Source organism: Euprymna scolopes, chromosome 1 (assembly GCF_053919585.1).
Source record: "Euprymna scolopes isolate OS-2025 chromosome 1, ASM5391958v1, whole genome shotgun sequence".
In the NCBI taxonomy this organism is placed as follows: domain Eukaryota; kingdom Metazoa; phylum Mollusca; class Cephalopoda; order Sepiida; family Sepiolidae; genus Euprymna; species Euprymna scolopes.
In genome coordinates, this window is record NC_136482.1 from 173,640,494 (window position 1) to 173,709,390 (window position 68,897).

At 33.9% G+C, this 68,897-nt stretch overlaps 1 protein-coding gene and 1 long non-coding RNA gene across 2 annotated transcripts; one reads left to right on the forward strand and one right to left on the reverse strand.

Annotated features, from left to right (window-relative positions):
* The first annotated feature begins 7,955 nt into the window (after positions 1-7,955).
* Positions 7,956-54,839, forward strand: LOC145283631 (uncharacterized). Its single transcript, XR_013868677.1, has 2 exons — positions 7,956-9,522; positions 54,320-54,839. It is a non-coding gene; the product is annotated as an uncharacterized LOC145283631 (long non-coding RNA).
* On the reverse strand, positions 15,953-40,552 carry LOC145277580 (heme-binding protein 2-like). Its single transcript, XM_080129087.1, has 5 exons — positions 40,365-40,552; positions 36,314-36,422; positions 34,860-34,971; positions 26,088-26,253; positions 15,953-16,392 (listed from the first exon to the last, which is right to left on the reverse strand). Exons 1-5 carry the CDS (start codon positions 40,379-40,381, stop codon positions 16,212-16,214), a joined length of 585 nt encoding a protein of 194 aa, XP_079985213.1. The 5' UTR covers positions 40,382-40,552; the 3' UTR covers positions 15,953-16,211.
* Positions 54,840-68,897: the final 14,058 nt, after the last annotated feature.

The window sequence follows — 68,897 nt, forward strand, 5'->3', positions numbered from 1 at the left end:
TTATATATATATATATATATATATATATATATATATATATATATATATACTAGCATTTCAGCCCGGCGTTTCCCGGGTGTTTGGAGGTGTATGCTGAGCAAAAAAAAAAAAAAAGAGTAAATTGTTTTTTTAATTTGACCCCTATTATGACGCCTTAAAATTTATAGTTTCGGGCTCAAATCACTTTATTAAGTTAGATCCAGGTTCAAGGAACCTATATCTAAAATTTCAAGTGTCTAGACCCAAAATTGTCGGAGGAGTTTGGTAGAGTTCTTAAAGGTCAAATCGTTGAAATTTGACCCCTTAACAGCCAAATTTCTGGCTGACACCCGTCACATCGATTTTCCCAAATCTCAGTACCCAGTATTTCAAATTTCGAGTCTATAGACTAAAAATTGACAGAGTTATTGCGTAGGGAAATGTACACAGACAGACAGACACACAGACACACAGACAGACAGACAGACACGTTCACTTTTATATATATATATATATATATATATATATATATATATATATATATATATATATAAACCTAAACTCCATATAAATATTAGTATCAATATTTATAAGACAATCCCAACCGAATAAAAACAACCCTTCCAAAAAGATTATCTCATTTGCTTACTCCCATTCATCTGCAATCATCACTACCAGAATCGATATAATTTTCTATTGAACAAGTGAAGCATGCATGGTCCCCTGTGAATGAACAGCGAACGAGGCATAAAAAAATAACTAAGTTCTATATTTGCCCTCCCCCCTCATTTAATCCCAAAAGTCCTCAGGGGACCTCAAATCCTGGTGAAAATGAACAACAGATGCAGTTTTAGACCTTAACATATGTAAATTTGAGTTCTGCACCATACAAAAAAAGAAATGACTAATCCATCATTTGCCCCCCTCCCATTTAGTCCTAAAAGTCCCTAAGGCCTTAACATATTTAAATTTGAGTTCATTACCATGCAAAACTGCTAAATACACATACACAGAAAATTTTGGACAAATATGGTAAAATAGTCCCAAAGATGGAGTGTTTTTATTAGCCCTAAAAGAGCCCCTGGGGCACACCCAAGAGTTATCGCGAAGTATTGACAAACAAAATTATATAGAGATTAGTTAGTTACAACTTTTCAGAAAGTTTTATAAAAGTCCAAGGCATCAGTTTTTTTAATAAGCACAAAAGTGTCAATTTTAGCCATTTTAACCGAAAGGAACCCCTAGGAGTGGGGGAGGGGCAACCGGAGTTTTTCCTGGAAAATCTGTTCTGTTACTTTTTTATTCATATCATGTTTAATGTTTGTGCAAAATTTCCAAAAATTCCAAGGCGTAGTTATTGAGAAAAATGCGGACAGACGAACGGACAAGGGTGAATTTACAGGTCCACTCTCCTTTTGTCAGGGGGACCAATAAATATTAAACAAACGCTGGTTATTCCAGAATACTTAAGGAATGATTCACAATAGCATGTCTGAAAAAAAAAATCGTTCAGTAAAATTCCTGATTTCTGTTTTCCTTACACTAAATTCTTTCTTTTTCATTTGAATTGATTCTCTAATATTTACTTATTTTTAAAAATACTATTGTATCTTTTCATCTTTTCAACGCCCAATACTGAAACATGTTATACCTTACCGCAGAATAAAGGAATGTTTCTACGATTATATAAAAAACTTTACCAGTCTGTCTGTCTGTGAGTTTGTTTCCTAGGCACTCCGAAATGGTAGTGCCAATTTAAAAAAAAAATTCATGCAAATGTACATTATGTGTCTGGGAATGTTCTTAGATATGTTTTGAATTGGAATGTCCCGATAAGTATCAAAAATCGATAATCGAAAAAATATAATTAAAGAAGGATCAAAATTTTATCACCGCACAAGCAGAAAGGCCCAGCATATAAAATTGACAGTAGGTCCTTTGATAAAATAGGGGCGCGTTCGAAATGATTTTTTTCTGTTTAGAGCACAATGATACTTAACTTTTGATACTTAACTTTAGATTTTAAAGTTTAATTTAAGCCATTATATAAAAATAATTGATAGCATCAACTGTAGGTAACCTACATTGCAATGTAGATTACAATGTATTGTGAACAAAATCACTGAGAGGCACGTGAAGTTTTCTCTCATTGCACTGTGGTGGGTCCCCGACTAGAGCAGGCAATCAATCAATTTAATTTTTAAAAAATTAGCAAGTTCACCGATTTTGATGTAGTGGAAGTGTGGAACATTCATTGATCCTAATTCAATCCCAGGCAGTGTCGGGTGTACCTACTAGTCAGATTGAATGCCATGTATGTCGATCCGATGAAGTAAATTTCCTGGTGAATGACGGAAAGTATTAGATTCTTATTATTGAGTGAAATATACGTTTACCTCCTTGAAATATGACTTGTTTGAGAGAGTCAGTTTCGTTGGAATTAATGTAATAAATTCTAAAATTCAACAGAAACGACCGTTATTTTTCATAAGCAACCATCAGATAAAAGCAGGAAGTGTGATCATATTTGAGTTATGCTTTTTTTTCTCCCCCCGCCATATTCATGACTTTTTTCTTTTTTTTTTTAATCGTATTTTCCTCAATTTAGCTCTGTTGAGCGAGGAACGAAACCTGGTTAGCTAACCTTTATTTTCATTTTTTTATTTTTTTAAATCATTATGTTGATTGGTCTGTATTTAGCCATTATTAAATTCTGTACCCCCTGAAAAATGTTCAAATATATATAAAATCCGTCTTGATATATATATATATATATATATATATATATATATATATATATATATATATATATATATATATATATATATCAAGACGGATTTTGACAGTTAAGGCTGCAGGTCTCAGTAGTGCTCTGGAAGTCATTGGAAGATTTTATCTCTCTCGGAGGCGGTGCTGGAGGTTGGTGTCCCTAAACTATCATGTTACACATCTTTTAGGTTGCTCAAATGCACGTTTTATTGCCTTGCATATGATTTAGTTTTACTTTGTTATACTTTCAGATTCTTCAATGGCTTCAAGCACGTTAAGACGTCGAGGATGCCTCAACAAGGCCAATTCTTTCTGCCATGTGTATGGGGACTTCACAACAGTTGCACATCGTCGAACCATCATTTCTCTTCTCAGAACCGCCTACTTTCACTATTTTGACTGTAAAATTGGTTCTCAGGTCTTAGTGCTGCTAAGCTGAAAGTTATACTGTAGCTGGAAATCTTGTGAAGTAGGCCTTTATGCCACACCTTATCAAAGGCCTTGTCGGACCTCAGATCCGAGAAGTGCTAATTTTGAGGAGCTTCTCAACTTAAAGGAAAGGAACTGAGAGCATGGGAAGCATTCAAGTTGGTCTGTAGTGAATTCCTTGGTAACACACGTGTACCAGATTATCAAGCCTGTGTTGAGAAGTTGCTAAAGTCTTATGAGGATATGAAGTGCCGAATGTCACTCAAGATTCATTTTTTCCATTCCTACTTCAACTTCTTTCCGCCAAACCTTGGAGCAGTGAGTGATGAGCATGGAGAAAGATGCCACCAAGACATTACGAAGATGGAGAGCAACTATCAAGGCAAATGGAACCCCGGCATGGTGGGAGACTTCTGTTTGATATTCTTTCGTGAGATTCCAGAGGCAAAATACACCAGATCTTCTAAGAAAACACACTTTTGACTGTCTGTGGTTCTTTGAATTGTGTAATTGTGTCATCCAAGTATATTGATTCAATCAGTGTTCTTTATCTGTCCTGATTTATCTGTTATAAGCTGCTACAACTCTTGAAATATTCACATATATTCTCTGTTTAGACTAAAATCAGACCATTTCAAAGCCAGAAACTAGAGCTGATAGAGCAAAACTATTTATAAATTTGAATTCAGCCCAAATTAATAAAAAACAACTATCCCCATTCTTGCCTCAGACCAAAAATTTATTTTTGTAAACCAGTGTTATCCCTACCTATTTCTAACAAGATTACATGCTCCCCTGCCAAGGTGTCGCGACCCTCTGGTTGGGAAGTCCTGGATTAGAACATTGCTGTTTTCAAGTCTAATGTAAACAAATTCTTGCTGAGCTGTCCTCTTAAATAGCCAATTTCTGATCAGTTACAGTTATCGTTACTAATCCACATAGCATTTCACTGCCTCTCTGTCAAAGTCAATAATCCTTATCCTCGAGTAACCTATGGGTCTTGATAAACAGTGACTCCTCTGTGAATAAAAAAAATCACATCAAGGCAAAACACACACACGAGGACACTGTTTAATTTTATTAAAAATGATAAATCTGATGTTTTTATTTCTACAAGCTTGTTTGATGGCATCGTTATTATATAAACTTTAAGGTTCGTTTTACATATCTTTTAGAAACAGACTTCCAAAATAACCTATCTCTGGACAGGTCTTTATTCATCCCTCTTTTTCTCTAATCCATCCTTATCACTTCCTCTCATGTTTTCCTTGACCTTCTCCTTTTAACACACCCTGCTACTACAACTGTTTTATATTTAGTAATCAAAGGACACTCGTCCATTCTTTCAATGTGACCATACCAACAAAGTCTCCTGTTTCACATGCATCTCCCTATACTTTCCAGATTTAATCTTCCTCTGGGGTCATCAGAACTAAGCATGTCTTTAAGAGTCACGTTACACAGCCATTGTATCATTCTCATTATTTTTGTCCATGCAATGTATGTCCTCAACCCTCGCTGGCCAGGTTTCTCTTCCATATATTCTTACTCGGCATAAATGTGCCTGATAAACTCTTCCCTTGGTCAACAGTGATTATGTTCTATTAGTTAGTAATTGCAGAAAGTCTCTGAATTTATTTAGGATAAAAGGGCAATAAATTAGTGCTTTATGGAAAAATAAACTATATAAAAAAAAAAGCACACATGCAGAAAACAAAAAGATAGAGGAAGCACTCTTAAGCATTGGTTAGCAATTTCGATAAAAACAGATTCCCATCATTTCAATTTTGACTCAATTAAAGACATAACCCCCGAAGAAAATTGCTAAAACTTGAGGCTTGATGTAATTAAGAATATTTTTAAATGTTATTTTGTAGAGTTTACATTTTTAAAGAATTTGAAATCTCAACAGAGATTAGACCATTCCTGTAATGACCTGGTCACTGTTGATTTTATGGTGGGTGTTAAGTTCTGTGCAATTATAGGAAGTCTACCCTCCCAGGCTTTGGCTTCTCTTTTTGAGAAGGGATTAGTCTTTTTTTTCTTTTTTTTTTTTTACATGGTAGTCACCACTTATCAAGGCCCGGAAAGCCACTCAGGGATAAGGGTTATTGCGTGTACAGTAATCAATGGGATAATATTGTAGCAATCGTTAGTAATGGAGATTTGATAAAGTGTCTTCCTTAAGGGGGCGGTTTATCAGGAATTTGTTTATGTTGGTTGGTTGGTTGTTTTTTGTTTTATGGCATATCAACCCTTTTCAGGTTATTTAATGCCGAATCCATAGATTTTGAAGAAAAATTTTTTTATAGAATATATTTATTGTTTGCAAGTCGGTTTCTATTTAACCCATAGTTGGGACCCTAACAGGTACTACCACTCCGGGTCAGAGTGGACCTGGAGCAATGGCAATTAAAGGGTGACTCCACACTCCCCCAAACCCGTAAGCTGGGGCCTCACCACTGGATATAGTTTAAGGTCATATCCAGGACTATGTTTATGTTGGATTTCAAGACATCCAAGTTGTAGTCAGGTGGGAAACAGGCAAATGGAACAGAGTTCCACAGGCGTGCACTTCTAAGAAAGAAGCTTTGTTCATGGAATCTACGTTTTGATTTAGGCACAGATAAAGAGTGGGGGAAATTATTGACAGTGGTTTCAGCTAGACGGGTGTTTTTCGTGAAATATTGGTGAGGGGAGACCAGATGTTGGAGCTCAGACGAGCACTTGCCATGGAAATAACAATAAAACAAAGACAGGCTCGCAATGTCTCTTCTGTGAGAGAGAGGTTGCAGGGAAGAGAAAAGGGTATCTAAGCCACAAAGTCTATTTTATTTTTGCCCAGATGTGGCAGCAGTACTCCATCCTTGGATGTACTTGGCTTTTATATAGATAGAGAATTGCATCAGCAGTGAGATATATTCTGGAGCGATAGAAGTATCCCACCATTTTTCCAGTAACCTTGGCAATGGATTTGATGTATGTGTTCCATTTCAGATCAGGAGTAAAGGTCATCCCAGAAGCTTGTCAAAACATGGAGCCTCCCCAAGATGAGAGCCATCCATTTTAATTGATGCCAGATGAGGATCAGAGCATTGATGATGTAAAGATAGGAGTTTTGTTATAGATACATTAAAAGTAACCAGCCACCTCTTCCCCCACTGTACCATGCGCTCAAGATCAGAGGAGACAGAATTAGAGAGAACTTTGTCATTTACAGCCTTTGATGTGTTGCCATAGATGGTCGTGTCATCAGCATAGATGTTGACGAATGATTTAAGTATGTGTTTTGGGAGATCATTGATGAAGATCAGGAAGAGAGTTGGGCCCAGGATGGACCCCTGAGGGACTCCAGCATTAATACTGTGGGCCTCTGATTTGTGCCCATCAACCACTACTCTTATGAGCCTATCAGAGAGAAACGATTTAATAATTGAGAAAACATTTCCAGTTATACCGTAGCTGGAGATTTTGTGAAGTAGGCCTTTATGCCACACCTTATCGAAGGCCTTTGATATGTCAAGAGCAAATTGCTCTAGAAAGGAAGCCTTTGTTGAGAGATTCACTAATCCTATGAGATATAACCATTAGCACATCAGCTGGAGATCTAGCAGAACGGAAACCATATTGCATGTCACTAAGAAGGTTATTTTTGCTGAGGTGGTTGACTACTTCTTTATTTAATATGGATTCCAGCAACTTACTCATGACACACAGGAGACTTATTGGTCTGTACTGAGAGGGAGATGACTTATCACCTGAATTCTTAAATACAGGTCATACTGATGAGGTTTTCTAGGGTGTTGGGAAGCACTTCTCCTTAAGGCAATGCTTGAACAGTTATTGTTAATCGCACTTTTTGCAGGTCAGAGTGCCCTTCCTCTGGGGCGTTGACTTCTCAACCCCACTTTCCGACCCTGGTGTCACAGTTCTTGCAGTGGGAGAGAACTAAATACGACTTATTACACAGTATTTGGCCAGTTTTTTAAACTGTTAGGAGCGACATATTAGTTGAACCATCTGTTTGGCAGTCTTTCTCTTGATCTTTTTTGATTAAATCTTTTTCATACGAATTCTTTACCGTAGCTGGAGTCTAGTAGCAGGGAAAACTGTTCAAACAACATTGATCTCCTTTTTTCGAAAAAAAAAAAAAAGAACGTTGTTGATGAATCTGTTAATATTAAGTCTCTTTCTAATACCTGCATTTCATAATCTATCTCGCAAGGTTACTCGCAGCATAGTTCTTGGAAATTTCATTTAAAATACATTGAGCTTCCAGTCATGTTTCACTTGCATATAAAGCAATAGGAATTATTGATGCCTTTCAAATTTGTATTGATATGTCTTTCCTGCTTTATTTAAATGTTCAAACGTAGGAGTTGCCGTTCCTATTCTTCTACTAATGTTAGATACGAATAAATGCCATTGTTAAAGTTAGACTATACTTGATCTATTCTTTTTGTTTAAAAAGGTTTTAATTTGTTGATTTAATTATAAGATTTTTGAAAATATTGTTCATCAAAACGTAACATTGTCCGGGAACCAACACGTTGTAGTTTTCAGTCGCAAAGGAGACAAAGAATAGAAAAAAAAAAATTTTTAACTCGCCTTTTCTTTGTAAAAACAACATTTGTTTCCTCATAGTTACGACTATGACGTCACCCACGTGATCGTCTTCTCTTACGTAACTGTTCTTTTCTCCTCCTTTTTTTTCTTTTTTTTTTCTTTACCGGTGACGTCATTTTGCATGCATTTGCATATAGCCGTCCACACTATGTTACAAAAATGTGTTTAATGTTGTTGAGTTCTTTAAGAATAATTGCCTGCGATAATGGAATTAATTTAACTTTCAAGAGCAAAATTTTGTTTCTGAGCTAATATCGATATCAATCAATATCAATAAGGGTTTATCCCTCAATGAAGAACCCCTCCCTGAATTTTAGCCATCTAACTCTGTCCCGAGCTATCCATTGTCATGTGGGAACCATGTGTTGTATCAGGGCATCCCTCCGTCTCGTTCTTCCCTTTGGCCTCTTAAGTTCATGAGGTGTCCATTTCATTACTCTAATGGACCATCTGTTGTGATGTTGTCTGGCTACGTGCCCTGCCCATCTGTGTTTGGATGCTTTGATGGCAGAATTGATGTCAATAACTCTTGTTTGTTGGCGAATCCAGATGTTTGTCTTTCTGTCTTGTAGAGTGATACCTAACATTATCCTCTCCATCTTCCTTTGTGCTACTGCCAAGATTTCACTTTGGCGAGACGTCAGGGCACGTGTTTCACTACCATAGATCATCACAGGTAGTACATATTTATTGAAGAGCTTCCCTTTGATTGACATATTTGCTTTTCAGCTTCTCGTGATATTCTCCACTTTCCCAAAAGCTGCCCATCCCAATGCTATCCTTCTCTTTCTCTCTAAGCTAATAATCTATATAGCTATAAAAGTGAAATCTTTTGTGTGTGTGCGTGTGGAGGGGGGTTCCTACCAAACTACTCTGTCAATTTTCAGTCTACAGATTTGAGCCCAAAGCAATAAATGTTAAGGGGTCAAAGTTTAAAAAAATTGACCTCTGTGGTCTCTACCAAATTACTCCCCCATTTTTGGATCTAAACACTTGAAATTTTAGATGTAGGTTACTTGAACATAGATCAAACTTTTTAATTTGATTTGAGCCCAAAACAATAAATGTTGAGGGGTCAAAATTAGGGTCAAAGTTAAAAAAAAATTTGACATCTGCAGTCTCTACCAAATTACTCAGCCAATTTTTGGTCTAAACATTTGAAATATTACATAAAGTGTATTCAGACACAGGGCAAGCTTTTTAATCGAGTTTTGGACGAAAATTTGGCTGCCAACGGGTCAAAGTTCAAAAGATTTTATCTTTGCGCTCTCTAGCAAACTGTAGTATTAGGAATCCCAGCTTAATTGCTATATAGGTAGTTTTAGAAATAGAAAGTTATATAAGCATATTTTGATTCCCATCAGCGATTTAGCAGGGTCAGAAAAGTTAGGTTTGACAGGCATCAAACTCAAGTCACCTTGAATGACCTAGATTAGCTGTACCGGGAATTAAGGGGTGACACGGAAGTGTGGTCGTAGGCCTTCCGGTTGACAACGACATGAGTAGAGTTGGTTTGGGCAGCAGAGGAAGCAGATGGGAGATTTCGGGTCTCCCGGCAACCAGGATCCGAGATGTTAGGCTTGTCTTGAATAAAAAAGATTGAAGCTTCAAATTCCATCATGTTGCTCATTGATGAATCTGTCTGCAGCACCCCCACTCCCCAGCAAGATGGAAGACCAGCGACTAAGAAGATGTTATCCGCTGGCCAAGGCAAATCAGGTATGTTCGCATTATATTGTTGCACATACACATCTCGGAAACTCTCCAAGGCGAAAGAAATTGTAGAAGAATAGCAAACACACACCCACACCCACACACACACATATAACAGTGAACTGCACATAAGGACACACGTTTATACGTAAGTACACCCACACCCACACGTATATGTAAGAACAATTGATAATTACTACCAAATTACTCAGCCAATTTTTGGTCTAAACATTTGAAATTTTACATAAAGCGTATTCAGACATGCAGCAAGCTTTTTAATGAGTTTTTTGGGCGAAAATTTGGCTGCCAAGAGGTCAAAGTTTACAGAGTTGACCTTTACAGACTCTATCAAACTCCTTCGCCAATTTTGGGTCTAAACACCTGAAATTTTAGATATAGGTTACTTGGACATGAGTCAAACTTTTTAATATATATATATATATATATATATATATATATATATATATATATATATATATATTCTAGCAAGAGTACCCGGCGTTGACTAGGTTCAAAAGCAGCCCACAGAAAATGATGGACTCTGATTTATTAAAGTATGATAAGTTATAAAAAGGAAGGGTTGTAAAGAGATAACTTCGAATTTGGGGGTATCCAAACCAAAGCAAAATATGATGAAAGTAAAAATAAAATAGATAAACCCCATAATTTATTATACCATACCTGTTCACACTGAAACACTTATCACAATATTCTGTGGATCTATATTAAAAAAACCATGTTAAACTTTGTGACATATTTCCATTCTATGGAGGTCAGGCGTGAATGAACACCCCATAATTTTATTATACCATATTTCTTCAAACTGAAACGTAATTATCAAAGTATACTTACGCAGAGAGATATGAAAAGTCTTTATTAAAGTTTGTGCCTATTTCCATTCTATGGAGGCCAGGCGCGGACGCAGACCCCACACTTTTATTATACCATCCCTATTTAAGTTAAAACATACTTATTAAAGTATTCTTATGTACATCTATATCAAAAACACTTGTAAACTTTTTTTTTTTTTAATTTTTTATTTCCATACTTTGTGGACCAGGTGCAAACGCAGACCCCACAATTTTAATGAACCACCATTATGCCAGATGAAACATACCCACTCCTGTGTTTCGATACATCTTCTATCATTATATGTGATCAGTTTTTTTAATATAGTCAACCATAAAGGAGCCTATTCGTGACCAGACCCCCCAGACACACACGCATACACACACAGACATTCAGCTTTATAATATATATATATATATATATATATATATATATATATATATATATATATATATATATAATGTTATGAACAGTACATAGCGCCCTAGCAAAGCCAGGCTGAACTGTTAGTGTAGCAATAATAGAAAATAACCTGGTTTTATAGATATGGTAGAATCTGTAATCAGTTTGAAATTTGCTCGTTGTACAAGTGACAGCAAATTTCCGATTGGAAGTTTATAGACATAATCATATATGTCAAATTGCTCCAAGCAAAGAAACTTCTTTTTGGTCTTAAATCCTCCACTGAAAAACACTGAAAGATTACTTTTTGTAATAAAAAAGAATTACCAACATAACTAAACTTAATTCGCATCTATTACCACTCCTGAAGAAAAACTGTGTAGGTTGTCATTGTCAGTAGTTGTCATACACACTGTTATCACAATAGAAAAATGCGAGCATGAAAAGTAATATGGTTAAACTTTAATATGGAAAAGAAAAGGACAATATATTCTAGTAAAATATAATAAATTTATAACTTAAAAAATTACAGCATTAAGAATTTTTTTGTTTAATTCAATTTAACATTATATAATCAATTCTTAATGCTGCAATATTTTAAGTTATAAATTTATTATATTTTTTACAAGAATGTCTTGTCCTTTTCTTTTCTATGTTTAAGTTTAACCAGATTACTTTTCATGCTCGCATTTTTCAATAGTGATAACAGTGTGTATGACAACTACTGACAATAACAACCTACACAGACAGTTTTTCTTTATGAAAGGGACGGTGTTGAGATTTTTCCTACTATAGATGGTAACAAAATAATGTGATGCTAACAAGAAGAAAGAAACACAAATGTAAATTGTTATGAAAAAACTTGTATTTACAGGAAAGAGGTGGAAGAAAGAATGTTTCTTTGCAAAAAACATCGCGTTTTGTGGAACTTATCTGTGGGATTCGTCCAGTTAACGATGTTTCTTTTCTGTGGAGTTTTAGCCGGGTTGAGAGGAAAAAACAGGGAGCCTTGATTTCTTTGGTGCTGCAGTTGCTGTTGAAACTTCTCACACGTGTCTGGTATGAATAGTAGAGAGAGCTGACAGGCACGATTGTCTTCGATGCCCGACAAGCAAAAGAGATAGGTAATTCGAAAAAAAAAAAAAAAAAAAAACGCTCTTGTAGTGTTGGAGAGGAATCTAAAAGGGAAACCTGTAATTGGTTGTTTTTCGTCCAATCAGAAGGCACCCTGTTAGTGACTTCTTAATAATTCCAATAACGGATAACAATTTTTAAAAATTTCCGTTTTTTTTTTTTTCAATCTTCACCCCAAACAAGGCACAGTGCCACTTTGAAGTAGGGAGTAACTATAGGGGACATAAGTTGCAGGGATATTATGAAGGGAGTTGAGTAGCAAGATGTCTGTTTACATTACACTTGAACTTCTGCATGTCAGTACAGTTGGGAAAACAGAATCCAAGAAGAGAGTTCCAAAGTCTAGCAGTTCTGGGGAAGAAACTATTGGAGAAGAAGGCTTTCTTACACCTAGGGTTCTCTACTGTGAAGGGCTGAGATTTAGCTGCTTTCGGGTTTGTCGGGGGTATTCACGTCAAGGGGGTACAAGTGCCTGTAGTTTGTCAGAGCATTCACCATTAAAGTACTTGTGGAACAACGGTGGGATCATTAGCAAAAGACACATACTTTCACAAAGTTTCTTTCGTGCTTTCTAAAATTAAAGATGCTTTTCATTCGAAATGACAAACGTCAAGATTTGAATTATATTTGGATATCATCATTTATTGCCAACCTGCGTTTATTCTTAAAGTTTAAGCATACTTTGTACAAGTCTACATTTTGTTGTTTCGTCCTTTTTACATCCATTGGCGCCAAGTCCAAACATGGAACACAAGACTCCCGTTTGTCCACTAACACATTGGGTATCAAACTTATCTCTCTACGTGTATCTCTAAACCATCTTGTTACATCATTAACTCCACGCGACCAAAGACACAAATCGGATGATCTACCTTCGTCATGTATTTTTTTTATGTTAGTAAACATTCTTTTCACTAAGTTAACATTTTGGGGAACTATTTTTACATAAATAAGTTTTCATCCTTAAAAATGCCTTTCGCCTTTATTGTGGTGGCACCCACTCATTTACATATGTGGATAATATTACATATAAATAACAAGACTCAGTTAGTCTGAGTGTGTGTTAACCAGAAGCCACCGAAGACCGAGCCGAGACCAGATATGTTCTCCAGCCAAGACTCTCTTACTTGACAACCATTATGTAAATATACTGTAAATATACTTTTCCTAATGCACTTCTTATTGATCTACCTTTGTTTGTTGAGTCTTCATTTGTATTGCCTTATACGTTATTTGGTTCAACCTGCAAACACACCAGCCTTGATAATATTCTTTTTTTTCTTTCTATTTTTACAAATGTCAATAACGATCATAATAATAATCGACCAGCTAACTTGGCGTTGCCCGGGTCAACTACATAACAGTATTTTGATGAATAAAGTTTGGATGAACTTATCTTCCAGGTTTTAGTCTTTATTCTTGGCAGTATCTATTATAGTAAAACAGTATAATTGTTTGGATAAACTTGCTACAATTTACCAGAAGCATCTGCTGTATATACTTGTGTATAAGTCGCTCTTTTTTCCCTTTCAATTTTTCTTTTTCATGGTTTTTCTTCTTTTTTTTTTGTTATCTTTTTTTACATTTTATTTCTCTCCTTAGTGACAAGATTCGGAGTGAGTAAAAAAAAAGAAAGAAAAGAAAAAGAAATAAAAAAAAGGAAAACAGAAATAAAAAGAGAAAAAATATCGACTTTTATACACAAGTATATACGGTACTTACTTGAATTTTAACTCGAAAAAAAAAATAATAATAACGAAATTATTTTTTTTATTATATGCATAAAAATCATAACACGCAAAAACAAACTCATAAAATAATTAACTGTTAATTATTGTTTTATTCATTAAAAAAAACCAAAAAAGCAAAATACATTGTTTAAAAAATATTTAGTAAGAATTTTCAGATTGGAAAGATTAGCAGTTTAATCAATTTTGATTTCTTTTATTATCAGAGAAAATTTGCAGATATTTGGAGTAGAAAAGAACAAATATCATTTTGAGGTGCAAAAAATTCGCTACTCGCACGTTTCCCCAAAGCATCTTTCGCTTGTAAGTAAGGACATAGAAGGTAGATTGATTTGAATTTAGGAAAATATATTGCAAATCATTATCACTATAACTTATATTCTGTATATATATATATATATATATATATATATATATATATATATATATATGCAGAGAGAGAAAGAGAGAGAGAGAGAGAGAGAGAGAGAGAGAGAGAGAGAGAGAGAGAGAAATTATTTATTTTTAAACATATTCTATAATTTTCTCCTCTTAATCGGGTAGCGCTTTTACTTTTTCAGGTTAATTTCATATATATATATATATATATATATATATATATATATATATATATATATATATATATATATATATATATATATATATATACATATATATATATATATATATATATATATATATATATATATATATATATATAAGAGCAAATGGTTTATAAAGCATGTTAAAACATATTTAATCTGAAAAGGAAACACTTAATAAGTGGATAGTCCTTAATCCGCAGAGTTTCGAAGAAATACTTTCCTTCTCATGAGAGGGTAGGAATTAGCAAAATGCGGGATCGGATTTTGCATACAAAAGTATTTGATGAAACTGCAAGTAAGTCAAAGATCTTACTCGATAACAAAAAGTGAAGCAGAGGAAATATGGTGAAGAAAAAGGTGATTTCACGTGAATGGATATATATATATATATATATATATATATATATATATGTTATTTGTTTTTATCTTTGCGATATTTGTTTTGAAATGAATTATACGAAAGTACATTTTTACCTATGTGCGAGTTGGGAATAATTTTCTCTTTGATCAATTTTGATGCCCCCAAATTATATATATATATATATATATATATATATATATATATATATATATATATATATATATATATATATATATATATATATATATATATATACGAGAGTGTAGCCATCAATAATTGTGGGGTTTTCAGACTTTTATCATTTTTTAATATTTTAAAATATTTTTATAACGCATTTCAAGCCTTGTTCAGCTCTCTTCCGACATTTCTATAGAGAAAAATGCTTTCCAAAAAGACATTACATTAAAAAAAACTTTATATAAAAATATCTGAAGAGAGCTGAACAAGGCTTGAAACGCGTTATAAAAATATTTTTAAATATTGAAAAATGATAAAAGTCTGAAAAACCTACAATTGTTGATGGCTACACTCTTTTAAATATATATATATTATATCATCAGCAGCGAGAGAGAGAGAGAGAGAGAAAGAGAGAGAAAGAGAGAGAGAGAAGAAAAACACACTTGAATATTTTTTACAATTAGATAAAATATGCAAATTATAAAATTTCTAGGATAAAATTTTTTCTAGTTTTCATTGTTTCTCTTTGGACTATTGTTCTCATCAACGTTGATAACTACATCCATAATTTATATCTCAGCGTTTTGGCTAGGAACCAAGTGTAGTATCCGTTCTGATGCTACACTTATTCTAATCTTGGTCAGTGAATATAAATTCCCTCTAGACTGAGGCAATTTTTATTTTTGTTCTAATCCATAGTGCCTCTCTTTCTGGGGGAGCTCGATTTTCCTCACATTAAAAACCGACTTTGTGACTTACTTTGTCCTCGTGGGGAGGCAAGTAAATAGGAACACTATTAATTTAGTCACATAAGAACATTATCACTATTTACTTGCTCCCTCCCCCAAGAACCGAATCAAACACAAGGTCGATTTTTACTGTAGAGAAAATCCAACCCTCCAATTAGGGACATTGAATTGGAACAAAAATTAAAAAATTGTCTTACTTTAGAATAGTCTATATATCTGGTATTTTCAACAACGTATTTTTTCTAAATATTTAAAACTGTTCGTTTTGTCTTCTCCAGCCACGTGTGACTTTTTGTCTCGGTTGTGACGTAACTCACGTGTCTCGAACACGCGTTTCTCTCGTCACGTCTCGCACCGCTTCTCCGGACATATGTGTCCTTTTATCTTTGCTCTGACGTCACTTCGCACTTAGTCATTTGCATATCTTTTTGCTGCTGCTGCTGCTGCTGCTGCTGCTAGTGTCAGCGGTTCTGTTACACATTCATCAGATTTAAGTATTTAAGAAGCATCACATTTAAATACAGGAGCAATATCATTGTCCATAAATGAACCAAACACCTGAAGGGGACCAGAGAGCATTTTCGCCTAAATGCAGTATGAATATAAATATTAAGTTGACAAGAACAATAGCAAAAATAAAACAAAACAAAAAAAGCAAAACAAAAAAAAGTATGGAAACAATGAAATCATGTTAAGTTGTTGTCTGTTTAGCCATTAACCACACCTCATTGCGTCGGTTGAAGAATTTAAACGGGGAATCATAACCACTGAAGAAATAATAATCGGTATTATAGTTTTCTCGACCAACAGCCATCTTTAACATGTTGAGGTTGGTTCTTTGTTGCTGTTCTCCTGAAAAACCAGTGTACCGTCTGCAGAGAAAATAAAATATTTTACAGATTACTTACTCGCAAGTTTTCACACACATTATTTATCTATTAACTTACTCATTAGGAATTCTAACAGAGGTCATCTAATATATAAAAAGCTATATGTCTGTCGGTCTGTCTGTCTCCACATTTTCAAACTCTATCTCTTCCGAAACTAAAAGTCGAAGGACGGTGTTAGGGGGCCTTCAAATGATTGGATTTTTTATGGCCCGTTCTTTTATGGGTCTTTACCTGGTTAAAATTGTTTTCAAGGGGTCAAAATGTTAGGGGCCTTCAAATGATTGGATTTTTTATGGCCCATTCTATTATGGGTCTTTACCCGGTTAAAATAGTTTTGAAGGGGTCAAAATGTTAGGGGCCTTCCAATGATTGGATTTTTTATGGCCTGTTCTTTTATGGGTCTTTACCTGGTTTAAATTGTTTTGAAGGGGTCAAAATGGTAGGGGCCTTCAAATGATTGGATTTTTTATGGCCTGTTCTTTTATGGGTCTTTACCCAGTAAAAATTGTTTTGAAGGGGTCAAAATGTTAGGGGCCTTCAAATGATAGGATTTTTTATGGCCTGTTCTTTTATGGGTCTTTACCCAGTTAAAATTGTTTTGAAGGGGTCAAAATGTTAGGGACCTTCAAATGATTGGATTTTTTATGGCCTGTTCTTTTATGGGTCTTTACCTGGTTTAAATTGTTTTGAAGGGGTCAAAATGTTAGGGGCCTTCAAATGATTGGATTTTTTATGGCCTGTTCTTTTATGGGTCTTTACCCAGTTAAAATTGTTTTGAAGGGGTCAAAATGTTAGGGACCTTCAAATGATTGGATTTTTTATGGCCTGTTCTTTTATGGGTCTTTACCCATTTAAAATTGTTTTGAAGGGGTCAAAATGTTAGGGGCCTTCAAATGATTGGATTTTTTATGGCCCGTTCTTTTATGGGTCTTTACCTGGTTTAAATTGTTTTCAAGGGGTCAAAATGTTAGGGGCCTTCAAATGATTTGATTTTTTATGGCCTGTTCTTTTATGGGTCTTTACCCAGTTAAAATTGTTTTCAAGGGGTCAAAATGTTAGGGGCCTTCAAATGATTGGATTTTTTATGGCCTGTTCTTTTATGGGGCTTTACCCAGTTAAAATTGTTTTGAAGGGGTCAAAATGTTAGGGGCCTTCAAATGATTGGATTTTTTATGGCCTGTTCTTTTATGGGGCTTTACCTGGTTAAAATTGTTTTGAAGGGGTCAAAATGTTAGGGGCCTTCAAATGATTGGATTTTTTATGGCCTGTTCTTTTATGGGTCTTTACCCATTTAAAATTGTTTTCAAGGGGTCAAAATGTTAGGGACCTTCAAATGATTGGATTTTTTATGGCCTGTTCTTTTATGGGTCTTTACCTGGTTAAAATTGATTTCATGGGGTCAAAATGTTAGGGCCCTTCAAATGATTGGATTTTTTATGGCCTGTTCTTTTATGGGTCTTTACCTGGTTTAAATTGTTTTGAAGGGGTCAAAATGTTAGGGGCCTTCAAATGATTGGATTTTTTATGGCCTGTTCTTTTATGGGTCTTTACCCAGTAAAAATTGTTTTGAAGGGGTCAAAATGTTAGGGGCCTTCAAATGATAGGATTTTTTATGGCCTGTTCTTTTATGGGTCTTTACCCAGTTAAAATTGTTTTGAAGGGGTCAAAATGTTAGGGACCTTCAAATGATTGGATTTTTTATGGCCTGTTCTTTTATGGGTCTTTACCCATTTAAAATTGTTTTCATGGGGTCAAAATGTTAGGGGCCTTCAAATGATTGGATTTTTTATGGCCCGTTCTTTTATGGGTCTTTACCTGGTTTAAATTGTTTTCAAGGGGTCAAAATGTTAGGGGCCTTCAAATGATTTGATTTTTTTATGGCCTGTTCTTTTATGGGTCTTTACCCAGTTAAAATTGTTTTCAAGGGGTCAAAATGTTAGGGGCCTTCAAATGATTGGATTTTTTATGGCCTGTTCTTTTATGGGTCTTTACCCATTTAAAATTGTTTTCAAGGGGTCAAAATGTTAGGGGCCATCAAATGATTGGATTTTTTATGGCCCGTTCTTTTATGGATCTTTACCTGGTTTAAATTGTTTTGAAGGGGACAAAATGTTAGGGGCCTTCAAATGATTGGATTTTTTATGGCCTGTTCTTTTATGGGTCTTTATCCAGTTAAAATTGTTTTCATGGGGTCAAAATGTTAGGGGCCTTCAAATGATTGGATTTTTTATGGCCTGTTCTTTTATGGGTCTTTACCAAGTTAAGATTGTTTTGAAGGGGTCAAAATGTTAGGGGCCTTCACATGATTGGATTTTTATGGCCTGTTCTTTTATGGGTCTTTACCCATTTAAAATTGTTTTGAAGGGGTCAAAATGTTAGGGGCCATCAAATGATTGGATTTTTTATGGCCTGTTCTTTTATGGGTCTTTACCCATTTAAAATTGTTTTCAAGGGGTCCAAATGTTAGGGACCTTCAAATGATTGGATTTTTTATGGCCTGTTCTTTTATGGGTCTTTACCTGGTTAAAATTGTTTTGAAGGGGTCAAAATGTTAGGGGCCTTCAAATGATTGGATTTTTTATGGCCTGTTCTTTTATGGGTCTTTACCCATTTAAAATTGTTTTCAAGGGGTCAAAATGTTAGGGGCCATCAAATGATTGGATTTTTTATGGCCCATTCTTTTATGGATCTTTACCTGGTTTAAATTGTTTTGAAGGGGACAAAATGTTAGGGGCCTTCAAATGATTGGATTTTTTATGGCCTGTTCTTTTATGGGTCTTTATCCAGTTAAAATTGTTTTCATGGGGTCAAAATGTTAGGGGCCTTCAAATGATTGGATTTTTTATGGCCTGTTCTTTTATGGGTCTTTACCAAGTTAAAATTGTTTTGAAGGGGTCAAAATGTTAGGGGCCTTCACATGATTGGATTTTTATGGCCTGTTCTTTTATGGGTCTTTACCCATTTAAAATTGTTTTGAAGGGGTCAAAATGTTAGGGGCCATCAAATGATTGGATTTTTTATGGCCTGTTCTTTTATGGGTCTTTACCCATTTAAAATTGTTTTCAAGGGGTCAAAATGTTAGGGACCTTCAAATGATTGGATTTTTTATGGCCTGTTCTTTTATGGGTCTTTACCTGGTTAAAATTGTTTTGAAGGGGTCAAAATGTTAGGGGCCTTCAAATGATTGGATTTTTTATGGCCCGTTCTTTTATGGGTCTTTACCCAGTTAAAATTGTTTTCAAGGGGTCAAAATGTTAGGGACCTTCAAATGATTGGATTTTTTATGGCCCGTTCTTTTATGGGTCTTTACCTGGTTTAAATTGTTTTCAAGGTGTCAAAATGGGTAATACTTAAAAAAGAATCGTTAAATATTTTTTACATTCATCTTGGTTTATTTTTAATTTTTAATTACTTTGTATGCGTGTCACGTTGAAGGCTACAGGTTCAGTTTCGATTCTAGCTGATGGCACCTAAATACTTTTTTTTACTTTTTAAATCACAACTGTATAATAATATACACGAAATCTGGACTAAATGAAACATCATATTTAAGCGTATTTTATGATTAGTTATGTAACAAGATATAGCGAATACATACTGAGTGAATATTCACTGTTTATATAATAGTTTAACACAGTAGGGACCCTAAGCCAGTAAGTAGTGATTCAGTTCGTGTGAATTTTTGTAACGGTCATATTAGTACATGCCAGGATAACCGAGTTGCAAACAAAATTATACCTTGAGACGGGTGACATGCGGAAACCGGGAGAGGGTTGGGGACAAGTCAAACTCCCTTAGAAAAAACATAGTCAAATGAGGATATGACGACGTAGAACGAGAGAGCAAAAAGTTTTCTAATCCATTAAGTAGGAATCAGTAATGGCTAGATGATGTAGAAACTGATAATCTAAGCTGACTGCTATCATGGTCTCTGTCCGTCTGCATCTTTCATTTCTCAAGTTAGAAAGTTAAGTTAAGAAGGAAATAATCATTGGTTATTAGTCTCGCTCGCTCTCCACAAGTAAATTCTCTCCAACAAAATCTTAAAGAACTCAGCAAAATCTCCTTGTGTCATTCGTGCATGAGAAGTTTATTCTTGTTAGTTTAACAGATGAACGACAACCACTACACGACACGTCCACTCATGAAACAGCAAAGTGAGACAATGACAATATGCAAAAAAACAAAAAAAAACAAAAAGGCGAGCACGTGCAGACCGGTTTATTTGATTGCTTGATCACTCGTTCTTGAGAACGTAACAATATTGACAGCAAGATTCTATACAAGCATAACACATTTGTTACACGTTTGCAAAAGATGTTTCAGTAACAGCTATAAAAAGCCAGACTTTTTACAGCTGTGGCAGAAACATGTTTTGCAAATGTGTAGCCAAATTATGTTTGCATAAATAAAAGTCTTTATTAACAATATATATGTATCTCCTTCTATATAAATAAACAGTAGATGTGTGTGTGTGTGTGTGTGTGTGTGTGTGTGTGTGTGTGTGTGTGTGTGTGTGTGTGTAAACTCTTAAACTACTCGTCACAGAACACTGAAATTAACATGAAATAATTATACATCAAGGATGATTTATAACAAGTAAAATCTTTGTTTGGGTTGATAAATAACGCGTACAGACATGGCATGTTGAAATGCGAAATGTTCATTTCTACTGGCCGACATGTTTATACTTTTTTCTGCGCATCCGCACATAAAATAATTTCTTCAAGTGTTAATATTTAGACTTCATTATTTTTGTCTCGATACAGCGTGAACGCGGCTGGAACGCGAAATGTTTTGGTTTCGATTCTCACTGATGCTAGTTAGTCATTAAAAAAAAAAAAATTTCCATCGTGTCTTTGTATTAACAAATGCGAATATCTGCATGATTTTAAATATATTTAAACGTATTTTACGGCAGGCAGAATCGAAGTATTTATTTACAGGCTTGGTAAAACATTTTACAATTATTTTTTCTTGGAAATCAGATAATTATGTATGAGGAAGGAATATTAAAATATATCAAATACAACCTGGCAACGCCGGTTACTTCAGCTAGTATATATAAGTGAAAACTACTCTGTCAATTTTCAGTCTACAGACTTGATATTTGACATAAGGAGCATTGAGATTTTGGAAAAATCTATTTAATCGGTTTTCGGACAGAAATTTGGTTATCAAGGGGTCAAAGTTCAACAATTTGATCTTTGAAAACTCTACCAAACTCCTCCGCCAATTTTTAATTTGATTTGAGCCCAAAACAATAAATGTTAAGGGGTCAAAGTTAAAAACAATTGACCTCTGCGGTCTCTACCAAATTACTGAGCCAATTTTTGGTCTAAACATTTGAAATTTTACATAAAGTTTATTCAGACATAGGGCAAGCTTTTTAATCGGTTTTTGGCCGAAATTTTGGCTGCCAAGGAGTCAAAGTTCAAAGGATGTTACCTTTGCTGTCTCTAGTAAACTATTCATACAATTTTTGGTTTAAACATTTGAAATTTTATATAAAGGGTATTCAGACATGCAGCAAGCTTTTTAATCAGTTGTGAGCGAAAATTTGGCCGCCAAGAGGTCAAAGTTAAAAAAGTAGACCTTTGCATACTCTATCAAACTCCTCCGCCAATTTTGGGTCTAAGCACTTGAAATTTTAGATGTAGGTTACCTGGATATGAGTACAAACTTTTTAATGTATATATACATATGCACATAAAGTTATGAATGGTACATAGGACCCAAGCAAAGTCGGGCTGAACGGCTAGTATATATCTATATATCTATAAAAGTGAATATGTGTGCGTGTGTGCGTGTGTGTGTGTGTGTGTGCGTTTGTGTGTGTGTGTGTGTGTGTGTGTGTCTGTCTGTCTGTCTGTCTGTGTATGTATATTTCCCTACCAAATAACTCTGTCAATTTTTGGTCTACAACTCGAGATTTGACATAAAGGATATTGAGATTTGGGAAAATCTTTCTAATCGGTTTTCGTCCAGAAATTTGGCTGTTAAGGGATTAAAGTTCAATGACTTGACCTTTGAAAACTCTACCAAACTCCTCCACCAATTTTGGGTCTAAACATTTGAAATTTTAGATATAGGTTATTTGAACATGGATCTAACTTTATAATTTGATTTTAGCCCAAAACAACAAATGTTGAGGGGTCAAAATTGGGGGTCAAAGTTTAAAAACAATTGACCTCTGCGGTCTCTACCAAATTACTCAGCCAATTTTTGGTCTAAAAATTTGAAATTTTACATAAAGTGTATTCAGATATATGGCAAGCTTTTTAATCGTTTTTTTTTCTGAAAATTTGGCTTCCAAGGGGTCAAAGTTCAAAAGATTTGACATATACGGTCTCTAGCAGACTATTTAGCCAATTTTGGGCCTAAACATTTAAAATTTTACATAAAGGGTATTCAGACATGCAGCAAACCTTTTAATCAGTTTTTGGCAAAAATTAGGTTTACAGAGTTGACCTTTGCAGACTTTACCAAACTCCTGCGCCAATTTTGGGTCTAAACACTTGTAATTTTAGATGTAAGTTACTTGGACATGGGTCAAACATTTTAATTTAATTTGAGCTCAAAACAATAAATGTTAAGGGGACAAAATTGGGGTCAAAGTTAACAAAATATTTTATATCTGCGGTCTCTACCAACTTTTCTCTATGGTATTTTAGTAAGCCTATTATATAGAAAGGTATTACCGTACATATTCACACTTTTTAATATATACATAAGCACATAAAGTTATGAACAGTACATAGGGCCCATGCAAAGCCGGGCGAAACTGCTAGTATATCTATAAAAGTGAAAATATCTGTGTGTGTGTGTGTGTGTGTGTTTGTGTACATCTCTCTCCCAAATAACTCTATAAATTTTCAGTCTATAGACTTGAGATTTGACATAAGGATTATTGAGATTTAAGAAAATCTTCTGGATCAGTTTTTTGGCTAGATATTTGGCTGTCAAGGGGTCAAAGTTCAACGATTTGACCTTTTAAAACTCTACCAAACTCCTCTGCCAATTTTTGGGTCTAAATACATGAAATTTTAAATGTAGGTTACTTGAACATAGATCAAACTTTATAATTTGATTTGAGCCCCAAAAAGTAAATGTTAAGGGGTTAAAATTGAGGTCAAAGTTTAAAAAAATTTACCTCTGCGGTCTCTACTAAATTACTCACCCACTTTCTGGTCTAAACATTTTAAATTTTACATAAAAGGGTATTCAGAGATAAGGCAAGCTTTTTAATCAGTTTGGGTAAAAAATTTGAGCTTCCAAGGGGTCAAAGTTAAAAAGATTTGACCTTTGCGGTGTCTAGCAAACTACTCAGCCAATTTTAGGTCTAAACATTTAAAATTTATACATAAAGAACACCTCAGACATGCAGCAAGTATTTTACTCAGTTTTGGGGCGAAAATTTGGCTGCCAAAAGGTCAAAGTTGAAAGAGTTGACAATTGCAGATTCTACCAAATTTCTCCGCCAATTTTGTGTCTAAACACTTGAAATTTTAGATGTAGGTAATTTAGATATAGGTCAAACTATTTATTTTGATTTGAGACCAAAACAATAAATGTTAAGGGGTCAAAATTGGGGTCAAAATTACAAAAAATTTACCTCTACTCAGACAATTTTTGGTCTAAACATTTGAAATCTTACATAAAGTGTATTCCCACGTAGGGCAAGTTATGAACAGTACATAGGACCCGAGCAAAGCCGGGCAGAATTGCTAGTATGTATATAAAAGTGAAAATGTCTGCATGTTTGTGTGTGTGTGTACATTTCCCTACGAACTACTCTGTCAATTTTCAGTCTACTGACTCGAGATTTGACATAAAGGGTATTGAGATTTGGGAAAATCTTTTTAATTGGTTTTCGTCCAGAAATTTGGTTGTCAAAGGGTCAAAGTTCAACAATTTGACCTTTGAAAATCTATCAAACTCCTCCGCCAATTTTGGATCTAAACACTTGAAATTTTAGATGTAGATTACTTGGACATGGATCAAACTTTATAATTCGATTTGAGCTCAAAACAATAAACGTTAAGAAGACAAAATTGGAGTCAAAGTTAAATAAAATTTGATCTGCGGTATCTACCAAATTACACAGCCAATTTCTGGTCTAAACATTTGAAATTTTACATAAAGGGTATTCAGAAATAGGGCAAGTTTTTTAATTGGTTTGGTCGAAAATTTGAGCTGCCAAGGGGTCAGAGATAAAAAAATTTGACCTTCGCGCTCTTTAGCAAACTACTCAGCCAATTTTTTTTACTATAGGCTTTAAAAATAAAGGTACAAGATTCAATTTGAAATTTATTTATCTTCAAAGTGCACTTTTATAAATTTTACAAAGTAAGGTATAAAAATTTAATACCTTACTTTGTAAAATGTATTACAGTGCACTTTGAAGATAAATAAATTTCAAACTGAATCTTGTACCTTTATTTTTAAAGCTTATAATAAAAACATTTTGTTTAAAAATTTTCATGCCTTGGATGAAATGGTTTTCTAACTTGTATCATATCTTTTTAAGAATATATTTAATTTAATTTATTAATTTGAATTAAAAAGAAATGAATGTGGTTTTGCATGTATTTATAAAAACTCTCCTACTCTCTATTTCAGTTTGTATTTCTCCTCACACTACAACTCATTTTTGCAACCCCCTCTTTGTATTATTACAGGTCTGAATATTCTCTCTGTTTCAGTTTGTATTTCTCCTCATAACAAAACTTTTTTTTGTAATTCCCTCTTTGTCACACATGTCTGAATAATGAGAAAATCTGGATTTTTTAACAAAAACTTTAAAATAACATTTTTAGATTAAATTTTTTAAAACTTCTTTCAGAATAGAAAATCTTTACAATTTAATAAGGAACATATTTCATGTAGGTTTCATCAAAAATATTCAGTAGATAACGAGAAAAATAGAGATGAAAATTTCAAAAGGACTGTATAACTGGTTACACTCAATAGTAGTCCTTGCCAGCGAAAGTCTTTGTTATTGTTATTCTATTATTATTATTAATTAAAACATTTTGTGTCCTGCTCTTTGTGAAGGGGTCAAAATTGGGGTCACAGTTTTAAAAAAATTACCTCTGCAGTCTCTACGAAATTACTCAAACAATTTTTGGTCTAAACATTTGAAATCTTACATAACGGATATTTACACATACAAAGCTGGGATGAACTGCTAGTATATATATATATATATATATATATATATATATATATATATATATATATATATATATATATATATATATATATATATATATATATACATATATATATATATATACATATATATATATATATGTGTAATTGCCTCTGTGTGCGTGTATCTGTGTCTGTGTGTGTACATTTCCCTTCCAAATAACTCTGTCAATTTTCAGTCTATAGGGGTATTGAGATTTGGGAAAATCTTTTTAATCGGTTTTCGGCTACAAATTTGGTTGTCAAAGGATCAAAGTTCAATGATTTGACTTTTAAAAACTCTACCGACTCCTCCGCCAATTTTGGATCTAAACACGCAAAATTTTATACATAGGTTACTTGGACATGGATCCAACTTTTTAATTCAATTTGAGCCCACAACAGTAAAGACAATTTTAATTTAATTTTAACGTTTAAGATAAATTTTAAAAGAGAATATTAGTTTGAAAACGCCCGACACTCACCTTACATAAACTTTAAATTTGGGAAAAGATGTAAGGAAGACTTGTGAATCCAATGGGGTTGGGTTATTTGATTTTGGCAAGAAAAAATGCATGGTGATGTTCTCAGGTGTTGTTTCCATCGGCTCAAATTTTATTGCAACGGGAACTGTCATATCAATTCTGGACCCTGAAAAATAAGAATTGAACGAAATATCTTGGAGAAGTAAAAAAAAAAAAAAAATGAACTAGAAAATTAGGTGAATTACAAATGACATTTATTTACTTAATTATAAAAGAGTTCACACTACTCATTGTTTTTCTGGTGATTATATTGATCAAAACTTTAGTTACACAAATCTATGAAGAACTTTTAATCATTTGAATGTTTGCTCAGACATCATGCCTAAAGACCAAATGGTTAAAACCACCAACTTTCAACCAAACGGTTAACTTTTCTATCCTAACTTGAAGCACTACCTGTCTACTCTCATTGAAGAACTGGGATACAGCGATGTGGATCATTACATATGCCGTCTTTGTAGATTGAGCACTGTGGTAAGTGAAAGTGTCAACTACCATTAGACTTGTATTATTATGCTCTTGTTCCATCAGTAATGACTGCATAGAGGTCCTAAGTAATTCGCAATTCTATTTTTTGGTCGCCAACACTGAGAATTGAACCTTCAACTTTCAAGAGAATATCACTTTTACAACTGATTTTTTCCAAATACTATAACAATTGTACCACGGATCTTTGCAGACAGTTCCTGTACACATACTTATAGCGGCAATTAAAAATAATAAAATTTTTCTTCAAAAGTAACCGCCCCCATTTACATTTAAAACAAAAAATAATTTAGACAAATAAATAAAAAGCTCACACCCCAATTTTTCCATCCGAAAATTGAGAAAGCGCATTAAATTTATGTAATAAAATAATCACTCACTTTAGAATCTGATATATGTATTTATTTATTTTTTTTTCCTTTTTTGCCTATATTATTTCAGGCTGTTTACACATAATCACAAAATGTAGAAGAATTTGAAGTTTTTGAGGGCATAAACTACACCAAGTTTAACTCTTATTTGAATCATAGAAATTATTGATAGTGGATTCTTTTTTTTTTCTTTTTTTCTGATTTGATACTCTAATAGTTATTTTATTTTTAGATTAAATCAACCTCTTTATATTAAACCCAGACAACGCTGACACATAGGTCCTGCTAGTAATTAATATTTTTGTAATCATGCACAGGAAAAATTCAATATTAACAACATTTATCCATGTGTACGCATGTTTCAGTAATTCAATTTATTATCAAATCATAAATATATATATTATAGTGTAAATCAATACTTTTTTTTTTTTATTCAATTTTCACCCCAAACAAGGCACAGTGCCACTTTGAAGCAGGGAGTTACTATCAGGGACTTAATTAGCAGGGTCATTATGAAGGGAGATGAGTAGAAAGATGTTTGTAAACTTGAACTTCTGCATATCAGTGCAGTTGGGAAAGCAGAATCCCGGAAGGGAGTTCCAAAGACCCGCAGTTCTGAGGAAGAAACTATTGGAGTAAAAGGTTTTCTTGCACCTAGAGATCTCTACTGTAAAGGGATGAGACTTAGTAGCTTGTCGGGTTTGTTGGGGGTAGTTACGTCGAGGAGGTACAAGTGTTTGCAGTTCGTCAGAGCATTCACCATTAAAGTATTTGTAGAGCAGGCAGAGGGATGCAACATCTCGTCTATGGGACAGAGGCTGAAGCCTAGATGACAGTTCAGGACCTATCAGGTTGGCGACTCTTTTGAACCCTGTCCAGGAGCGAGAGACTGCTCAGGTTTTGACTTGATTAATTAAACAGATTCCATGAACAAAGCTTCTTTCTTAGAACTGATCGCCTGTGGAACTCTATTCCATTTGCCTGCTTTCCAGCTGACTACAATCTGATTGTCTTCAAGTCCAACGTAAACAAGTTCTTATTGAACCGTCCCCCTAAGTAATCCAATTTACAAAATTCCCACTAATGTTTACTATGATCACAATGACTAATGTATACCCATTATCCCTTATTCTCGAGTGGTCTCTGGGCCTTGATAAGTGGTGACCTCCATGTAAAAAGAAAAGATGGAAACTTAGCAATGCTGATGCCAACCATCTATAATAAATTTCTATGTGCATCTTATACTATTTACCACGTAGTGCCTTTAAATGTGTGTTTATATATTTTATATAATACTTATATTTATAAATTTTTTTGTTATCTTCTATAAGCAAAACTGCGTGTATGTATGTATGTATGTATGTATGTATATTCGCTTTTTGTGTATGTCTGCAAAAGGCTTTTTTCGTCGGCCTTCTTGCTCGGCTCGCTTCTTCTTAAAACTTTTTATATCACGTCTAAATGATAATATCTATGACTTAAGAACAGGGGTCGTGTGTGTATTTAATTTGCCCGACTTTCACGCGCTATTTTTTCCAGATATTCTGATTGCTGTGTATTTCTTTCGCTTTTCAGTATAAAACAAGCAAAAAACTGGCTTGCAGCCGCGTCATGTTTCAAAGTCAAACATCAGGCGACTTAAGTTTCTCACACTTGTCAATTTCATTTTATAAACGTTAGATTAAGACGCTTTTCATTCCTCTTCTCTCGTGGCCAAGATGGTTAGGTCCCAGGGTTTATTTTTCCATTTCGTTTCCATCTCCACATCCACATCAAAGGTTCGGGGTTCAAGCCTACTTTCTTACTAAAACCTTTTTTTTTTTTTACACCTCCAAACACCTGGCCAACGTTTTTTTTAAAACAGGGTTGTTTTGATCACCCCCTCCCTCCCCAACACACACACACCTACAAACACCCGGGCAACGCCTGGTACCCCTGCTAGTCTATATATATATAAAAGGCAAAATGTGTGTGCACATTTTTTGTATGTCCAGCAAAGGCTTATTTTTAGTGGGTTCTCCATCGGGTTACTATTTCTTGCAACTTTTTAAATACCATGTAGATTGTAATATCTACGATTTGCGAATGACTTTTACAAAATCCTTGCTATTTCGGCTCCCTCATGTGTGTATGGCCTTTTCATATAAAAGCGAAACTAATCTAAATTGTGCAGGGAACGTCCAGAAAGCAATAAAGCTTTGATTAATACGGGGGGGGGACCTCTTGTATAAGACAATTGCTATTCAATTTAGACATTCCCCCAATATCTTGGGGAAACAAAACCAGCCAAAGTTGGGTAAACAAACCCCAAAAAACTGCCTCACAGTAAAAGTTAACCGCAGGATTTCTATTTGACCTCATTAAATTTACACACCTGTCAATTCAATTTTTAATCATTAAATAAATTCAAACGCTTTTCTGTTACTCTCCCTTGCTGGCCGAGCGGTAACGTATCAGGTTTTTTTCACACTTTATTTTCCACCTTCTCCTCAAGGCTTCTGGGTTGATCCTACCTACCCACCCAAACTTTTTTTTTCTGTCATGTTCCCTGTTTTTTGTTATCATTTTTTTTATTATTTTATCATATTTGTTTTGATCTACCCCCCCTCCAACACACACACCTCCAAACACCCGGGCAACGCCAAGCACCCACGCTCGTCTATTATATAAATCTCAGCTGTCTATTTAAATGTATGTATGTATGTATGTATGTATGTATGTATGTATGTATGTCTGTCTAAAACTTTCGACAGAGGCGATGGATTTTCACGAGATTAGTATTGTTTTGAAGCTCGACCCTTTGGACACAAATATCACAAAATTGGCTAAAACCATTAATTCCTTCACCCTCAACTGGGCACTTTTCTACAAAGAGGGGTCGCTTTTTTCACCGATATTTTCACAAGTAATCCCTCTTTTTGATTGACTATTATTAATTTAAACCTTCGCCACTTCCGGTTTGGCAATGGACACAAAGCAAAGATGGTTTTTTTTTTTTTTTCATGTTCTTTTCCTCCTTTGCAGTACGGATTCGAGCCTGCCTGCCTACTACCACTTTTTTTTTTTTGCTCAACACATACAGTTTGTGATATATTTACACCCGGGCAATGCTGGGCACCAAGTTTAGTCTATAATATAAATCTCACCTGTCTGTTTAAATGTATGTATGTATGTATGTATGTATTTCTGCCTAAAACTTTCAACAGAGGCGATAGATTTTCACGAGATCAGTATTGTTTTGAAGCTCGACCCTTTGGACAACAAATATCGAAAAATTGGCTAAAAACATTAAATCCTTCACCCTCAAATGGGCAGTTTTCTACAAGGAGGGCTTGCTTTTTTCGCTGATATTTTCGAAAGTCATCCCTCTTTTCGATTGACTAGCCTTAATTTAAACTTTCATCACTTCCGATTTTGCAGTGGACACAACGGCAGAGGTCATGTTTTTTTTTTGCTCAACACACATCTCCAAACACTCGGGCAATGCCAGGCCCTCAGGCTAGTCTGAATTAAAAGACGTTGGCCGGGTGTTTGGAGGTGTAAAAGAAAAAAAAGTTTTCGTAGGAAGGTAGGCTTGAACCCCAAAGCCTTGACACGAAGGTGAAAACGAAAGGGAAAAAAAAGGAAGACACCTAACCATCTCGGCCACGAGGGAAGATGAATTGATAAGCGTGTTAAGTTAAAGTTTATAAATTGAAATTGACAGGTGCAAGGAAGTTGTCGCGTGACATTTGACCTTGAAACATTACATAAACAATGGTTGTTTAGCAGTTAATATTTTGTGTGTGGGACAGCTTTTACCGAACTTTGGGGAAGGAAAAGCAGCTCCCCCATTTAGTAGGGGAGTGTCTTGAAATGAAAGCAACTGTCTGATATGACGGTGATAAGCCGACATTGACCAAATGTTACACGCTTTCTCGAGACCACTGGCGTTGGCCAAGGAGCCAGATATTCAAATCGAGTTTTGTTTTTTGTACCGAAAAAAAACATGCGGTGATCCAAAAATGTGGAAGATTTAATGTTTCGAAGTCGGGCAAATTAAATAGACAGGCGACCCCCATTGTTAACTTGTAGATATTATGATTTAGACATGATATAAAAAGTTTGAAGAATATGGGAGCCGAGCGAGCAAGCCCCGGAAAAAAGCCTTTTGCGGACATACACAAAAAGCGAACATACATACACACACACACAAATTTTCGCTTATATATTTATAGATGAGATAACTCCTAGGGAGTAATAATAATACTAATTATAACAATTATAATAACTAGTTAAACTACTTGGCATTCCACTATTGTATACATTGCATCTGTTGTATATTGTTGCCAAGCTTAAAAATATTTCTATTCTATGGAAGTCCAAACCTCAGTATATTATTTACCACCTTTGTTAAAATGGAAGCATGCTTATCTAATTACTTTGGTTATACACGTGACTGTGGACAACTTGTGAATTTGATATTCCTAGGAAATCCTTCTTTTGAAGGAAACCAGTTTAAACTGACTAGGGTGAATGCTGTTTCATTCACTAAGTATTCTAGTTAATGTAGCTCTAAAAAATATCTGATTATGATATATCTTGAAAAGCCCTATTCCAAATAGCCCTTGCAGGAAGCAATCCTTCTTGAAAAGTCCTTGCAGGAAGCAATCCATCTTGAAAAACCCTTGCAGGAGTTTGTGATATATTTGCCCTCTATGGATGCTTGGCACAGATCCACACTTCATGATATTATGCTAGACTTTTTCGACAGAAAAGATACTACATTTTCATCCTAGCCCAAGATAATTCATTTTACTATGACCTCTATGTTCAACTCAACAACGATATCATATGAAATTTAAAAAATTGCTTTTTTATATCTTCAGTGATCAAGCAATCCCATCTTTTAAAAAGATGGTGGATGATAATGTATGTACAAACATAAAAAATTGGCTTAGCCTATTATTATATAGATAATGGCTAATTTGTAATAAATATTATGATGATGAGAAAGCTGTAAAAGTGGTTTGATAGAATATAGGTTAGGATTGGAATGTAGTTCTGAATGTGCTTTTGAAATGTAGGTGTTATTTTGACAGATCATGAGTTAAAACCTTCTCAACCACGATTGTCATGACTAATAATAAGCTACCTGAAAGCTTGTCATTCAAACTCCTTGGATTAACATTCACAGGCAACAATGAACTGGAACATTGAATACACTGCCAAGACTGTTGCAAAAAAGGTGGGCTCTCTCTACCGTGCTAGAAAACTACTCACACGTAAGAGTATCCTGTATCTCTACAAAGCCATCATTTTGCCATGCATGGAGTATTATTGCCACATATGAGCTGGTGCATCTACAATTAGTCTCTCCCTCTTAGACAGTGTCCAAAAAAAGAGTTTCCAATCTAACAGGTCCCACACTGTCAACTAAACTCTAACCCCTGCTCCATCACTTCAGTGTTGCATCCTTGTGCTTGTTTTACAAGTATTTTTATGGAATGTGCTCCAATGAACTCGTTGCACTTGTGCATAGTAGTCCAAACATAATATTGTTTTATTGAATCAACAATTGAAAAAGAAATGAGATTTAGTCAATATTTTAATTTATATATGACATCCAATCCAAGAGGTGGGCTCTCTCTCTCTACCGTATTAGAAAATTACTCCCACCTGAGAGTATCCTGTATCTCTACAAAGTCACTATTATTTTCCCATGCATAGAATATTGTTGCCACATCTGGAATGGTGCATCTACCACTAGTCTCTCCCTCTTAGACAGGGTTTTGAAAAAGAATCTCCAGCCTAATAGATCCAACACTATCTATCAATCTTTAAGCCCTGTCCCATCACCACAGTGTTGCATTGCTCTGCCTGCTTTACAAGTATTTTAATGGAATGTACTCTGACAAACTCATAGCACTTGTGTCCCCTCAACATAAATATCCCTCATAAACCCGACAAGCAGCAAAATCCTACCCCTTCACTGTAGAACTTCATAGATGGCAGAAGGCTTCATGTGATCTCTTCTGTAAGTATCTGAGCTGCCTCGTGATATGATTATAACTAGAAAGATATCGGTGAAACAAACACCAAAAATGATCATCTGATTCATTCAAATCAATGAATGATGCTCGACAACAACAACAACAACAACAACAACAACAACAGCTGCAATAAGGTGACGTTGGCTTAGTAGTCACCAACACGGCCTAGGAGCCTGAATGTGTGAAGTTCGAGTCTAGTTCGTTTCACAGAAACACTTTCACTTAGAAACGTTGGCAACCTTCTACATGGCCCTTCTGGTAATAAGCGATATCTATCTAAAAAATAATTTTTAATAGAAAGATATCGAGGAAACGAACGCCAAAAAGCCATCACAATAACAACAATAACAAAACGACAACAAGGATCCACAACATTAATGTTTGATTGTTAGGAGAAAACGCGTCTCTAAAATACCGTGTGTTCCGTGTTCAAGTCCCATATAGGGTTCAAGTAGCAATATGCCTAGTTTGAAGTGAATAAGATTAAAAAAAAAAAGGTTGAATTGAGAAATAAACCTTTTTAAACAAATAAACGGCAATGTATGCAAACAAAACAATTTTCTTAGATATGATCTAGCATTCGGACGATTAATCGGAATCTGGAATTGGAAAACTGAGAACTTTTGGGGTTATCGGTATCTGCATCAGGATCAAAATAATTTGCGTCTATTTTCTGATGACAAAAACGATTCCTTTAATTATTATTTTATTTGATTAAAACAAAATCTTCCACTGCTGGTAGTAATAATGTAATAATAACTATCTAGTGATTTGAAACTACTAGTAAAACTTAAATCTATAGATGAAATGTTTAACCCCTCCCCATATTTTTACTGTCACTGGAATCTGTGAAATCACCCATTTTTCAATTAAATCGATTCACTGCCTGCTCTAGTTGGGGACCCATCGTGGTGCAGCTGGAGGAGACTTCACATGCCTCTCCATAATGACTTAGTTCACAATACATTGTAGTCTAAATTGCACTGTAGAGAACCTACTGTTGCTTTTATACAATTATTTTTTATATATAATGGCTTGAATTAAAGTTTAAAATGCAAAAGTCAAGTATCATGCTTCAATTGTGCTCGAAACAGAAACATTCATTTCAAACCTGCTTCTGTCATATCAAAGAATCTACTGTTGATTTTATATGTTGAGCCTTTCGGATTGTGTGGTAATAAAACTTTTCAAATGCACTTGTGAGGTTAGGCTGTGTAAAGTGTTAACTTTAGTCAAAATTGCCTGTTCCTTCTTTCATCAGATTATTTTGAATATCGGTTATCCATACTTATTGAAGATAGTCTGTCACAAAACCTATCTAAGAACACTGTCAGGCACATGAAGTACCTTTGTGTGAAATTTATTAAAAATCGACCCAGCCGTTTTCGAGTCCATAGGAAACTAGCTCTCTCTCTCTCTCTCACACACACACACACACACAGTTCTTTTTATATAATAGTAGAGATTGCAATCCGGCATAAACATGAACAGCTCCATTGAGGCACATATATTTCTTTTTGTTCATCTTAAAAGTGAAGTATACCTTGAAAATTTGGGACCTTTAGGCAACAGTACCATCCTGATGTGACACATTATATTGGTGAATAAATATTTTATAATTGAAAATTATTGAAATATTCCAATATTTTCATTATTCCTTTTACCTTCTACTCATACCCAACAGTGTTCTTCCATGAGACTGCATTGTCACAGTCTTCAAACGCAACTCCTTTCAAATACTAATGAGTATGAAACAAAACTGAAATATTTTTAAGCAAAAACATAATGAATATAGGAAAAAAAAAAAGAAATGAGATTATTACCATCCTTATTATTTCCCATAATGTATCTGAATAATTTCCAAAACATTCCTCTTTTTGTCTTGCCAATTGTTGCAACCCAATTAGTCTCTTCATATTCTCTCAACTCATAGCCCTGAAATTATTTAAAAAAAAAACAAAAAACAAATAATAAAATAACAAAATAATATGTTTTATTTTACAGACAACAAATACATGCACATGGAAGATAAGTAACTCCCCCCCCCAAGCAAAGAAATACAAACACTTGACAAAGAGGTCATATCCATCAAATATAACAAAATTCTATTATCGCATAAAAATCAAAGAGGAAAGCTATATATATTTTTAAAAGTTTACTAGCATTAACGCATTATCCACTAGCGTACCCATTAATGGGACGCTCAAAAATAACTACGTTTACATCTAAAAGTGTCCCTTAATTCGGCAGCTAATGCCGGTAAAAGTAATGCATTCTGCTCGTAAAAGTAACACAGGCAAAACAACAAATAAATGACAACTATTAAAATTGTGGTATATTCTTTGCTTTCAGGGAGTGGCTTAGGGGTAACTTTTCAAACTTGGATCTTAGGCTCAATACTGAATAGTGCTGATGAGTTGGATAACAACGAAACACGTCTGTAGTTAATATATTTAATATATATATATATATATATATATATATATATATATATATATATATATATATATATGTATATATATATAGATAGATAGATAAAGAGAGAGAGAGAGAGAGAGAGAGAGAGAGAGAGAGAGAGAGAGAGAGAGAGAGAGAGACGTCGCTCCCCATCTGGGGCATCACATAGGTGAAGGAAATTATTCCCAAGTAGCATTAACTTAATGCATTCCACTCATAAAAAATACCACAGGTAAACAAATAAACGACGACTCTGATTATATATATATATATATATATATATATATATATATATATATATATATATATATATATATATATATATATATATAAAACTTTTTAACTGAACAAAAACTATACAGTGCTTTGAAAATAATATATGAACAAACTCTAGAGGCCCCTTTCACTAACACACTCATCAGGAGTCAATTGTTGGATATGAAAAGATGCAAAAAGACGAATTAAATTGCCAGAGAAGAGCAAATACTCGCAGATATATGGAAAAAAAAAGAAGAAAAGGCGACTGGGAATTCGTGTGAAATATATATACAATAATATAAAATATGTGTACAATTGAGATGGAGGGGGGGTACGAGAACGATTAAGATATATCTCAGAGCAAGTCTAATGATTTAACAAATTTTTTCTTCGGCAAACGACTTGAATGAAAGAATTGAGACTGACTCCAAAATCTTTAAATGATCTTAATGGTCTAATGGTATTTCAGACTGAATTGCAACAGATAGACAAATTATTTATTATTTTATAATCACATTTCATCTTTGTCACAAAATAAATTGAAACTTTAAACTAGTTTTACCTTAGTGCTTCTCTCCAGGACTTTGTATTTAGGGGCGTCATAACCATTGTACTTGCCCGAGCCATCTTGTGCCATTACTAAAGCAATTAGCAAAGAAAAGGTGAAAATTCTGCAAATAGAGAGAGAGAAAAAAAAAAAAAAAAGAAAAGAAAAATTAAAACGTCATCATAATTGATACATATCATGGAGTATTTTTTATATTTGTCAAAACGCATATGAAGTTCTAATAATTTTATTAATAAATTTTGAAACGATTTTTTTGAAAGAAAAATAAAAATAGAAATAAAAAAAATGGAATACCTAAAATTATTCAAAACAGTAAAAATAATTTTATTTTAATTTTAAAAAACACTATGAACTTTGGAATATAGTATTTTGTCATTTATTCACTATATTACTCTTTAATTATATTGAGGTTCTTAAATAAGGATTGGTATATATTATAAAAAAATATATTTTCACAGAAAGATATATATATATATATATATATATATATATATATATATATATATATATATATATATATATATATATATATTTCACTTACAGCGGTAGGCTTGTTGGCTCAGAGGGTAGCACATCGGACTGACATGATTGTTAGTGACTGATGTCTGGGTTTTTAATATTGGGGTTGATGTGCTTACTGTGTCTAGCCACACTGATGAGCCTTGAAAAAACAAAACAGCTGCCTTACGTTAACCGTATTTTATATATAGTCATCCACTTACAGTACTGTTTCACAGCTCATCAGTGTAACTAGACTAGCAACTACCTTAAGCTAGGTTTGAAACTCGACCCCCTTGGCAACATTAAAGCGGACATTCGCCGGTAGTTGAATGGAAAATAATAAGACAACCTACCACGTGTAGGGACCTAGACGACCCATGTAGATTATGCCTACATGAAAAATTTGCTATCCTGTACTTTAAAGAACCCCAACATCTATTAAACTGTAGAAGAGAAATAGCAAACAACTGTGTTCACAAGATAAAATTTACTCTAGGATAGCGATACAAAATAGTTTTAAAACTAACAAAATATAGATATAGAGGCTAAATAGAGCACACACAAAGGAACAGGTCAACCAGAGGTCAAATAGGCCTTTGTCCGATAAGTGCATGTTCATTGGCTGATAGGAAGGGCGCAGTGGATACTAGAAAGCTGATTGGCTAACTAAAATCTCAGTAGAAGATGCGCATATAAAAACGACAAACAACCACAAAATTCGCACATGAGCCTGAAGAGTCCTAGAATGGATGAAACGCGGAATATTCAGTGTAGCTTAATCGCCATATATATTTTATAACTTACTAACTAGCTCTACCTACGTATTGAGCACTTTTGAAGTAAATACTTAAAGTTTACGCATAAATTTATACTTTCGTATATTAATTTTATGAAATGAAGTAGTTATATATATATATATACACACACAAATATATATATATATATATATATATACATATATATATATGTGTGTGTGTGTATGTTTCGAGTGTATGTGTATTAATAATGCCTAAACATGTGTGCGTGCGTACGTGTAATTTTGTACACACACATTGTTCTCAGCGTTACTCCTGTGTGAACTAGGAATATTTTTGTCAGAAATGTTTGATATTTTGCTATTTGAATAAAACAACATTTCGGTTGTCAACAAGGATGTTATTATGACACATATCAAGTTTGAAATTCTAAATGAAATGCGCATACTGTTTTAGTCAACCAATCAGACGTACAAACAGACAAAGCAAACAAAAAAGGCAATAATTTTTTTTGTAATAAAAATCTTTGTATACAAAGATTTTGAAAAAAAAATCACTTTATTTTTCATGAAACCAATTGGTAATTTTTTTCATTATATGGCCGCTTATTATGTATTGTGAAATTGTCAGGTTTTATTCACCAATTTGCACATATAGATCAGCTTGCTATAACTGACTTATTTATTTATTTTGCTAAAACAGGATTTTATGTTAAAATACGTTGTTTAGGAGTAATGCTGAATCGTAAGTAATACACATTAGAAAATTACAAGCAAATTCTTTCTTTTTTTTATTCACGTTTTATTTTTGCAATAAAATTTATTTTTCTTATAAACTAGCCTGGGTGCCCGGCGTTGCCCGGGTGTTTGGAAGTGTGTGTAGGGCAAAAAAAAAAAAAAAGTGGTAGTAGACAGGCAGGCTCGAACCCGTGATGCGAAGGCGGAAAAAAAAAAAAAGTAAAAGAAAATCTGACGTCTTACCGCCATTACGCCATGTCGCGATCGGAAGATCGGAACATAAAAATTACTCAAAATTAATCTAACCAATACGATAACTTGCAAAAATGGCTAATAAAAAATTGATCCCCTCCTTGTAGAAAACTGCCCAGTTGAGGGTGAAGGAATTAATATGTTTTTTTTTTTTTGTTTTTTTTTGTTTTTTTTACATAGGCATCACCACATTATCAAAGCCAAGAGACCACTCAAGGATAAGGGTTAAAGAGTGTACAGTAGAAATTGGACATTATAGTAATCATTAGTAATGTAAATTTGGTAAAGTTGATAACTTATATGGAACGGCTCATCAAGAACTTATTTACGTTAGACTTGAAGACAACCATATTGTAGTCAGCCGGAAAGCAGGAAAACGGAAGACAATTCCACAGGCGTGCAGTTCTAAGAAAAAAACCTTGTTCATGGAATCTACGTTTAGGTTTAGGCACAGATAAAGAGTGGGGGAAATTTTTGATAGTGTTTACAGCTATGTTGAGCCAGTTTTTCGATATTTGTCGTCCGAGACGTGAAACTTCAAAATGATACCAATCTCATGAAAATCTGTCGCATCTGTCATACATACATACATACATACATACATACATACATGCATCTAAACAGACAAGTAAGATTTATATTATAGATGGTAATTCTTCTCCTATGAACTTAACCTACTACCTCAGCTGTTCTACCTACGTCTACTCACCCAATAACTCTCATCTATTCTTTCAATGTGGCCATACCAGCAAAGTCATCTGTTCTGCACCCATCTCCCTATACAAACTAAATTTAATCTTTCTCTGAGGTCATCAGATCTAAGCCTGTTTTTAAGACCCATATTACACCGCCATCATAACATTTGTTTGGCTGGATCCTCCTAGTTTCAGGAAAGTAAATCTTTACAAAATGACACTGACAAGTTTTGTTTTTTTTTTTTAGTTGGGAGTCACGACTTATCAAGGCCCGAAGGCCACTTGAGGATAAAGGTTAATGAATGTAAAATCGTTAAAGGTGTAAATTGGATGGAATTAGATTATTTATGGGGATGGCTCAACAAGAACTTGTTTACATTGGATTGGAAGGCTACCATGTTGTATTCAACTGGGAAGCAGGACAGTGGAACAGTGTTCCACGGGCAGGAAGTTCTAGGAAACGTTAGAAACATTGTGTCACATCTTATTTTACATCGGGTAAAATAAAACTATCTAAAAAAAAAAAAGAAGTCATATAATAAGCAATTCACACACTCTTGCATTTCCCAAAATGCCTCTATGAAAACTGTATTTTTATCATAACCAGAGTCTAAGTCATTATCAAAGGTATGCAGTTCTCATCTCCTAGGCTTTGTCTTCTCACTCTTTGAGAAGCGGTTTGGTTTTTTTTTTTGCTGGTCGCCTGGGGTGCCTCTGCCGAGAAATGTCGATGGGGCTGCCAGAGCATTTTTTTCTTTTTGCAACCCAGAATACCCTTCCTCTAAGGCGCTGGTCTTTCAAATCCCACTTTCCTGATCCTTGTGTCACATCATCCAACGGTGGAAGGGAGATAAACATCAGTTGGCAGGATATACTCTACCCCCACCAAAACCTGTCCTTTCAATAAAAATATTAAAATAAAACTAATAACACTAATATAACTAATAACACGCATTACAAATAGATAAATTACTGTTTTCTTTGCTTTTTTTATGCTTGCCATTAAAAAAAAAGCATATCAAGTTATATTGAAACAAAATAAATAAATAAATATATAAAAAAAATGTTAATTTCAGAGGGAAAAACACAATAGTTAAGATCTTACCTTATTGATTGGATCATGTTGAATTCTTTCCACCGAAAAATTGTCTGACTCGCCTACTTCAAAATAGGTCAGAGAAAAATTAGAAATGGCAACGTATCCCTGTTTATATAGTGGGGTAAATTATATAAGCACAACGTTAACGGAAGTGACCTTCATAGGCAGACAAAAAAAATTATTTGAAAACTAACTTGTGTGCTGTCACCACCACTGTTATTTATTTATTTATTTTTTTTTTTGTCATGTGTGTTCGTTCTCATCTGATAACACGCATGAATTCAGAATCTAGTACTGTTTCTAATTCAAGCCAAATATATTGCAAAAATAAATAAATAAATAAATAAATAAATAAAAATTTGGTGCAATTTTATTTCAATAGTCCTGAATCCAATATCGCTAACATATGTTTTAAAAAACGGTACTTGTACAGTTTAATCAAGACATTAAAAAATAAAAATATCGAAAAAAAGGTTATATTGCACGTATCCGTTATGGAACGAAGTTCTCCGAAAAAAAATTTCACTTAATTTCATCAAGTAGTTTTTTTTTTTTTTTTTTTTTACAGCGAAAAGCAATTTGTTATGATACCGAGCAAAAGGTTCGATTTTTAGGAAGAAAAGCTAGTATTAAAGATGGGGAGGGAGTGTTGGCGCTTTACTTTGAGTTATCTCCCCGTGGCGTGTTCAACAAATTCCATAATGGCTGACTTCAATGCGCTCTTATAAGAACGTGTTTTCCCGCTATAAAAAAAAAAAAAAAAAAAAATACTTGATCAAATTAAATGAAATTTTTTTTCGGAGATCTTCAGTTCAAAATGGATACGTACAATATAACCTTTTTTTCGATAGTTTCATTTTTTAATGTCTTGATTAAACTGTACAAGTACCAAAAAATGCTATTTTTATGTAAAAATTATAGCTACAAGCAAAATATAAAATCTACATTAAACATCATCGTATTAACGTCAATTTTACATGTTAACATGTTGCGGGTCGCTTTTAGAAATTGGTTTCCAAACTAACTTATCTCTAACTAGGTTTTTATTTATCCTTCTTTTTTCAAGTTAATTGTTATCACTTCCTCCCATGTTTTCTTTGGACTTCTCCTGCTACCTCAGCTGTTCTACCTACGTCTACTCACCCAATAACTCTCATCTATTCTTCCAATGTGGCCATACCAGCAAAGTCATCTGTTCTGCACCCATCTTCCTATACCAACTAAATTTAATCTTTCTCTGAGGTCATCAGATCTAAGCCTGTTTTTAAGACTCATATTAAAGCGCCATTATATCATTCTCATAAAATTTTTCTCCATGCAACGCATATCCTCAACCCTTGCTGGCCAGTTTTCACTTCTGTACATTACTGAATACACATCCATAATAGATTATTCCCTTGTTCGACAGTGGTAATGCTCTGCTAGTTAATGATGATAGAAGTTCCTTGAACTTACTCCATCAACTCATAACTCTTGCAATCAAACTAGCACCTGCTCCATCTTGTGCTCCAATGGTGCTACCACAGTATCACACTTCTGAACAACTTCGATAGTTTCAGCATCCAGATAGTTGAGTTTCCAACATGATTGTCATTTTCCAATGCTACAAACATGATTGTCATTTTCCAATGCTACAAACATGATTGTCATTTTCCAATGCTACAAACATGATTGTCAGTTTTCGATGCTACAAACATGATTAGCTACTTTCCAATGTTACAAACATGATTGTCTCTTTCTAATGCTACAAACATGATTGTCTCTTTCTAATGCTACAACTATGATTATCATTTTTTAATGATACAACCATGATTGTCAGTTTTCAATGCTACAAACAATACTTATCAGCACATTTCAATACAAAACCTACGTACGAACACTCCCAGACACATACCAGACAAGTACCTTTTTGTGTGAAATTTTAAAAAATCAGCCCAACTGTTAACGAGTCCATAGAGAATGAACTCACACACACACACACACACACACACACACACACACACACACACACACACAAAGTTCCCTTTTTATAATGATAGATAACATGATTTATTTGCACTCACAAGTAATACACCGAAATATCTAAAACATGTCTGATACATGGAGATATGAAAAGATGGTCTTTTTAAGATGTATGAGATCATATCTCAAGGAACTTATCTGGATTAAATAGGAATAGTGGGCAAATGCAAAAAAGGGGAAAAGAACAAGTTGCTACCTCAACACTCAAAACACTCAGCCTGAAAAGTGGGGAGAAAAGAAGTGGCTTCTGTGTAATGCATATTATATCGGGTACCACATGATTAAAGCAATGCATGGTTAACCACCCTATTACCACATGATCTGTAACTTCATGCATTAGAAAAAAAAGCCACTGAGACCATGTTTGAGGGATTATTACAATAAATATGTAAAAAAATAGAAAGTATTAATATTTGTATAATTGTTTCTTACCTTTTTTTTTCTTTAATTTTAGGAAACCAAATGTTCAGTGATTTGAAATAAGAACTTTCGGCATATACATTTATTTTATATATTTTGAAAGTTCAACAACTATTTAGTATTCTAAAAAAATAAACATTTTTAATAAGTACTAAACTTGTACGGGTACACATGATAAAATACTGATTGAAAATTATAGATTCACTTTTACACAGGAGAAGGCATATTAAAATCGAATATAAGTATTGTTAAAATCTTGGAAACCTTGCACTTTCGACCATACACTTAGTTACTATCATAATAAAAGATAAAACTCTGGATAATGTTTTTATCTATAACTAGCCTGGGTGACCGGCGTTGCCCGGGTGTTTGGAGGTGTGTGTTGAGCAAAAAAAAAAAGAAGTGGTAATAGGCAGGCAGGCAGGCTCGAACTCGTACCATGAAGGAGGAAAAGAACACACACACAAAAAAAAAATGTGACGTCTTTGCCATTGCGTCCATTGCCAAACCGAAAGTGGCAAACGTTTAAATTAAGGCTAGTCAATCGAAAAGAGGGGATGACTTTCGAAAATATCGGTGAAAAAAGCGACACCTTCATGTAAAAAAGTGCCCAATCGAGGGTGAAGGAATTAATGTTTTTAGTCAATATTTCGACATTTTCATCTGAAGGGTTGAGCTTCAAAACAATACTGATCTTGTAAAAATCCATCGCCTCTGTCAAAACTTTTAGGCAGACATACATACATACATACATTTAAACAGATAGGTGAGATTTATATAATAGATAATGTCTTTTTTTTCCTGTTGACTTGTACATATTTGAATAAGGTATAAATTGTTTCAAGACATTAACTTAATAAATATTAGTTGCTGTACACTTCCCTAGGTCTCATGTATTATATGAAAAGGAACTGGAATCTTAGGGAGATATAGATCATTCCAGTTATTATAGGTGCCACAGGGTTTATGAAGAAGAACCTGAAGTCCTAACTAATATTCCTGGTGGACCAAATGCAAAAGAGATCCAGACAATTGCCCTTAAGGGAACAACGAGGATACTAAAAAGAGCTCTCGGTTGGTTTCACTAAAAAGCAGGACAATGTTGGCAACTGGTTTGGCTGCCCCATACCCAGCGTTACAATCTTCAAAGAATGAAAATTAAAAAAAAAACAATCATTACGATGTCAATCTGCTGCACCATTAACAATAAGTACTAAGTAATAGCCTTCTCACTAGAAATAATACTAAGAGTAAAATATTACTTTTACTGAATCATGGCTGATGAAATAAGAACAATCTACCCCCAGGGATTAAATAAAGAGTTCAATTCAAAAATCTATATAAATTTCCGAGTTTAAAAAAAGTTTTTGAGGTTACATTGAGGGAAACGTTGTGAAAATAACAACCAAGATGAGAATAGTAGTCTGAATAATCCAATTATTATTATCCACATGAAAAAAAAAATTCCAAGACAGTCTATTCTGTTTAACGTCTATTTTTTTTATGTTGGCATGTGTTGGACAGCTTTTAGAAATTGACTCCCAAATGGTTTAATGTTGGTATGTCTTGGACGGCTTTTAAAAATTGACTTCTAAATGATGTATTGTCCATTTTACATGTTGGCATGCGTTGAAAATTGACTTCTAAACGGTTTAACATCTATTTTACATGTTGGCATGTGTTTGTTGGCTTTAACAAATTGACTTCCAAACTAACCCATCTTTGGCTAGTTCTTTATTTACCTCTGTTTCTCTTTAATTCATTCTTATTACTTCTTCCCATATTTTCTTTGGTTTGACTACCTCTGTTAACGAGCATCTCTCCCCCCCCTCTCTCTGGCTTTCTTACTCTTTCTATTTTCTCTCTCTGTGTCTCTATAAGAGAATGGAGAGGGAGAGGGAGAGAGAGAGAGGGGGAGAGAGAGAGAGAGAGAGAGGTGAGTAAACGTGGAGGTAGACACGTTTACCAGAACCAAAGGTCAGCTGACCAAATTACGTATGTGTGACGTGGTTGGCTAGATCTGTGAGATTTGATTTGAGCTTTGAAGAAGACGGACGTTTTCCGTGGTCTCCTCCCTCTTAACTGGGGAGGGGGGAGACGAACGCTGACGTGTGTGAAGAAGAACCACACAAGCAGATTTCACTTTACACCTGCTGCAGGACCTCTGGGGAAAGTGAAATAAAAACTATAAAACCATTTCATCGTCTTGGAGTGATAAATTTTCGTCAAACAGGTATCAAGTCTCCCTCCAGGATGAGAAATTGCCAGATGGTTCAACAGCGAGAAACAGAGGTAGGTTCAGAAATTACATGTCACACACACGATTCCCTTTATGATAATCAAACACACAACCATTTATATTAGAGACAATCACACGGAATCTTTCTTATGTTATATAGAAAACGTAAAATGTGCCCCTAAATGAAGAACTCTATATAACATATTCAAATGTAACGAAAGCTCAATTTGGTACCCCTCAAGGATAACCTCGATGATAACGAATATATAACACCTCAACTGACTTTACTACCTCAACTGTCCTACATCGACTATTCAGATTATTTTGCATAAAATTTCCCAGTCCTTATTTATATTATATTATTCAATATTTTTCCCATTTCCTGTAGTCCTCACACAGCCTCATGTCTGAATCAAAATTGTGTAGAGATTGCCTAAAATATTTATTGATTAGTTTACGCTTCCAACGTGTCTGGTTCAATAACTAATAAGACAGTAAATGTAACAAAGATGACTTCATTGTTAGAAAAATTAATTTTATATCAGGTTCACAAGAAAGTTCTTGCGGTTGTTAACTTTTAAATTCAGATGAATATACCTCTGCTCAAACAAAACTTTATTAATTGAAATAAGCACCTTTAGAAGCAACACACTTTTGCCAATGCAAAACAAGTGTATTTATATCAGTAATGTAAAGATCTTGCGTTCTGGTGGCAATGAAGTGCTGGAGCCGTTTTTAATATTGCTTAGGTTTTTTTTAAAGCATTTCTCATGCAGAAAGTTGTTGATATGCTTGAAAAAGTGGTAGTCAGTAGGTGAGAGGTCTGGAGAGTATGGTGGATAGGCAGAGTTTCGTAGCCCAATTCATTCAACTGCTGCAGGGTCGGTCTAGCAACGTGCAGTCGGGCACTGTTGTGGAGGAGAATTGGGCCTTTTCTATTGACTAATGCTGGGTGTTGTTGTCGAAGTTTCTGATGCATTTCATCTATTTGTTGACAGTACTTCTTGGCCATAATAATCGTTTCATTTGCATTCAAAAAACTATAATGGATGAGACCGGTCGCAGACCACAAAACAGTCAGCATGACCTTCTTTTGGGGCAACCCTGACTTCGAGAAATGCCATGAAGGTTTGTTGGTGTCTAACCACTGAGATGAGCATCACTGTTTGCCGTAAACAACCCACTTTTCATTGCAAGTCACAACCTGGTCGAGAAACAGGTCGTTCTTGTTGTGTAGAAGAAAGGAAAATGACACTTCATAACGGTGTTTCTTTTGGTGGTCGTTCAAATCGTGAGGCACACATTTATCAAGGTTTTTTTGTCTTTCCAATCTCTCTCGAGTGGTTGGAAATCGTTGTATATGTTATGTCTAAGTCAGAAGCAATTTTTCGAACAGTTATGCATGGACTGACTTCAACTAAGGCTCTTAATTGATCGTTGTCAACATCTGATGGCTGACCACAACTCTCGTCGTCACTATGAAATTTCTTAAACCACCATTGTGCTGTGTGTTCAGTAGTGGTTCCTGAGCCTAACTCTTCGTTGATATCGTAAGCTGTTTCAGCAGCTTTTCGGCCTAGCTTGAATTGAAATAAGAAAATTCTGCGAGTTTTCATTTTTTCCATCTTGTATTCAACTTCTGAAAAGAAGACATAATTGTTTTAAAACGATTGTAATTCAAATAATTATATAGAACTCTTTAGAACGCTCTTTAAACTGATATATAAAGTAAAGGTATTACAATGAAAACTTATTTGAAATCAAAATTAAAAATTTCGCAAGAACTTTCATGTCAACCTAATATTTCTCATTTCTCATGATTGCAATTTTTTTACGAAACATCTAAATCTGAAATAAAATTTCTGTGAGAACATTTGATTTTGAAATCGTTTGTTGTTCTATGAGCTTTGACAGATGAAAACTTGTTTTGTCTACGGTTTTCTGAGATCTAGAGGTTGGTGTGAATAAATAATGTGAAAAGATTATTTTGAATAAAAACGGCTTTTAAACTAACATGACTACCTGGCGTTGCCTGGGGGCCCTAATTTCCATAAATTGTGTAGTTTAAAAAAAAAATTAAAGTGAATCTCTTCAGGAGGTTGAAGGTTCAATTCTCAGTGCAGGCAATACTTAGAATATGATTGCAAATAACTTAAGACTTTTACCTGATTATGGCTGATGGAACAATAACATGTTAAAGAGTTCCATTTGAAATTCTGTGCAGATCCTCAAGTTCAACAGAAAGACTCTCGAGTTCAACAAGACAAACTTGAAGAAGATTGGGAGTCACCACGACCAAAACGTTGTGAAAATAACATTCAATATGAGAACAGTAGTCTGAATAATCCAAATAATATGAATTATAAATCCTTATCTCAAAAATTCAGAAACTGATATAAGTGGTTATAAAAGCTATTTCTGTAGTATCAGCTAATAAAAATACTTTGTTTAATATTAAACATTTTTAAGATAATATTAAGTTTAAAGATTGATAAAAACGTCAAACCAGTTTACTTTTATGCTCATCCAACTGGATAATATAAGGTATCCTTGCTAGAAAATGTGGCGACAAAACAATTCGTTATTTATTGTAAAGATTAGGAGTGTGTGAAAAAAGAAGGCAGACAGAGCCAAATTTGCATTTTGCATTATAAGTTTCTAACCAACCACCAACAAAGATCCTAAAAGCTTTAAAAGTTTTTACTCTTGTCCAATAAAAACGTTTAGCTAAATCGAACTCCTAATAATATTTTCTTCCATATTCTTATATAATAAAATAGGAACAATTATTCCTGTCTATAAAATGACACCATAGCAAGAGAAACACTGAGGCCAGACATTAAACCAAAATGGCCATGCTACCTGCCTGTACCTCATGCATGTTTTCTGCTTGTTTAAATATCACTGTCAATCATCATCATAGCCAGTGACTAACAGTGCTCACCACTGGATGACAGTACTATACTATGGATGACAGTGTATGAATATTGAAGACAGGACATTTCATTTCAGAGCAGTCTGATGGGGCTCAACACTGGTCATGATCGATAGTGATCAATAATGATTAAACATAAGTAACTGGTTAATAAAGCCAATGACCACCAACGTTTGCCACTGAAAACAGACAATTTAATTTCAGAGCAGCCTGATTGAGGCTGATATTGGTCATAGCTGACAGTGAACTCTTATAAATACTTGTGTACTCTCTTATACTTTTCTACCCTTTTAGGAATAATTGTGTACCCTCTTGTAAATACTTACACACCTTCTTACAAACACTAGTGTACATTCTTACGAATACTTATGTACCCTCTTATAAATGATAGTGTACCCTTTTATGAATACTTGATTATTCTTACAAATACTTGTATACTCTCATATTAATACTTGATTATCCTCTTACAAATATTTATGCACTTTATTAATACTTTTGGACCCTTTTACGAATACTTATTCACCCTCTTACAAATATTTATGCAGTTGCTTATGAATATTTGTGTACACTCTGCAGAATACTTGTATACTTTCTTATGACTACTTGTGTACCCTCTTACAAATACTTGTGTATCCACTTATGAATAGTGTGTACCGTTTTATGAATATTTGTGTACTCTCTTACAAATACTTATGTATACTCTAACAAACGTGTGTAATCTCTTATGAATATTTGTGCACCCTCTTACAAATACTTGTGTACTCTCTTAGAATATTTGTGTACCCTATTAGGAATATTTGTGTACCCTTTTAATCATACTTGTGTACCCTCTCATGAGTACTTGTGTATCCTCTTATAAATATGTGTGTACCCTTTTACAAATATTTATGTACCCTCTTATGAATATTTGCATACCTTCTTACAAATATTTGTATACCCTCTTGCATACACTTGTGTACCTTTTATGAATATTTATGTACCTCTTACGAATACTTGTGCATCCTTTTACAAATATGTTTTCTCTTATGTATACTTGTGTACCTTTTTTGCAAATATGTGTACCCTCGTATGAATCTTTGTCTACCATCTTATGAATATTTGTGTACCTTCTTATAAATATTTATGTACCGTCTTATGAATACGTGAGTACCTTTTTACGAATATGTGTGTACCTTCTTACGAATACTTATATACCCTCATAAGAATACCTGTGTACCCTCCTGTAAATACTTATGAACCCTCTTACAAATATTTGTGTACCCCCTCTCGAATACTTATATAATCTCTTACGAATATTTATGTAAGCTCTTAACAATACCTATTTAACCAATACTTACGTAACATCTTAAGAATAGTTATATAACCTTTCAGTAAATGCATATAAGCAAATAATTATGTAAGCTTGTGTAATACTTTAAGTTTTCACTAATACTTACATAGCTTCTATAAAAATATGTATGCAACCCTTTAATATTATGTATGCAACATATTAATAATACTATAGCTTTTTATAATACTTATATTTTCCTTTAATAATACTTACATAAGATCTCAATTATACTTACATAACGCCTTGATACTACTTACATAACGTCTTGACACTACTTACATAACGTCTTGATAATAGTTACATAACGTCTTGATAATACTTACATAACGTCTTGATGACATGTAAGCTCTTAGAATACTTATGACAATCGGTTTAAAAATAGGGCATGTTTGTAAGAATTGGGTTATTGCTTTTGTTCAGAAAACCTAACCATAGAGGTTCTACTGTAAAAACAACACACTTTTCTAAATGAACATGAAAAGATGATTTCTATAGAAAACATTAACACACGCACACATACAAAACCAGTTCTAAATCAACGAACGTTCATATAAGCATTTTTAAAACTTCTCGACCATGTAATAAGAAAATATACAGTACTCTAGTGAATTCATGTTACCAAACTGCTGTCCTCAAAAACACTAAGTCATGTGATTTTTTTAAGTGTCTGGGAAAAAATACACCTTCTGATAAAAGATTGTGCTCTACAGAAAATTAAAAAAAAAAACATAAGTCAGACAACAAGAGATTATTTTTACATTGCTGTTTAATAAACTTAGGGTTGTTTGATTAAAGAAAGGCACATGTTTTTGTTGTATTTTTTGTTTTTTTGTTTTTTTAACACTAAAGTGATTCTGGCAAAGAACGATTAAAGTATAGCTTGCCAAAGTTAGTAAGATGTTGAGAACTCGTTTAGCTGAAAACACTATTAATAATTCCCCCCACTCTTTCTCTGTGCCTAAACCTAAACGTAGATTCCATGAACAAAGCTTCTTTCTTAGAACTGCACGCCTGTGGAACTGTCTTCCGTTTTCCTGCTTTCCAACTGACTACAATATGGTTGTCTTCAAGTCTAACGTAAACAAGTTCTTGATTAGCCGTTCCACTTGTTAACAAATTTACCGAATTTCCATTTACTAACGATTAATATATTGCCCAATTTCTACTGTACACTCTTTAATCGTTATCCTCGAGTGGCCTCTTGGCCTTGGTAAGTGGTGATGCCTATGTTAAAAAAAAAAGAAAAAGAAAACTGTAGAAAAAAGGGCACAAGACTGAGAAAAGGGATGATATATATATATATATATATATATATATATATATATATATATATATATATTAAAAAATATAGGAAACGTCTTTCAAAACTAATTGTAATTTGCGGGTTGAAACAAACCCGACTATGAAATATGTGAATTTATAGTTGGTTTAGGCTGCTCTTGAATACGTCAGATATATTTATATCTTACGTATTCAAGAGTAGTTTGATGAGTTTTAGATTCAGACAAATTCATGATCACATTCAAAAGGAGAGAGTGACATTTCTCGGCATCTTTTCACTGCAAATACAACTTACAAAAGTGGATGAACAAAGGATTTTTTGCATCCAGCTCAAATTAGGTGTATGTTGATTGGTCAAGGAGAATTACCTTGGCCAATTAAATTAAAGTATTTGAAAGCTCAAGGGAGGTAATTCATCATCAAGGGAGGTAATTCATCAAAGGAAGAATTATTTCGGAGAAAAGGAGAAATACCCCCCTTTTTTAAATAACACTTACATCTTAACATAAATATCCACGTGTCAGAAATGTGTAACAATATCGATGCAAATGCTTCTGTATTGTGAGATAAAATCCGATTTTTAAACCCATTTAAACAAAAACAAAATTTTAATTTAATTCTATCTTTAAATTGATAAAACCCACATATCCTTCCTTAACTCTGGTTTGGTGTGGCTTCCATGACCCACGCATTATGTTAGCATAATTTTATATATAGTTGGTAGTGATGGGACGCTTCTAATATTTTTCCCGATTCTGATACAATTACTGATTTTTTCTAAATTCCCGATTCCAATACAATTATCGATTCCGATTCTTTTTAAATTTCTAAATATAGAGGTATTGGGATGTGAAGGGGGGGGGGGATCTGATTACTGCATAAATCCATATAATATGTGCATACATTTTCGGAAACGTAATAATCATTCTTGTGAAGTGTTCTACAGATTTTAGTTTTACTGAGAGTCTAAGATCAATAACGATTCATAATTTTATCATTATAACGAGCCATGGAAAATTAAACTTTAAACAAGTGAAAACAATCAAAAGAATCGTTTTGGAGGCATCAGAAAATAGGCACAATTTTTTCCGATTCCGATACCAATTCAGATACCTTGCAGTTAAATTTGTTAGTATTATTGGACAAAAGTTCTCAGAAAGAATTCCCAACTTGCAGTTCTTGGTATCAAACACCGACGCACATATGTCAGAAACTTACTTCTACCAAAAAACGACCTACTCTCTCTGACGCAGGCTTTTTATTTGAAAAACCGACTGCATCCCATTTGCATATTTCCCCCAAATTTCGTTACCTCACGTGACCACCAGTCCATAAATAGTAGGAGCGGTCATCTTTTTATTATTTCTTTTCTTTTGTCTTTTCCCCTTTTCTTAAATGGACGGCACGTTGTACCAGGTCAAATTTGTAATACTTTTTATTCAGATCCCTCAAAAAGTTCCAATTTTTTTGATCCCCAATTTCAATTCTGATTAATTGTTCCAACAATAATAACTGGCTAAGATTCAGTCACTCATCGGTACTAGATATTTCTCTGGGTATTTTAAAACTTTGTGTTTTTTAAATTAACTGGAGTGAGTCTGTGCCAGAATGCCAACTATAGCATCGATTTGATACGTGCAGAGGCTAGTTGATTCCATAGAGGTGTTCTCGAATTCTATATAAGCTTCCAGAATTAAGGTTATAGCTATCACCAGGTGTTAGATCTGGAGGCTTCCTTAGAATTCGATTCTGTTTTAAATAAGATGAGGTACAGACTTTAATTACATGAGGTTGACTATGCCCTTCATTATCCTTGTCTGCATTAGCAGGCCATTCTTCTAGGACCCTTTATGTGCCCTTTAGTGATGATAAGATGGGATTCCTTTTTTTATCATGTTCATTATTTATCTCTTTGTGGACACCGTCTTTGGTTTCTGGAACAACCTTTCTATTTGCCTGATTATCCTCTAATTAAAACAGGTCATATTGACCACTAGGCAGCTCTTATGATCCATGAATCTATTTATGGGTGTAAATTCTTTGGAATATTGCTCAGTTTGGGAGGTCTTAGCTTATAGAGATGGGATGTCAACTCATCTGTTCTCTGTAAACCATTATCTTGTGGAACTTCTGTTATAGAGTTAAATCACATAAATTCATCATTTTTTAAATTTCTTTCTTTTAAACCATCATCTTATCGGTATTTGTTAGGTACATGTAAAATGAATGTCGATGCACAAATGAATAAACATTTTGACCCCTCTCTTTACTTAAAAATTCACTAAAAATCAGGAAATTAACCAATTCTAATGAAATTTTCAGTGTTTATCGAATAATGATCACGGAATATATTGAATCCATTATTTTCATTTAAATCTGAGTGAAAATGTATTATTTTACATTTAAACAAAAATACCTTTACTAAAGTTATAGTTTTCATGAGTAAAAAAAATGGTTGAATTCATTTTTGCCTTTTTTATCCAAATAAAGCATCGTAAAATATAACAATTAAAAAAAATTATTTAATTTTTACAGGAACATTACGATATAAGCTCCTAAAGCCTGTATTAATGAATTCAATATAATGCAAAGAAAATGAATTTCTCAAACTACCGATATTATCATTGAATTAAGCATTGTTTATTTAATATTTTCACACAAAAAAATTATAATAGCAAAAAATATTTCTATTTTTTTATTTTTTAAATTACAGATTTCGCATAATTTTTATATGTAAGATTTAAATATTTTCCTAGCTTGAATGAATGTGAAACTTTCGGCTTAAATAATTTTTATATAATATTGAACAATAATTTAAAAAAAAAAAAATTTTAAAACAGGAACCTAGAAAAATAATTAAATTAAAAAAACGGTAAAAATTATACAAACGTTCAAGATAGGAATGTATGGATGTACGTCTGGGAAAAAATAGCCCCACCCCTTCCTACCTTTTAATTACATGACGTCATTTTCACAGTCTTTCGACTGGCTGAAATTTTGGGCTTCTGTATATTCCGTGTTTACAAAACTTTCGTTTGTTACGTTTTTGCAAACGGTAGAATCACTCGGTTTTGAGGCTAATTATGCTATTTTTTTTTGTACAAACAAAGTGTGTTTTTTTTTAACTTAATTCAATATCTTAGGACTTTACTAATTATTTTTGAAATAGACCCAAAAAACTAATATTTATCTTTAAAAGGATTTTTACAATTAATCTATTTAACTTCAAAATTTAGCTGAATTGGTTAGTTTGCCACGAAAACATTTTTCATAACTTTTTTTTTTTTTTTCACGTATACAAATATTTTTTTCCTTTTGGAAATTAATTTTAGTCCTTACTCTTTCAAATACAATCAAAAAGTAGAAGGAAACCTATAAAGAAAGTATGATAAACCGGCTTTCAAAACTAGGTCCCTCCCCCTATCTTTATTCGTCCATTTTTGCCCGTACCTAGTATTTGTTGCTAATTAATAAATCTCGCCTATATCGTTTGTATGTATCAAATGTTTGCGTGAAACCGGACTTCCTAAACCAGACTCTTAAACTGGAAAGATGGTTTAAACACCCAATCAAGACAATTTGAGTTTTATAATTATATATTGTGAGAAATTCTGCAGAAATAAGCAGGCTCCTCATTAGTCAGTTTGACCGCCCACGATTTTGTTTGGACCAATCAAATTGATTGTTGTTATTAACCACTGAGTTGTACTTTTGGTGCTATTTTTATGTTGCAGGTCGCACCAGTTTTCATTTAGACAGCAAGTCAAATGGACGTGAAACTCATCTCTTTATTCGAGGCATGGAGCCTCAAACCCTTTTAACTCTTTGAAACGTATTAAAGCCCTTATGCAAGGCGAAATGCAAACTCCAGTGCCCTTATGTCGGTCGAAATATTATATTCTTCACGCACTGTTGTTCTCTATGATTTGATTGACTTCCATCATTATTATATAATGTCTCTCCGAGACGATTGTAAGGTCTACATTTTGACCTGCCTCTTGTTCACCATTCGGACAGTGAACTCCATGATGACTACCGGACTCGTAGCATTCATCCTTGGAAGGTATCACTTAACTCATCGACTTATTGCAACAATTCTTCGAACAGCATGGAGTCTTGAATCCTGCAAACGTGAAGATAAACCATGAACTACTACCCTTACGGGTGTTACCAACTCTGTTTCTTTTAGAAAGCTAAAGATGGTACATCTTTTGCAATTTGTATCTTTCTTCTTTAATAAAATTTACGTTGAAGTTTAAAGGTGAGCCTGTTGTGATTTTGGATTGCTTTTCTTTCATTCTGCCAAGAGCAAAACCGAGGTGGGATAATATCTCACAATATATATATATATATATATAAGTTTCGTGGCTCAATTTTAAATTCTGAAAAAACAACATATAGAGACATATATTCGATTTAAGAATTTATTGCTTGACAAAGGAATATATAGAAGGGGTTATTTTAATTTCCTTAATCCATGGATTTTTCTCTATATAATTATCTACAACCACTCAAAAAACTATTTTCAATAATTGTGCTGAAAAGCAAAATAGCGTCCATTCGCAGCTGAACATTTTGCTAACTGCATTTAATTTCCTCTGATGATATGAGCCATTGTTGAAAATCCATGGATTAAGGAAATTAAAATGACCCCTTCTATATATTCCTTTGTCAAGCAATAAATTCTTAAATCGAATATATGTCTCTATATGTTGTTTTTTCAGAAGTTAAAATTAAACCACGAAACTTATATATTGCTCTATTCTTAAATATTGAGCATTTCCTTTTTGGCTAGGATCTCCTAGAAAGTATTACTTTAAGTAATATCTATCAGAATTTTTCATCTGAATTTCGATCAGTGTCTTATCTCGCTTATATATAGATTCAGTATGTACTATTTAAAAATATAATTTAAAATGTACTTATTTAGTTTATTTTCATTTCAATTTATATTTTATTTAACTTAAATTTACTTATTATTATTGTAAATCTGAAACCTTTTAATTTTCAAACCAGAAAACCAAGGGGAATAACAGTGATAGTTTAATTCTTTGAGTACGTTATTAAATATTTTCTATAATGGATTTGTTTTCATTTCGAAATATTCTTCTAAGTTGAATTATTATTTTTATTTTCAATTCGGGGGTAATTTTTTTTCGCTTATTCTTAATTTTTAAGTAACCTTTTGGTACTCATGCAGAAAGTGAACTCAGAGTCCACCCGGCTTTCTCCGGAACATGACGCCAACAGCCAGAGTAAACCGAGCGTCGCTGAGGAAATTAAGCCGAGCGTCGCCGATGAAACCGTAACAAGAAAAGAAAACCTACCTTAAATTTTAAATTTTATTAACTGTAAAGAAAAATTTTAGGTACTGGTCGCGATTAGAGTTCCCTGCCGAACACCCTAAAAAACACTGACTTCTCCCTTAGTTGCCATAGTAACTAAACGATCATGAATTTTTATCGACTTTGTTTTATTGTTTATGAATATTGAAATAAAAGACATTACTACACATTTATTAATAATATCTCACTTTTAATCACTTTAATTAAGCTTAGAAATACGATTTAAAATATAGCGCGGATCATAAGTGCACTAGCACCCATTTTTTTTATTAATAAATGTTTAGTAATTATTTTTCTTTTAATATTCATAGACAGTAAAAACGTCGTCATTTAAAAAGAAAATGCTATTTAAAAAAGAAAAGAAAAAGTCGATAAAAGTGACACATAAACAGTAAAAAAAAGTCGATAAAAGTGATTAAAAGTGAGATATCATTAATAAATGTGTAGAATTGTCTTTTATTTCAATATTCATAAACAGTAAAACAAAGTCGATAAAAATTCATGATCGTTTAGTTACTATGGCAACTAAGGGAGAAGTCAGTGTTTTTTTAGGGTGTTTGGCAGGGAACTCTAATCGCGACCAGTACCAAATTTTATAATAATATTTTTTCTTTTGTTTTGTTTTTGCTATATATATTTTTGGTACTCATACAGAAAGTGATCCATACTGAAATAATAACGTTATTATTTAAAAAGCCATTCTTAACATGGGGAGGGTGTTTTGTACCTATTCTGTACTTTAACTTTACAATTGAATAAAAAAAGCATATCATAAAACTTTAATTAAACGTGGACATACGATTTAAAAAATAGCGCGGATCACTCTCTGCATTAGCGCCATATATTTTTTAGATAAATAATGTTAAAGATTTTTTGGTCAATGTCAAGTTTCTTTCCAACTCCTCAAAAAACTTTAAAATGACGGCTTTTATAGGTTTTCGGTGTTTTTTTTTTGTTTTTTTTTTACAAGGTGGTCACCACTTATCAAGGCCCGGAAGCCACTCGGGGATAAGGGTTATTGCGTGTAAGGTACGTTAATGTTGAGATTTGATAAAGTGTCTACTTAAGGGGGCGGTTCATCAGGAATTTGTTTATGTTGGACTTGAAGACACCCAAGTTGTAGTCAGGCGTGCACTTCTAAAAAAGGAGCTTTGTTCATGGAATCTACGTTTTGGTTTTGGCACAGATAAAGAGCGGAGAAAATTTTTGACAGTGGTTTCAGCTAGATGGGTGTTTTTCGTGAAAGATTGGCGAGGCGAGACCAGGGATTGAAACTCAGACGAGCACCTGCCATGGAAGTAACGATAAAACAAAGGCTCGCAACGTTTCTCCTGTGGTGCTGAAAACGAATATCACATTTAAATTTGGGGCATGATATGAAGAAATTACTTTATCAAAAAGTGGGGGATCACTGTCCTATATAAATTTGACGTAAAATGAGCACCCCCTTCTGGCCACCTGATAATTTCTTCATATCATGAAACAAATTTAACTGTGATTTTCGTTTTTAGAAACCCCGAAAATCGGTACTGTTTTGTTTTTTTAACTAAGAGATTCGTTCAATTTTTTTATAAGTTAGGACGCTAATAATGCCGTCAGTAAGCTTACATGAGCAGTTATACAAATATACAGACATATATACATAAATAAAATTAACAATGATCGGTTAATTAGTTTAGGAATGAATCCAATGCACAGAAATATATAATCATATACACATCATTAAAATTAATAATGATCGGTTAATTAATTTAGGAGCGAATCAAATACATACAAATATACAGACATATACACATAATTAAAATTCATAATGATCGGTTAAATAGTTTAGGAATGAATTCAATACAAAATTCCATTACTGGATCTATTTACGTGATTATTGGAATGTAACAAATAAGCCGATATATAATATATCCTATATATTTGGAATATGACATTTTTGTTATATACAGCAAAAACATTTTTCCGTATTTTTTTTTTATATAACATTTAACATTTAAAAGTCCAGAATATCGGAATGTAACAAAAAAATTTTTTTTTTTTAAATGAAGAAATGGTGGAGCTCGAATCCACAACACTGGTGTTAGTAATCGATGATGCTACGCACTGCACCAAACAGACAACTGCTTTCATACACTTTTAAATTTACTAAATAAATAAATCTCTGCTACAGATCGTGTGCATGCGCAAACGACGCCATTGTCGCTATGCTCGTTAAGTTGTCATTTCTTTCAAGTTTGAACCCCTTTTTTTGAGTCCCTTAGCAATTGTTTTAATCAATTAAACACCCCTAATAAAATTCTGCACCCTATATGCAATCTTTTGAGCTATTGCACATCGTCTGTTGATCATCCGTCTAGGAGGAGATACAAATTGAAAAACAGACAGACACACACACACACACACACAGTGAGTTTTATATAGTAGATTAAGAATATTTTTTGTGTCGTCGATATCCTACATAGTTTCTTTTTTATTTTGTTTTGTTTTTCAAACGTACTTCTCATCCCTCAGTTGATGAAGCTGTGTCTCTGTATCAAAATCTCAATGTGAGTAAAGTGTGACCTGGTCAACAAAGACAGTCTTCTTCAAGGGAGTGGAACTTTATAATGCTAACATTTTTCGATGATGACCAAAAGTTTGCGATGCCACATCAACCAGCACAAGAGGGATTAGAGCAGAAGAGAACGAACATGAGTCACATCCCTTAAATAAGACACTTTATCAGATCTCTATTACTACGATATTGTCCCATTGATTACTGTACATGAAATCACCCTTATCCCCGAGTGGCCTCCATGTAAAAAAAAAAAAGAAAAAAAAAAGAGTAAGAATTCAGTTTTATCAAAATAATATTGATCATAAACCCAACCACATGGAAGCAATATTTTCATCTGGGAGAACTATTTAAGAAAAGAAAAGAAAAAAAGGAAACAATTTGAACGTTTTAACGTTAAAGTAAATTTTTTTTTATTATTTGTTATGACGAGTTTGTTTTTCAGAAGTTTTTAATTCCTAATATCTCATCAACCTCAGTCGTTGAATAAAAGGTTTAACGTGGGCAGACTAAACGTGTGACGATTCCAGCTACAATAATCATCAATTCCATGAGATATCTTGCAATGAAAGCCAAATCCCCTCACTGAAATTATAATTATAACATCGTGTCAAACAATGTTTCACGTTTACTGTCAAAAGTACACAAAGAGCAATAGGGCTCAGTAGTGAAATAAGTGGATTATTTCAAATTAAGTGAGGACCAGTTATTAAGCCTTATGAAGGATCAAAAATCCACAATTTTACATAATCCGCCCCCATCCGATTCTGTGGTCGTTAAGGTAGAAAAATTGAATATTATGTTCTAAATTTCACATATTATGCATCCGAGTCTCTGCCCTTTAAAACAGTATCAGAATCATTCTTATTCGAATTGGATTTTGAAAGTTTTAGTGAGACATACCAACACACATACATACATACATACATACATACATACATAAATACATACATACATAAATGCATTCACGCTAATAGACATCTATATATATATAAAAGGCAAAACGGCTGCTCACATTTTTGTATGTCCACGAAAGGCTTTTTCCGACGAGGTTCTTAACAAGGTTACATTTATTTAAGTTTCCTTATACTTCCTAGGTTATAATATCTCAGATTCGAAAACAGATGTCATCTCTCCATTTATTTTGATCGACTTTTAAAAAATTACCCCTATTTCGTCCTTTCGCATGTTTGTTTCTCTTTTTCATATAAATAAAACAAAACTAATCAAAGCGAGAACACATTCGCTGGCCTTTTCGACCAGGATGTCTAGAAAGGCAATCAGCTTTGATCAATGTGGGGGATACCCTTCATATCAGACAATTGCTATTCATTTGGACACTGTCAGAGCTCCCCTTGTTTTTGGGGGGAGCTGGTTTTCCCAAACATCGTGGGGAATAGCAAAAAGCAGAAACTTAACTGGCTTGCAGCCAGACGTTAATTTCTGAGCCTGCATGAACTCATTCAATTAACTATCCATTTCTGCAAGGCAGCTTTTTAATCACTAAATTTGAACGCTTTTCACTTCCTCCCACGTCATAGCATAGTGGTAAAATGTCAGTATTTCTCTCACTTTCTTTTCCGCCTTCACGTCACGAGTTCGAGCCTGCCTGCCTACTAACACTTTTTTTTCTCAACATACCTCCAAATACCCAGACAACGCCAGGCACCCCTGCTAGTCTCTTATAAAACAAGGATAAAACAAGAGCCGTTATAGATATCAGATAATTAACAGATAAGTTAAACAACTTATTAACTACAGGTAGAACAATGACCTCCTGCCGTGACATAACCAAGCAGTTCAGCAGACTATGACTGTTTTTGAAAACAGTCATTGCATTACTCCATGTGAAATATTTCTTTATTTCAGCAAGATAGTGACGTCAATAAATGAATCATTAACCTGAATAAGCATATGCTGTTCAAACGTGACCAGTACAAAAGTACATCCTAAATGGAAGGAACAGTTTCTGAACATGGTTAATGAGGGGTGTTTCAGCAAATGGAAGATGCATTGCACAATCCTTATTTGCTAACATTAAAGGCATACTGCACTCGGTGCATGATAACAATGTGTCAAACTTCCAACATCTATATCTTACATGGGACCTCTTCAGTATATAGAGGGTGAAAGGCTGACACAAATTTTGCAGGGATGCTGGAAAGCACAATCAGGGAGACAGTAGTCCTCATCAGGTACAAATACCAAAAAGACAAACAGACCAAGATGTCAGCAAATACGGTTTGTCAACTTAAAAATATGTAGAAAGAGGAATTTAGCTGAACTTTTCTCCTGTTTTTAACCAGTTGCATATATACTGAAAAAATAAATAAATAAATAAATACATAAGCCAAAAATCCCCAAAGATAAACATTTTAAGGCAAGATGTAGGCAGAAATGGGAATCAGGGACAAAACCATTAGAATTCATGAAAAGGGTATTCTATTTGTTCAAAGCTCAAAAGAGCCCACCAAATAGAGCTAGTAGACAGTATAATCTGATAGAATAATTGAATAATGGGTCTCCAGAAAGGGACAGATACCAGCAAGCAGCACACACATGCACTGCCACAATGAGTAACAATGAAAAAAAAATAATGATTGCATAATTAGACAGAGAAAGCAAGTCATAAGTGGGGAGTTATGCTTTGTTCTATGATTAGGGCTATGCTTCCAATTTATAAACATAATAGTCATCAAATGACAGTCATTTTCTATAGTATCAATGATCGATTCAGAGTGTTCAGTGACAATTATACCAAATTACATTATTTGAAGCAAGTTACAAAAACATATCGACTCAACATCAATAAATATTACTGGAAATATTACTGGAGTCAACGGACATCTACAACATGAGCTCAGAGATTTCATGCACTATTTCAGTGGTTAAGTCAAGTCTTCAGACTTCAGGAAGATGAAAGTTTCTTTTGCTGTGGTCGACATTCCAATTCTGCTGCAACAGGACATTCTAAATTATACCTCAGTAAAATCATATTGCGTTGATAATATAAAAATGTTTTAGTCTTTTCTTGTATAACAGAAGGAGAAAACACCCATAAAGTGTCATTAATTGTGGCCAATTCAAGAGACAATATATCATGGAACCGAAATAATAACCAAAACTTTACCTTAAAAAATTATTGTGGTTGTGGGAACATTTAAAGGTTGAACTAGTGCAACGTTCAAATTCAAAAGGATTGGACCGAGTAGAAAATCTCTTCAAAGAATTTCCAAACATTATTTGAGCAGAAGGACAAAAGGGCAGACCAATTCCCACCATAAATTAATCTAATGCCTTAAACATACCAATCTATGGAAGAGGATACACATACTGGAATCTGGTGCATGTTATCAGAAGGCATAATAGAGACCAGCAGGAACCCAAAAGGTTCCAATAGCTCTGTTTTTGCCAAAAAATAAAAAGAAATAAAAAGAAATAAAAATGGCACAGTCAGAGAAGTAGCCAACTTTAAACGCACATTTAACACAATCTTAATGGATAATGATCAGCACCCTATACCCCTAACAGACTAGCTCTTCCACAAAATAGTGTAAGGAAATAAATATTTTGTCAGTTTGGGCCTAAAGAGCAGATACTGGCAAATTAAGATTGAATAATATGATAAACATGAAATCAACTTCACCTGATGTAATAAAACCAACTTCACCTGATGTAATAAAACCGACTTTTTTTTTTTTTTCACACAGTGATCACCACTTATCAAGGCCCAGAAGCCACTCAGGGATAAGGGTTATTGCAAATACATTACGTTAGTGTGGAGATTTGATGAAGTGTTTACTTAAGGGGGCGGTTCATTAGGAATTTGTTAACATTCGACATCCAAGTTGTAGTCCGATGGGAAGCAGGAATACGGAACAGAGTTCCACAGGCATGCAGTTCTAAGAAAGAAGCTTTGTTCATGGAATCCGCATTTTGATTTAAGCACAGATATAGAGTGGGGGAAATTTTTCACAGTGGATTCAGCTAGATGGGTGTTTTTCATGAAAGATTGGCGAGGGGGGACCAGAGATTGGAATTCAGACGAGCACCTGCCATGGAAATAACGATAAAACAAGGATAGGCTCGCAACATCTCTTCTGTGGGAGAGAGGTTGCAGGGTAGAGAAAAGGGCATCCCCCACTAAGCCACGAAGTCTATTTTGTATTCTTGTTACATGATAAGGGCTGTCCCCTTTTCATGTAAGTATAAAAATAGAGAGATTACTTAAAATGAAAATAAAATGAGAGAAAGCAGAAATCGAACCTTGGATATAAGTTTTACAGAACAATAGGTTTAAATGGAATGTCCAGTAAATTGTTAATTCTGATGAAATAAATAATAAATAAGCTATTCATTGTTAAAAGAATGTGGATAATAAAATATGGGTTAAATGAATTAGATATGCAGGTTGAATTCCTTTGTGAAAATAACAAAGAAAAAATAGGTTATTGGGAAATCAGAATGTCGGAAACGTGCAAGTCGCGTATGTTGGTGGCACGTGAGTTTGGTCACGTTGGCCGGACGTGCATGGATTTCTCAATATAGGAAGTGAGAGTTAGTTAGTTGGAGAGTTAGTGAGAAACTCAGAGGGAGTCAGAGTCAGGCGATAGTCTGGGTCCAGAAATGGGTTCCAATCGTCTAGAAACGAGACGATCACATTTTGAAACTTAATATGTAAAGCTTTGAATTCCTGAACGCAAAGCCACCAACCGGTTCAAGTGGAAGAAGAATAAATGTTCAATGTGTTTTATAACTCCATCTCCTGTGTCCATCATTACATGAAAAAGGTATTGTCTAATTTATGTGTACAATCTATTTGAAATTCATCATCTAAAAAATATATGTGTTAGAAAGTATATGTGTCTATTTATGTTATACAAACACTCCCGTTCATACAAACTGTCAAAGCATAAATGCCAACCTGTCAATCCATCGGCATAAATGCAATCTCTCAATTATAAGCTCTCTATCTATTTATATATAACTCACTAATGTGTTAATGTCCCAATCCCATCACTTACAACATGAACTCTCCTAAGACTGTCTCATCTCTCTTAAGACAATTATTCTTACTTATAACATGAACAACAAAAGAACATTCATCATCTTAAGTATAATAAGCGAAACGTTAAAATATAACATATATGAAATTTGGTGTACGTTACTAGTCCACTCATGCAAGGGTGGGTTAAAAAAAAAAAAGAAACTGGCGTTACCACGAAAAAAAAAAACACACAACGTTTACTAGACGATCACAGAATGCGAAAAAGAAAAAGAAATTCAAAACGAAATAAAACAATAATTTAAAAAAAAAAAGAGAACATGCACACATACGCAGTATTGAAAAATATAAGAAAAAAAATGAACACACAAAAGAACAAAAGATACAAGAAATATTAAAAAAAGAAAAGAAAAGGCCGATATGCCGCAAAAGAAATCCATAGTAATGAATGGAAATAAATAGTAGTAAACACAAGTCACCGTGCATAATTCATTGAAATGTGTGTCAGAAATGTTTTGCGGGTCAAAGCAGTTTGTTTAAAGTTCAACTGTCAATCATTATTGTAACAATTTGTGTCAAAGTCCGATGTACTTTTAAAAACTTGTGTTATTAAAAAAATAAATAAATAAAATACGCTATTGTCCAAAAGAAATCTACAGAAATGTGAAACGATTGAACTTTGCAGCTTTTTTTAATGTGCGTTTTAATTGTTTGTCTTTAAAAAAAAGGGACAATTTATTTGTGTTAACGGACTTTGAAATGTATAATGTAACGTATTTTTTTAATGTTTTATATTGCAAAATGTCTTAAATGTATGTAAATGTAATGTTTTTTTGCGACAGGAATTCAAAGTAATTATTAGATATATACATTAGAATTAAAATGATCTAGTAGAAAATAAGATTAAGACGAATGGTTGGCTAAAAATCAGTTAGAATTTTAAGAGTGGGACAAAATAAATTACTTAAACGGGTATTTAGAGAGTTTTTAGATGTGATAAGCTGTAAGAAAGATGTTTTGTTTTTTTTTTGGCATTTGGTTTTGTTTTTTTTTAGAGATCCTATAAATTTTCTCCAAGAAAAGTGACTTGGTAGGGATTGATAAGCACAAGATGTGTCCCTATTCGAAAAATTTGGGAACCTGGTTAATTAAGTGCTTAAAATAAGCTGGTTGCACGTAACGACTCCAAGCAAGTGGTAAGACTTGGCTTAATTAATAAACAGGCGTTGGAAAGAATACGAAAATTCTTAAGGGGACCAGTAAACCGATGATAGGTAGTCACGAGGCAATCACATATAGCTTAATGAAATAAGAGACAGGCAAAAATATGCCATAGATTACGTAAGAAAGATATAACCTTGTATTTTTTTTAGAGACGCATGAATGTGGGATATATCTGCTGGATCTTGGAAGCTCTGGTGAGAGAAAAGAAAAATCACAAAAAAAAATCGGGCAATTAGATAAAATTTAGTGCGCAATTAAGGTGTTGGGTGCAAAAAGGTGTTAGTTAGTTAGGGGTGATATTTCTAAATCCTCGTCGAAGTTTCAAGAATCCAAGCAAGGAAATCCGAGTGAATCCGTATGCGAGAAAAAAAGGTATATCTTAAACTTCTGAAGCCAACCACAAAGATTTAAGTATATGAGCTTTGGTATGTCCGGTATAAGATAGTTATAGAATAAAAAACAAAGCCATACTTGATAAGACTAACCATGCGGAAAGAGAGATCAGGACACTTTTGGGACGAAGGGAGTCGTCCATTTCGAGGGAGGTGGAAACCTCTAGTCTGCGGCATATGGGTGGCTAGAAAGTAGCTGATGTGAATCATAGGTAAAGACCCTACACCCAAAAAGTAAATGCCAAGAAGATCAGAAAGGTTCTGATCTTATAAAAATAAATAATTGTGAAGTCGGCCGTAGAGGGCTGACTGAAAGAGATTTTTTTTGTTTTTTTAGCCTGATCTTTCTAGCCGTGTGGTTGTGAAGATGTAAAAATAAAAAATGTACTAAATTTAAAAATGCATACATTTTTTTTTGTGAAATATGGAAGGGAGGGATGTTACATGATAAGGGATGTCCCCTTTTCATGTAAGTATAAAAATAGAGAGATTACTTAAAATGAAAATAAAATGAGAGAAAGCAGAAATCGAACCTTGGATATAAGTTTTAAAGAACAATAGGTTTAAATGGAATGTCCAGTAAATTGTTAATTCTGATGAAATAAATAATAAATAAACTATTCATTGTAAAAAGAATGTGGATAATAAAATATGGGTTAAATGAATTAGATATGCAGGTTGAATTCCTTTGTGGAAATAAAGAAAAAATAGGTTATTGGGAAATCAGAATGTCGGAAACGTGCAAGTCGCGTATGTTGGTGGCACGTGAGTTTGGTCACGTTGGCCGGACATGCATGGATTTCTCAATATAGGAAGTGAGAGTTAGTTAGTTAGTTGGAGAGTTAGTGAGAAACTCAGAGGGAGTCAGAGTCAGGCGATAGTCTGGGTCCAGAAATGGGTTTCAATCGTCTAGAAACGAGACGATCACATTTTGAAACTTAATATGTAAAGCTTTGAATTCCTGAACGCAAAGCCACCAACCGGTTCAAGTGGAAGAAGAATAAATGTTCAATGTGTTTTATAACTCCATCTCCTGTGTCCATCATTACATGAAAAAGGTATTGTCTAATTTATGTGTACAATCTATTTGAAATTCATCATCTAAAAAATATATGTGTTAGAAAGTATATGTGTCTATTTATGTTATACAAACACTCCCGTTCATACAAACTGTCAAAGCATAAATACCAACCTGTCAATCCATCGGCATAAATGCAAACCTCAATTATAAACTCTCTCTCTATTTATATATATTTCACTAATGTGTTAATGTCTTACAATATGAACACTTACAACATAAACTCTCCTAAGACTGTCTATCACTCTAAGAGTCTCATCTCTCTTAAGACTCTTACTTTTCTCATAACAAAACGTTAAATATAACACTCTGTCAAGGCAGGATAGACTGTTTTTAGCAGCTCCTGCCCTGATATGGCAGCAGTATTCCATCCTTGGACTTCACCTGATGTAATAAAACCGACTTCACCTGATGTAATAAAACCAACTTCACCTGATGTAATAAAACCAACTTCACCTGATGTAATAAAACCAACTTCACCTGATGTAATAAAACCAACTTTACTTGATGTAATAAAACCGACTTCACCTGATGTAATAAAACCGACTTCACCTGATGTAATAAAACCGACTTCACCTGATGTAATAAAACCAACTTTACTTGATGTAATAAAACCGACTTCACCTGATGTAATAAAACCGACTTCCATTGATGTAATAAAACTTCACCTGATGTAATAAAACCAACTTCACCTGATGTAATAAAACCAACTTTACTTGATGCAATAAAACCAACTTCACCTGATGTAATAGAACCAACTTCACCTGATGTAATAAAACCAACTTCACCTGATGTAATAGGTGTTTTTAATACAACTGTCTAGTATTTGACCTCACTTCGGCAGGTCACATATTTTCTCAATGTACAGTTGAAGCACTGAGCACAATTACATTAAGGAAAAATTTAAAAAAATAAAAAATAAAAATGGCAACATTGTTATCTTAATCTATTATATAAAAAAGAGATGTCTGTTAGCGTGAATTTATGCATGTATGTTTGTATGTCTCGCTAAAACTTTCAAAATCTAATTCGAATAAGAATGACTCCAGTACTGTCTTTAAGGAAGAGACTCAGATGCATAATATGTGAAATTTAGAACAAAATATTAATTTTTTTCTACTTTAACGACCGCGGAATCGGATGGAAGGATTATGTAAAATCGTCTCTTTCTAAATGATTTCAACATCTGCGCATGCATGAATCGTTTGTTCACTGTAGGGTGAGTGTGAATGCAAAAACTAATAGTTGTGAGACAACCCTCTAACCCATTCGGCTACGGCGACGGTCATAAACATGACGTTGTTGATTTATGAATGGTTCACACATGCGCAGATGTTTTAATCATTTAGAAAAAGACGATTTTATGTGAACCCCCCCCCCTATCAGATTTTGTGGGCGTTAAAGTAGAAAAAAATAAATATTTTGTTCTAAATTCCACATATCATGCATCTTAGTCCGTGACCTTTAAGACAGTACCAGAATCATTCTTATTTGAATTGGATTTAACCATTTTACCAGAAAACCCCTTCACTTCAGGGATGTTGACGATCTTCATGTGGTCTCTCTCGTAGGTACCCAATGTCTTTTGATAAAGAATTCTAACTAAAAATCATATGGCGGGAAACGCACGCCAACAATAACCATTTGATCCATTCAAAATAAATGAATGATCCTCGTCCTCCTCCTTCTCCTCCTCCTCCTCGTCCTCCTCCTCCTCAACAACAACAACAACAACAACAACAACGACAACGACGACAACGACGACGACAACAACAACGACGACGACAACAACAACAACAACGACGATGACGACGACGACAACACAAGAGTTCCCCCCAAAATGTGCAAATACAATTAAGATAATCCCTCGCTTGTTCACGCTTCAAATTCCCATATGCTGCATGCTTCACCGTAACAATAACAGATTTTTTTCTGGAATGAAAAGAAACTTAAAACAATATTAACACCTCACTGATGAGAATGAGAACTGCCAGTCAAAAAATTTCAAAATTTGCCCCTCTAAAAATTAAATTTATACAAGAACAGACTATGAGAACCCTTTTATACAGTAGACTCTACTGAAAGAGTAGATGTCTAAGTAGTTCACTGAGAAATAGTTTTTACCACATGAACTAATGCATTTGTGCAGCAGCATTGAGAAGGCAGAGGTAATGCTACTGACCAGACAGTTGAATTAGTATTAGTATATCATAAACCAGCAGCTAATTACCAACCAACCAACCAACCAACCAGAAAACTTCGCTACAAACGTCCCTAGTGGATTTATTTACTGTAAAACTAACTTTAAGACAAAAACTGTCTGATTAAAAAGACAGTTTTACAAATAATACTGTTTAAAAACTTAAATGTTTTGTCTTTTGCTAAAAAAAAAAAAATCAGGTTATTTAATGGACAATTAAAAAGAATATTAATGAAATAGTATGAATACTTGATGAAACTAACTGAAAAATGTTAGAATATGGGTGCATAGTGCTCAATCAATTTGCTTTATGGCATATAATGATCTTTGATAGCTATTTATATTTAAGAAGTATTTCTTCTTGTCTGGTTTACACTGTAAGGTGTCCACTAGTGCTAACAGTTTATCAATGGCTTCATTCATTTGCCTCCAAACGAGGGTTGAATTAGATAGATGGTCAGTTTTTAATGTAGAAAAATCCAGCTTCAAAAAAGAAGCATCTGGATTAAAA

Excerpts from the sequence above, each read along its gene's own strand:
- LOC145277580 (XM_080129087.1), bottom strand. Across the intron at positions 34,972-36,313 it reads TCCTGGAGAGAAGCACTAAG|GGCTATGAGTTGAGAGAATA; the intron begins GTAAAACTAGTT and ends AAATAATTTCAG. Across the intron at positions 16,393-26,087 it reads AAATTTAAAGTTTATGTAAG|ACGGTACACTGGTTTTTCAG; the intron begins GTGAGTGTCGGG and ends TTTTCTCTGCAG.